General features: G+C 42.1%; 6 protein-coding genes across 9 annotated transcripts in view; 3 read left to right on the top strand and 3 right to left on the bottom strand.

Moving 5' to 3' along the window:
- LOC306788980 (potassium/sodium hyperpolarization-activated cyclic nucleotide-gated channel 2) overlaps positions 1 to 1,859 on the top strand; it is a gene marked incomplete at both ends in the record, with an annotated part of 23,885 nt that extends 22,026 nt beyond the window's left edge. Inside the window, 3 exons of the mRNA XM_079284723.1 lie at positions 1 to 88; positions 201 to 365; positions 910 to 1,859. The exon at positions 1 to 88 is cut by the window's left edge and continues 153 nt beyond it. Coding sequence (XP_079140849.1) covers positions 1 to 88; positions 201 to 365; positions 910 to 1,859 — 1,203 coding nt within the window. The remainder of the gene's footprint in view (positions 89 to 200; positions 366 to 909) is intronic.
- A 22,003-nt stretch (positions 1,860 to 23,862) lies between these two features.
- LOC306788785 (spindlin-Z-like) lies at positions 23,863 to 28,350 on the top strand. Its single transcript, XM_079284440.1, has 5 exons — positions 23,863 to 23,949; positions 24,589 to 24,630; positions 25,351 to 25,610; positions 26,096 to 26,329; positions 26,795 to 28,350. Exons 2-5 carry the CDS (start codon positions 24,611 to 24,613, stop codon positions 26,998 to 27,000), a joined length of 720 nt encoding a protein of 239 aa, XP_079140566.1. The 5' UTR covers positions 23,863 to 23,949; positions 24,589 to 24,610; the 3' UTR covers positions 27,001 to 28,350.
- A 10,968-nt stretch (positions 28,351 to 39,318) lies between these two features.
- LOC306789588 (fizzy-related protein homolog) lies at positions 39,319 to 45,879 on the bottom strand. 2 transcript variants are annotated; one of them, XM_079285605.1, is made up of 15 exons: positions 45,742 to 45,871; positions 45,191 to 45,234; positions 44,690 to 44,763; positions 44,178 to 44,306; positions 43,935 to 43,998; positions 43,111 to 43,241; positions 42,926 to 43,011; positions 42,648 to 42,831; positions 42,348 to 42,413; positions 42,027 to 42,129; positions 41,698 to 41,882; positions 41,356 to 41,589; positions 41,107 to 41,211; positions 40,876 to 40,968; positions 39,319 to 40,736 (listed from the first exon to the last, which is right to left on the bottom strand). In XM_079285605.1, exons 3-15 carry the CDS (start codon positions 44,756 to 44,758, stop codon positions 40,695 to 40,697), a joined length of 1,491 nt encoding a protein of 496 aa, XP_079141731.1. In that variant the 5' UTR covers positions 44,759 to 44,763; positions 45,191 to 45,234; positions 45,742 to 45,871; the 3' UTR covers positions 39,319 to 40,694. The 2 variants fall into 2 exon arrangements, with proteins under 2 accessions (XP_079141731.1, XP_079141730.1); XM_079285604.1 differs by lacking the exon at positions 45,191 to 45,234 and having other exon boundaries at positions 45,742 to 45,879.
- A 578-nt stretch (positions 45,880 to 46,457) lies between these two features.
- Positions 46,458 to 49,419, bottom strand: plekhj1 (pleckstrin homology domain containing, family J member 1). The gene is made up of 6 exons (XM_079284470.1): positions 49,096 to 49,419; positions 48,836 to 48,903; positions 48,634 to 48,700; positions 48,318 to 48,408; positions 48,105 to 48,168; positions 46,458 to 47,496 (listed from the first exon to the last, which is right to left on the bottom strand). The coding sequence occupies exons 1-6, from the start codon at positions 49,187 to 49,189 to the stop codon at positions 47,404 to 47,406; spliced, it is 477 nt and encodes a 158-aa protein (XP_079140596.1). The 5' UTR covers positions 49,190 to 49,419; the 3' UTR covers positions 46,458 to 47,403.
- Positions 49,420 to 50,407: 988 nt separating this feature from the next.
- sf3a2 (splicing factor 3a, subunit 2) lies at positions 50,408 to 54,324 on the top strand. The gene is made up of 8 exons (XM_079285481.1): positions 50,408 to 50,469; positions 51,122 to 51,411; positions 51,520 to 51,566; positions 51,789 to 51,898; positions 52,017 to 52,066; positions 53,317 to 53,457; positions 53,536 to 53,604; positions 53,717 to 54,324. Exons 2-8 carry the CDS (start codon positions 51,214 to 51,216, stop codon positions 53,981 to 53,983), a joined length of 882 nt encoding a protein of 293 aa, XP_079141607.1. The 5' UTR covers positions 50,408 to 50,469; positions 51,122 to 51,213; the 3' UTR covers positions 53,984 to 54,324.
- Positions 54,325 to 54,454: 130 nt separating this feature from the next.
- Positions 54,455 to 57,398, bottom strand: LOC306789509 (uncharacterized protein). 3 transcript variants are annotated; one of them, XM_079285482.1, is made up of 7 exons: positions 57,296 to 57,398; positions 56,621 to 56,721; positions 55,819 to 55,847; positions 55,647 to 55,722; positions 55,409 to 55,543; positions 55,226 to 55,320; positions 54,455 to 55,106 (listed from the first exon to the last, which is right to left on the bottom strand). In XM_079285482.1, exons 2-7 carry the CDS (start codon positions 56,712 to 56,714, stop codon positions 54,759 to 54,761), a joined length of 777 nt encoding a protein of 258 aa, XP_079141608.1. In that variant the 5' UTR covers positions 56,715 to 56,721; positions 57,296 to 57,398; the 3' UTR covers positions 54,455 to 54,758. The 3 variants fall into 3 exon arrangements, with proteins under 3 accessions (XP_079141608.1, XP_079141609.1, XP_079141610.1); XM_079285483.1 differs by having other exon boundaries at positions 55,409 to 55,540; XM_079285484.1 differs by having other exon boundaries at positions 55,409 to 55,528.
- Between the last annotated feature and the right edge of the window lie 12,575 nt (positions 57,399 to 69,973).

The following is a 69,973-nucleotide window of genomic DNA, read 5'->3' as shown; positions in this document are numbered from 1 at the left end:
AAAATGTACTTCATTCAGCACGGAGTCTGCAGCGTCATCACTAAGGGCACTCTGGCAATGAAGCTTTCTGATGGCTCTTATTTTGGCGGTAGGACACAGTTTGTAGCTTTCTCTTTTTTTCTCTTTTCTCTCTTTGTTTCTCTGATGGTGACATTTTATTTCTTTTTAATGCTGATGCACTTTACCCTTCTTCGTTTCAGAGATCTGTTTATTGACGAGGGGTCGGCGAACAGCCAGCGTGCGAGCGGAGACTTACTGTCGCCTCTACTCTCTGTCTGTTGACCACTTCAATGAGGTGCTGGAAGAATATCCCATGATGAGACGCGCCTTCGAGACTGTTGCCATTGACCGTCTCGACCGCATAGGTAAAAAGTTCCTCCAGTGAATGCGTGCATAAGATAAGAGTTGGGTACATATGGGTACAATTGATTTTATTTTTTATTAAACGCGATGGTGCAGGTTCTGGGGATGAAGTACATATCTTGTCCGAATGACCGAAGGTTGCAGCTACTGATGCAGTCATACATATGACTAGCAGTACAAACACATGTAACATCTGGATTGCATATTTGTAAGTCTGTTAATAAAGCTTTTTTTTCAAATTAAAAAACTCTAAAATTAACCTCATGTACTCAGAACAAAATGGTATTGTGCTTTGAAAGTCTATCCAGAATATTAATGTTAAAATAGACAGTAAAATGAGCCGTGCTGTTCCCTCAGAATAACACAGGACACTGTAACAGAAGATGAGAGTACAGGGCTTGTTGTGCTCGAGGATGTACCTGATTTGAAGGACATCCCATGCCATTTCTAATCCATGTTGTTCTACCTTTCCAGATCCGTTTGTGTTCTGCTTTTTGTCCTCTTTGCCTCATCCTTAGTCATGAATCCATTCATTTTTTTCTGTAGGTAAGAAGAATTCCACCCTGACGCACAAGGTTCAGCATGATCTCAACTCTGGTGTCTTCAACAACCAGGAGAACGAGCTGATCCAGGAGATTGTCAAGTACGACCGTGAGATGGTAAAGTTGGTGGACCTGCAGCGGCCACGGGCCATGTCTATGACCCCGTCCATCGGAGGTATCTTTGCTCCCCCTGGCCAGCCGCAGTCGGGTTCCGCTATCGCCACGCTTCAGCAGGCTGTGGCTATGAGCTTTTGTCCTCAAATGGCGAGTCCGCTGGTGGGTCCAGGGACTCTGCAGTCTCCTCGCATGGTGCGACGGTTCCATGTGATGCAGAATCTGGCCAGCCCAGTCGCCATGTCTCCTCTTCAGTCTCAACCCCCTCAAACGTTCGGAGGGGCGTTTGGATCTGCCATCTCCAGCCCGCCTGTCCAAAGCCCGCTCGCAGCCCCAGGACGGACTTTCCAGTACATGGCAAGCGCAGGACCCTCTGGTTCACAATTGTCCCTTGTACAGCACCATGCTCCCAGCCCACCACAGACCCAGCAGAGGGCTGCCTCACACAAGAGCACCCACTCCCTTCATGCAGGTAGCTTGAGCCAGGATTCACGGGCCATATCTGCCTCCCAGCTCTCACTTCCCCAGGAGGGAACGCAACAAGCTGCCTCTGCAGCCCCCAGCCCTCCACAATCCACCCGCACATCCAACAACTCCATCGGTCCCCCTCAGCCCACTCACCCCAGCCTGCCAGGGCCCTCGGGGGTGGTGAGATTGGCAGGAGCTCAACAAAGGGTTGCCTTTGCCTCCGTACCCCCTCCCAGTGGACCTGCTGGAATGGGGGCAGTAGCAGCAGCTGCTGGGTCAGGACCTCCAGACTCTGGAGTTCCCAAGAAAGATTCAATTGTCAGCCTTCCAGAGCTAGACTCTGCCAGATCCCGGCTGTCTTCCAACTTGTGACCCTGGTAGAGTTCAGGAAAGAGGCCTTTTTTGTAGGAGAATCTGTTTGTTTTAGGTCAATCCAGCTGATCTGTCAGCCTGCTAAATGACCAATCAGCTACCGCCAGCAGCACCAGTCAGTGGACCTGGATGCACTGTGTGCTGGTGTCAGAAGAAGGAAAAGAGCAACTCAATGTCTTTAGACACTTTGGCAAGGAGAAGTCTATACAATAAAACTAGTATAACTTAAGGTGGAACTGGTCTAGTCTACTGTGCCAGCAACTTTACTCTTAGTATCACCCCTTACACTCTGCTTCCAAACACCTACTGTATATCGCTGTCTTTACTGTAAAGATATAAAGAAAAGTATGATTTATGTAACTATTGCATACTGTGTAGAATCCATGCAATGCAATCTAGCAGGAGCTGGACTTAAAAATGAAAATCAGGGACTTGAAGTCAAATGACAATGACAATTAAGCGTTTAAAAAGTGTTTTGAGTGTACTTTTTCTGTATAAGCTGTCGTAGCAAAAGAACACATTGCTCTTCATATTGTTTAAATAGCAGTGAAAATAGTGTTTTAGACCGCTGGTCGATCTTACATCGATGTGTAAATAGTTGATGAAAAAAGTACAGAGGGATATTATATTCATTGTATCTACCCAAACCAAAGTTGAGCTTGAACACAAAGTCTGGTTGTGTCTGTGTCAACTAAAAAAGAAACATAGAAGAAAATGCCATTTATTTAACTGCCTTGATTCAACGTTAGAAGCCATATATTTGGTTTGTGTGTATGTATATTTGTGGGTGTGAGTTTGTGTGCATGAGTTTGTTGGTATGTTTTGGTTAAATTTTCAGAGAATGGACTCACACACTCTTGCTTTGTCAAGCGCGATTGGTTTCACATGCTGACGGCAGCACTGACCTGTTTTCATGAAACATCTGGGAGGCGGTCAGCTGTTTTGTCAGCGCACTGATTGTAACCCTGAAGGCAAAGGTGGTTAAATAATCTGAGCTTTATCGAAAGGAAACATTTGTGAACAACCCATACTGTATAATTGCTTGTTTTTGTCTCGGTTTATTGATTAACACATGCAATATAATTCTGCAATACTCAACCCCGCCTATATATATAAATATATATGAATATAAATATCTTTACATATGCTGTACAGGAACGTTTTCCTTTTGTTTTCTTTTTAATGTGAAATCTTAAAGAATCCAGCAGCTATTGTGGCTTCACTTGAAGTATTGTAATCCAGTGACCATGTTGTTACCTTAACCAAAAATGTTGGGAGGGAATGAGAGGACATGCAGTGTCATTTTCGTTAAAACAGACGGGACAAACTGCTCAAAACTGGTTTAGAGTCACAGCAGGAATCCACACTTTGAGTTCAACAAGTCAAATCCTCAAAAACGTCACTTTAAAACCCAATTGAAGACATTCAATTGTAAGATGAATGGGGGTGGGCAATATGGGGCACAAATGCCTCAGTTGTAAAAACTCTCTGCTAGTCTCCATATGCCCCATATCACGCAAGACTCCCATGAATGTCTCAACATTTTGATCCCCGACAAACCCATCGTTGAAATTTTCGGGATTGGGTTCAGGCTTTGGTTATATTTGTTCGAAATATTCTGATCCTGAACCTAAAAGCCTTTTCTTGCTGAATGTATGCCATATGAGAAGGAAGACAGCGAATCAGATAGAAACTGCCATGTAAATAAAGGAACAGAGATGTAAAGAGGCTTTTATGATGCAAGGGGGTTGCTGTATGTGTTGCTGAGTGTCTGTGCGATCGTTTTAGGTTTCATGAAGCTTCTCTGGGTAGAACGTTGCTGTATTTAACCTGTATGTTACCCCCCCCCCCCCCCCCCACACACACACACACATCCCATCCCCAGATCTTTTTTTAGTTCATTCATTGTGGTAGGCGTGAACGAGCGCGAGTCGTAACGATTTTGAACTCCTCGGTGGAAAGCAAGCATTGAGGACATTCAGTCAGCCACCTTGTGTTGCACTGTAATCAAACTGAAATTCGATGCTCTATTCTCTTAAAACAGGTGCAGAACTTCTTCTGGACCCGTTATCTGGTTAAACTGTAAAGGACGAAAAATGAATCCAATTGGGAAAGAAAACAGGCAGCTGATTCAATGCGTTAAACAAACACCACGTCCAACTTTTCAGCTCTGAGCATCGATCCAGAGCCAAACTGTAAAATCGATGGAATGGACATTTCACTCAGGTTTGCTACCTTTTCAGAACGATGTATTGATTGCCGCAGCGTGGCTGCTCATTGATTTATGTAGTCTGCTCCATCCTCCCATAATCAACTTGTTGATTTAACCATGCCGAAAGGTTACCGTTGAATTTTGATTGGCTGAGAAAAACAAGGATCTATCGAGTGGAGACACAACCCTCAGATTGTAATTAACGTTTTGATCACTTTGAGAGCTGCTTAAGTCCTGAAACAATGTGTAAGTGATTGTTTTTTTTCCAAGGGCTTCATTATATGGCTTATAAACCCTGGCTCATTGTCACTGTAGAGCGGCAACATTTCCACTTTCCATTTGATCGGTAACATGCACTAAACCTTGTTCATTGTCGTACCTGGGTCTCAGTGCTGCCACCCACTCCATCAGCAGCACAGGAACTTTGTATTGCTTTTTTCTGATCGGAAAGGTAGATGCCAAAATGCCAACACGATTGTGAATGAATCCAGTCCATTTGAGTCAATAGCTGTCGTGTGCTTCAATACCGTTCCAGTGCAATCAGTTGGTCCTCTTCCCTGTTCCTTTGTGCTAATACCAGAGTTTGCCCTATTAAGCTGCTATCAGCACTGTGCTGATATTATTTGAATGCGTCCACAGTCAGTGAGAGCAAGATGGAAGCTAATGTTTCAGGCAATATCAGGCACCGTCTCTGTTTCATTGCGTCCATCCAGTAAGATACTGTCGTGTGTGATTCACTCCCACTCAAAGGATGGCATACCCGACACTTTGATCAGTACCACTCTGTTTCAACCCTCAGCCATGAAGCTGATACAGCACTGGCCAAGCACATACTTCTGTCAGTTATCTGTTTTGTGTCTGTGCCACAAGTGTGTTCAGTCAGTTGGCTCACCGCCAAATTGTGTGTGTGATATAGCGCTGTATTTGCCTGATGACGGGGGGTTCAAAGTGCGATTGTCTCATGGTTCTTCTTTTGGACCTTGCTGTGAAGTGGGATTTAAATCCCTTACATGTTTGACACTGACTGACAACTATTGAGAGTATCTAAGTTCCAAACCTCTCATTCTCGCTGTACCAGATATTAAGGGTACTGAATGCCTTGGTGTTGATATGTTAGCAAATCAGGGTATTCTTTTTGTCTGTAAAAGTGTCTTTGATTTATTAGTATATTTTATTTGTTTATTGTTTTTGCAATGTGCCCCATGCACACAGACTGTATATACCTTGTGCCTAGTATATCTAGTTTCCACAGTCTATTGTTGTGGTATGTATGTGCCTGTAAAAATGCAAATATGTGTTTTTATTTTCAACTTGCAATATATGTAAAAAAAAAAACATTAGATAAAGACTAGTATTGTTGAATTAAAATGGCAATGTCAGTATATATAATTTCCCCTGATTTGGGAAACACAAAATTGCACATTTTTGTTGGTTTGAGCCTTCCAACACCATGCGCGCTGTACTCTGTACTTTCATGTTCTGTACATACACAGAGATGTGGGGCACTTTGTTGCATTTTTCCACAACCTCCTGTATAAGATACATTTTCTACAGTGAGAGGGTGAGCTCTGACAGGCTTCTGGTGGATATCGGCAGTCTAGACGTTAGCGTAGATGACCTGCTTGCTGCACAGAGCCAAAAATGACAAATAAAATATGAACTAAAACTGTGGAGATGCCTGCACATGAATATAAATACGGGAACAAAACAAGACAATGTGCACATGCTGGAAAAATCTTTCTCAAACCATGTTGTTGCACAGGTGATGCGGACTGATCTGGTTTGCCATAAAACAAACAAAAACAAAGATCTCGCCAAGGCTGAATTAGGCTCACGAGCCACAGCAGTCACCAGCTCGACTCCCTGGTTGAGCTACCTTGACAGATAATAGCAGAGTGCATGCTTGTTTTTTTCTTGTGGAAGCAGAGTTCTGTGTACGATTCTTAGTGGGACCTTCAAATCTAGACATTGTCGTGAAACCAACTGCTGTACAATGATTTTATTTCGTCAGTTAAACAGTTAAACCTTTGTGTCGTAGCTACTGTAGCCTGCTCAGCTTACCTAAGCCTTCTCTCTGCTTCAGGACTTTGTGTATCGTGTGCTTGAGTTTGTGTGTGCGTATGTGTGTTCATGTGCCTTTCCTTCTATAATGTTGGTCCCACTTGAGAATATGATGCCATTTAGGTGTTTGAAACCCACGTGAGGCTGAGAGAGACGCCAGCACAAGCTGGAAGGTGTTACACGGTCACGACTCTACTTAAAAAATAAAATTAAAAAAAGAACACACTGTAATGCTCCTAAAAAAAGACTCTAGCACATCCATAGACTGAGTAGCATTCCACAGCCCGCAAGAGCAGCTCAGTGTTGGCATCCAGACACACTTTACCAGCACCATGTAGACAACAGCACAGATATCTGACACAGCATGTGTCCTCTCGCTCTTTCTCTCTGGAGGCCAACCATCTCAGGCTGTGCTCTGCTTAACAAAAAGTTTCAAGTATTTCAGAACTCCAGCTCTGTCTTAGTTGATGTCTACAATCCAGGGACAAATCAGCTCCCAGCCCGAGTCGCAGCACTTCCAAATCGATCTCAAAGGATCGGGGGGGTTACTTGGGATGCTGGTAACATTTTTGGCTGTGCAGTCTTTTCAGACTGAGATGCACAGCTGGCGGCGATGGGCGCGGGGGCTGATTTGAGCCTGCGTCCAAAAGGCTGTCTTGTCCACCACCTCTGTTGGCTGATAACACAGAGCCACACCCTGGTCTCTCTCAATAAGCTGGTCTGTCAGTCAGTGGCAATGTCGTTTAAGCGTTCGTAAAAAGACGATACATTGTTGTGCAATAAAAAGATGAGCGCATTGGCATACTTACCTCTGTGTGTGGACTTTTATTCACTGGTGTGTCTCTGCTGGTTGTCCCTCTGTATCGGATGCAGTGCATGTGAACATTTAACCAAAGCTGCAAACACCCACACACACACACACACACACACACACACACACACACACACACACACACACACACACACACACACCTCAACCATGTAAATCAGCCAGCAACCCCTCCACCCACATTCTACCCACATCAGATGAAATCTCTCTCTCGCTCTCTCTCTCTCTCTCTGCAGACAAGGGCTCTGCTGCATCGCTGATGAGACGCTGATGAGACGCTGATGAGACGTCTGAGCTCAGTCTAAGAGCTTTCAGGCACACACACGCAAGTGTATTTATTCCTGTAGAGCACGAGCGTGCACATGCAAGCCCTAGTTTTATATTTGGAGAGAGAGTAAATGAACCAGTGGAAGTGTGTGTGTGTGTGTGAGAAAGGGTTAGTGTTTTGTGCGTGTGTGTGTGTGTGTGTGTTTGTGAAAGGGTTTGTGTGTGTGTGTGTGTGTGTGTGAGTGTGTGCGTCACAGATGAGGGCAGTCCAAGGACAAACTCCTCTGGCAGCCTGGGAGCAGTACCCACACCTTCCCTTTCTGTCTATTTCTTTTACACACACACACACACACACACACACTGCTGTCTATATCCTCAGTGATTATGCATGGTAGACTGAGATGGAAAGATTAAAATCACATGCAAGGTGAGGTTTCGACACAGAGCTTTACATTCATGTTTCCTCCTCAGATCCTCATGTGGCTGTTACAAAGGTGGGTGAGGCCATCCGCAGTGCGTGTACATAGTTTTACCTTGACGTGAGATAATGTCCTCTCTCTCTCTCTTCCGCTATATTGACACACACCAACTCTCTCTCTCTCTATCCATTTCTTTGTAATTCAATGAGGAAGTAATGTACTGATAGTGGCTGCAGGCAGATACTACATCAAGTTGTGGAGCTGAGTATATAGTTTCATCCTGTGTATGGACGAGGATTGTCCTCTACCTGGTTTCCTCTGCAGTGCTGGTCCTCTGTGTCCCTGGCTGTCCCACTTCAATTAATCATACCAGCATCTCCCTCCCTACCCCCCAGGATGTTTACCTCCAGAGGGCAATTTGTTTATTTGGCTCCTTACTGGTATCCTCGTCCCTCGACCCTCTCCCATCCATCTTCCTCCAGTTCCCTCTCACTGCACCTTTACTGGGTGCAAACTGCCTATTTGGCCCGCTTTTACAAGATAAAATATATTTTGTCCCCCGGGGTTTTTGAGCATTTTCAGCAACTGCAATTCACAAGAACAGGTGCGGTTTGCTTGTGTAACTTTTGCAGGTATGGATGTACCCAGGAAAACTCCATGTGTGTGTGTACGGCAAGAAGGCATTTAAACGTTTGCCCTTTAGCATTTCCTCTCTGCTGAAGCTGCTTCGGCCATGCCCCTCTGCACAGGGGAGCATCTGGAGAACACAGCTCAAATCTGAATGCCAGAAGTAGCATTTGCTGGACAGTGGGCTGGGGAGGAAGTGAGAAATGCGTCAAGCTGAAATGGTCAAAAGAAAAATGCACAAAAACAGACAGGAGGGAAGGGTCACGTGATGTAAGCTATGTCATCTTATTTTGATTCATATAGGTCCTCTTATCTTTGGTCGCTGTGGGGTTTTTGTTTGACTTGGTTTTATTCCTCATTGAGACAGACAGAGAGATGTTCCTCTGTAAATCAAACTGTGGTATGATTAATATGATTGTATAGTGAAAATGGTTTCTTATATTGAGCAACAAACAATCCTTTAAAACCAACCAATTTGACCAACTATTACAATCTAGCCAAGCTCCATTGTCATTCCCAATTGTATATGATTGTAGCTACTTTCTCATGAGTATGGCGGTACACTGTATATTTCAGTGCATGAATCAGAAAATTACATTAAAAAGGTTTAAAATGTGTACACCTTCGATTAACACAACCCATTTAGTCTGAATCAGTAAATTAGCAGCTAAAGTCGAGAGTTCAACATTTCTTATATGTGCTTGAAGCAACAAATGATGTAATGAGCGTGTCTCTAAAGGAGGAGGAAGAAGAGGGCAACAGCAGTAACAAGGGCATATCCTGCATGCAGTATAGCTCATAAATACAAAGTTGTATGTAAATTATGAACTGCTTGAAAGTGGCTTCCTGGGAAAGTCTCCGAATACTGTTTTCAAAGTTAAAATAAAAATTCAGCAACTGTTTCTTGTGAACTTAACAGTCTTACTGATATTTTTGTAAAATCCTGAAAGGTCCCCGGCTGCTGCTGGGCTCTCTGTGAGCAGCTGGTCTGAGCAGCACTCCATGCATCTGCTTTGCTAAACACTTCCCATTACAGACGACCCAGAAACGTCCACGAGCCCTCTGGCTTAAAGAAGAGGAGAGAAAAAGGATGACAAAAAAAAAAGGTGCAGAATGCTAAGCAGGGATATGCAAGCAATACGCGAGCAACAGGAAATATGATTCATGGACTCCAGGCATATATTATTACCTTTTTTCTCTCAAAGCACTTTGTTTCGTTCGCAAAACATTTAATCTCCTCCAGGTCTTTAGGCTGTTTCAGCTGTGATTGTTTGGAAACAGGAAACAAACCCCCCCCCCCCCCCCCCCACTCAATGAATTCACTCCATCATCCACTTCCACCATAATATTTGCTCTGGGCCGCCAACTGAAGTGATGAGAGCCAGGACAATGCTTTGGCGTCTGAATCATCTCATCTGTTCTGCTCTGTCAAAGTCTGTACTCAGTGACACTGTGGATATTCATCAGAGCAGACACACACACACACACACACACACACATTCACACTGTTGTGGAATATTTCTATGAATTGTCGGGAGAAGAGTGTTAAAGTGTTAACAAATCAATGTCAAATGAAACAGAGTCTGGATGAACGATCAAAGTTGTAATAGTCAATTTATTTGCTTGCAAGCAAAGAGAACACAGTCTCACAGACACATCACCGTCATCTGTCAGAGGTGCTCTGATGACACAGTCAAATGCATAGACATTTATACCCAAACAGCATGCTGGTATAATAAAAGATGTCAAGGCAGATGTTTTCCTTTGAAGCACAGTGTCCTGTTTTTTACGATACCCTGAAGGCGCTTTATGGCCGTTTTACGAATCCCTTTGTTATCAGTCTGTCCCACAATATTTATGGAGACATCAGATGCTTCCTTTGATGTTCCCGTGAACCAGTCAAACAGTTAAGTCACAGTATTTGCAGAGACGGAAAAACCCTGTGAACCATCACACATCATATATGCCTGAAGAGGGTCATGCCCTTCCGCTAATGCTCATCAAGGAAATACTGTAATCAAGACATCTGTGTTGCCGTCCTTGAAGACAAATAAAACAGGAAACAGATACCAAGATAACATAACAACAAGACCCCTGGATCCGAAATTTACGAGAATCATTTAGAAAACACAAGGTTTAGTGCCTGCTCTTCTAAAACTCACATTCCTTAACCCTAAAACAGTAGACTGACATATTTTCCCATCACATTCCACTCTTTGATTACATAGTAATCACACAATATGGTAAAAATATGTTATAAGGACATTTCAATAACAACAGAAGTATTACCCACAAGTATGATTTGAAAATACATCACTTGAGAGAACTGAAGAAAAACTGTTCTTGTGAGATAAAAGATCCCATGAATGTAGCAGGCAATATCGTCCGTCTCTCGTCCCTCGGTGGTGCCGGTTGGCTGACACTTGGTGTAGGCGCTCGCTCACCTGAAGCCTCTCCTGGGTCTGGAACCTTTTTGCAGTGTGACGCATGAACCCAGGTAGCCCTCTCAGCTACTTTGACAGCCGTCTGAGTGACGAGGAGGACCTGGAATGGACTTCCTTCTGAAGTCTTTCACCACCTCGAAATCACCAGCTTATCGAGAGGTCCTTCAGCTGGTCTCTGGAGGGCAGCTGCTACCTGTTGTCTTATGTGAGATAGAGCAAACGACAATTGTGCACAATATGTTTACATTTCAAATGTTCGCATAAGGCGGTTGAAGGGAAATGGTGCTCTCGGTGCTTCCGTGCCCACATGGGGAGGAAAACCAAAGCTTTTGTCCAAGACAGACCTGTGTCAGCACAACATTTTGCTAACTTGGTCTTAAGTGTTTCATTTAATGCTTAACATTTAACATCCCCCCTTTTGACACATGGTCTAACCCATGAGTCAACTCAGCGTAGTGAGAGAAATAATGTTTAGGCAAACAAGGTTTACCGTCAGATTTTAGAAAACTGTCTGTTTCCATAATGCACCAAAATCATATCTGCAGCCAGTGTGAATAGTCACAGTGTTACCCTCTGCGAGTTTGCAGGCTTCAATGAGTACGATAAACTCTGCTGTAACCTAATTTAGCGGAATTATGGAAGAGACCACATAGCAATCTATCTAAGCTAAGCCATACATAATGTTATAACAATTAAATATCATAAGTGAGAAATATTTCCGTAGACACACCGAACCTAAAACAAAAAAATAAATCGCCTTCACAACATCAGCTTCAGCATTTCCTGTTGAAATGGGATCAAAAGCGTTAGTGGGAGTGTCAGTGAGGTCAGGTCTCTGTATGCAGACCTGTTGAAGAGAAACTACATAGTTAATCAGCCTTCCATCTGCTGGAGGAGGAAAAAGTGTTAGGATTAAGGGTAGTACATCGTTTCAAAGCAGTGTTAGGCAAATCTATTGTATTCATTTGCTCTAATCTGTAAAAAAAAAAAACAGCATAAGGAAACATGTCGCAATATCACATGCAACAGCATGCAGACAGAAGAGGTCCTGGTGCTGTGAGGTCTAACCTAGTAAAGTAACCAGGCCTTTGACTGCCCCCATGTTCCTAAGTCTAAACTAATGTCATGTAACCGTCTCTCAGGTCAACGTATGGTATGAACAGTGTGTCAAGTTCAGATAGTCCAAGTGTCGGAGCTGATAGTAATGCGTCTTCTATGTCATTAAAAACAGCAGTCAAGTAATCAGTCTGGGTCAGTTCGTCTTGCGCATAAAGATATTACCATGAATCATGGAAGAGAGGAGTACCTCTCTTTCTGACTAGTTTGGGATCCACTTTCTATAATATGACGTCATTCCTAAGAAGCTCATCATTCGTTTCTTAGTTTATAGTTTAGGCACAGTTTGAATTGCCTGTAATATTTTGGGAGGGAGGGTTTTTGTCCTCTGCTGTGATCACATGTCCCAGATATGAAACTTTATCGAGAGCAAATTGCAATTTGGACGGTTAGGCTTGAGCCAAAACCTAAATAGGACAACTGTAAGTCTAAAGTATTCTAATTTACATGCTTCTTCTTTGGCCTGCAAATCATGATATCATCAACATATTGTAAAAAGGCTGAACCATTTGGTAAGTGTAAATTAACCAGATTGTTTCACAAGGCTTTGTTAAACACATCAGGGCTTTTGGGTGACAAAAGTCTTTCCCCTCTGGGGATTAATGAAGTTGTCCTAATCTAATCCTATCTTTCTGAATAACCCTGAGGACACCTGGGTCCAGGTAGAGACTCTTCCTTTATGAGAAAGCAAAATAAAAATTGACTGTCCTTGTGCACAGGTACAGGAAAAATAAAACAAAATAAAATAAAATAAAATATGCATCGGCCAAGTCGACGACGAAATAAGTCAGGAGGGATGAGTGACATAATGGTGTGTGGGTTAGAAATTTGAGGTGCTCGCGGCTGCACCAAACCTGCTTACAAATGTTCGTCAAATCGTCACTCAATTGGTTCCCTCAGATCATGAATTTTCTTTACCGGTAAATTTTAGTGCGCACACTGGTGAATCATCACACTCCATTATTATACAGCCTTCAATAAAAACTCAAAAACAGGTGTAATACTTTCAATAGCCTCTCATTTGAGACAGCTCAGTCATGTTGACAGATGTGTGTGTGTGTTTTATCAAACATAAGTTGAATGACTCTTTTTACTGATAAAATTGATTTGTGTAAGTCACCTTTGTTTCTGTACATTACCAGGATCCTCAATATTGCTGAAGTCAGTGAATTGAGTCTGACTTGCTGCCAGTCAGACATGTCCTTCACACCAGTCCTGGGCTTGTAACATGTGGAAACATGTGGAAACATGTGGAATCCTCCCCCTTTACAAACTCAGATTGTGTGGGACACAGAGAAACAGACAGCAGCAGTACTTTTTTGTCCAACAAACTCTTATTATACCATTATATCATTTCCACTTCTCTAAAACATACTTCCTCTAACCTTGCATCTCGTTCACGTAACCCATGTGGTGTGCAGTGAAGTGAATCAGCCTGCATGTGACAGTCTGAAACTTTTCTCTTTTTTTTTTTTTTTCTTAACAGTTAACGTGACTTGCTGTGACTTTCTAAATCCTTCAATCTCATTCGAATACATATGTGGGTGTGAGTGGTGTTTGTCTAGTTCCTAATGTGTGTATTAAATGTACAAGTTTGTCATCTAAAGAATCTGAAGTTAACTCACCCTCTGTGTTGTATTTGTGTGCGCGTCGTTGGTCCAGCTCTGGTCTCACTCCGGTCCCTGCTGCACCCCCCTTTGATGGCTGATTGTCGAGCCCTCCCACCACTCCTTGTTCATGGAGCGTGAGCATCTGTTCCTCAATGTTCAAGCTGCCACATGTATGGCACACAAAGTCTTCAGTTGGTGTGTGTCAAAGTCTCAAAGTCTCTTTCAGCTTCCTCTCATGCCCTGATACATTATCAGCTGGGCATGCTTGCATCTGTGCTGACGAAACTTCTCTGTTGTCCGTTGTTGAACTGATCCTCATGTTCAGCATGCTGCATGTCACACAACTCTCTTGTGTGATGTTCTCCAGGCTTATGGATGGCGGAAAGCCTTCTTACAAAGTTCAGTCAGGGCTGTCACCGCATGTTTATACGGCCAGTTTTCACCATTCTCGTATGCAACTCACTGCAGGTTTGAATGCCGCAGATATTTTCTGACATGGTACCTGTAGATTTTGACGAGTCTCGTTCGTCTTCTTCATCCTCGACGTGTTGAGTGGTGGGTGTCGTTCAAGTTGTTTGTGGCTGGGGAGCATACAGCAGGAAGCGGAATCCCCAGACCAGGACCAAGGACTAAAAATGAACAAAACAAATAAAACAAAACAGCTGCCGAAAGTTCAGCAGCAAATGTTAGACAACGTTGTCTCATGTAGAGATACAATTCTTAGATCTCTGTGTTTCTGTGTGTGTGTGCCTCTGTGTGTGTGTGTGTGTGTGTGTGTGTGTGTGTGTGTGTGTGTGTGTGTGTGTGTGTGTGTGTGACCCCTCTTTCAGCTGCTGCAAGCGAGCATGGTGTCTGTGTGTGTGTGTGTGTGTGTGTGTGTCTCACCCCTGCATTCCTCTCTCTCTGCTCATATGCCTCTCTGTCTATTTTAAACAGTTACACCTATTTTCGTTTCCTCTTGGACATCAACTTATTTGTATCTGCTTCACCTTTTTCTCTGCTCCAAGCACGTTTTGAGTTAATCAAATTTTAATCGTAGGCTAAAACTGCCTCTTTCAGTGAATCCCAATTTTGTTCATTCTTCCAATTATTTGGCAGTCTGATTGTCCTTGTCCCACATTTATTTATTATCGGAGGTAAAACCTTGGCATCGGGCTGCTCAGACTCATTCTATGACTTTTATCATTCCCAAATGTTTCACTTTTATTTCGAAGTCTTTGACTCGGTCTTTCTTCGTACATTTAATCTGTTTCAATTTACCTTCGAAATCCCCTCTTAACATTTTGAGCTTCGCGGCGCTCAATCAGCCGTTTTCAGGAAAACCAAACTCCTTTACCAGCACGTGAGGCATTCTAAACACCAGTTTCCATATTTCTGTCGCATCATATCAATTATTGGGCCCGAGGGCGCTGCGCTTTTACAACTTTTTTCCACCCATCTTTCAGGCGTGGACACGTTAACGTTACCTTTACAGTACAGTCGTCACCATACAGCGTATGTTTATTCTCTCGAAGGAAAACTTTTTGCAAAAAACCTCGTTTGAAATTCACGTTATGTTGTGGAAAACCACGATTCTTATTTCAAACTTGTTTGAAATTCACGTTATGTTGTGGAAAACCACGATTCTTATTTCAAACTTTATTTGAAATTCACGTTATGTTGTGGAAAACCACGATTCTTATTTCAAATGTTATTTGAAGTTCACGTTAGTTATTTATCACGATTCTTACAACAAACCAATTGTAGTCAAGCGATCTGTGTCTACTATCACCGTATAACACAATCCTGTCTTCTACGTAAAAGCGTGCAAATAATGAGATGCCAGAAAATGAAAAAAAAAGAGTTTAAATGAACCACATGTAAAACTAAACCACGAACGTCAAAAACAATTGTTACCCAAATAATAAAAAATAAAAAATGACTACTTGACCATTCATCTGTGTCTGTTAAATCATATGACCTTAGTATAATTTTACCATTACTTTTACAATTGGAATTTTAACTTTCTTACCCGTTTGTAGAAATTAATTCTTTTTCGTTGGATTCGCGTGCCGTCAATCAGAAACTCACACAGGTCTGCCGGCTCTCTCTCTCTCGGCTAATGAGGTATGAGACAGGAAACCTCAGTTTGTGGATTCCTGGAGAGGCCTTCTCCTCCGGTCAGTCCCTCTGGAGCTCTGATAGACAGACAGCGAATCCTGCCGACAACGCCAAATTGTTGTGGAATATTTCTATGAATTGTCGGGAGAAGAGTGTTAAAGTGTTAACAAATCAATGTCAAATGAAACAGAGTCTGGATGAACGATCAAAGTTGTAATAGTCAATTTATTTGCTTGCAAGCAAAGAGAACACAGTCTCACAGACACATCACCGTCATCTGTCAGAGGTGCTCTGATGACACAGTCAAATGCATAGACATTTATACCCAAACAGCATGCTGGTATAATAAAAGATGTCAAGGCAGATGTTTTCCTTTGAAGCACAGTGTCCTGTTTTTTACGATACCCTGAAGGCGCTTTATGGCCGTTTTACGAATCCCTTTGTTATCAGTCTGTCCCACAATATTTATGGAGACATCAGATGCTTCCTTTGATGTTCCCGTGAACCAGTCAAACAGTTAAGTCACAGTATTTGCAGAGACGGAAAAACCCTGTGAACCATCACACATCATATATGCCTGAAGAGGGTCATGCCCTTCCGCTAATGCTCATCAAGGAAATACTGTAATCAAGACATCTGTGTTGCCGTCCTTGAAGACAAATAAAACAGGAAACAGATACCAAGATAACATAACAACAAGACCCCTGGATCCGAAATTTACGAGAATCATTTAGAAAACACAAGGTTTAGTGCCTGCTCTTCTAAAACTCACATTCCTTAACCCTAAAACAGTAGACTGACATATTTTCCCATCACAACACACACTGTGTCTCTCATACACACACACACACACACACACACAGTGAAAGACAAAATATTCACCCTCACAGTCTGCCTGTCATTGCAGAGCTCTCATTAACGAGTCTGTGCAGAACACACTTAAGTCCGTTTGTCAGTTTGTCAGCATCAGTTAAAAAAATTAACACTTAACACGCACCTGCACGCACGCACACACACACGCACGCACACACACACTATATTAAGCCATCAGATTAGTTTGTATGGAATCAGCATGCAGCATCAGCAATCCATTGACAGAGCAGCACCTCCTGCGGTTTGGGTAACAGTGACAGGAAGAACACACACATCGTGAAATTCAAAAACATACTGTGAGAAACAAAAGGAGAGGAGAGGAGAGAAACAAGAAGAGAGGATGAGAGGAGAGGAGAGTCTGATGTGATACAGTATGACTCAGGGCTATGAAGTCAGAGTGGGTTTATGCAGAGATTAAAGGATTGAAGAACAAGGGAGAGAACGCGTGGGCAGATAGAGAGTCCACTAAGTCCAGTCGCCGGCTGGAAAGAAACACAGCGCTGTTACTCATCAAAAGAAACTGTAATCAACGTTATATGGAACAACACCTCTAGATGGTGAAGTGATCAATACATTCAACGCCGTTTATTATCTCAGCGGGGAAACATGAACCTCAACTCATTCCTTAGAGTGTGAGGAGTAAACGGAGGGACGTCTGTGTCCTCTGAGGCGGCTGCCTCGTGGGGAATGAGGCTGTCCCGTAAGCAGACAGTGTCAGAATGCATCTTCACCACAGCGACTCTGTCCATCAATGTCCTGTAAAAGTCTCCTTGAGCAAGACGCTAAACCCCTCCCGTTTACCTCAGTTACTTATTGAATTGGCAAGAATGGACCTTCAAATCAATTTAAAAAGGCACTTCTTCTTTTTTAAAGAAAAAGCAATATGACCTGCTGTTGAATTTTGAAATTGTTCATTTCATATCTGCTCTCGTCCGCTTTACTTTCTGCAGCGGTTGGCAGCTGTTTTCAGCTAAAAAGCTCCAACTACCCACTGTACACTACTTGCTCAGCACCAAGCAGGCAGACAGACAGTTAGCGCCTACAGTGGTTAATGTTGGACTTTCGCCAGGTGGACAGAAACACAACTCCAAATAAAAGCTAAAGTCACTTCTCTCTCTCTTCTGTCTCCATATGGTCTGACTCTGTTGATTGGGGTCACCAGATCCAACGAATGCTGGATGAGAGCAGCCTGATAGATCCCATGTCACACACACACACACTGAGATGTATGCACACACAAATGCATCTCTCTCTGCAGTGGTGGTGTTAATTAGAGTTGTGCAGAAATGAAGGCCGATGTACTCCACCTCATTCTTGGGGTCAATTAGCTGTGACAGCAAGAGCTACACAATCCTAAGACCCAATTAATAAGAGGATTTACTTGTTATCACACCGGCTGGATATAATTATATTGAAACATTTTATGTTATGGTTGAGTGCTGGGTGGCAGATGCTACCGGTACCTTCAGCTCTCAGAAGGGGCCGCTGTTAATCGTGTGGTTACGTCTGTGGCGAAATACTCTAAAATACGTCTGAAATACTCTACATACTATTAGACGGATACACTCTTGCTTCAGTCTTTAGATATCGACTCCCTGCAGGAAATCCTAAACTGGTGAAAAGAGTCTCACCACCATCTGGCAATCAGACCACATAAATCCCCAGCATGTGTAATCAGAAGGCAGTACAGGATGGAAACACCAACCGCCGCATTGTCCACAAGGCAGGCGCAATAAATCTTGTAAGCTTGCATGTTCACACACTAGCTGTAGATGAGATGAAGAACAGACGAGCAAAACACCTCAGGGACACGCAAACTGTCAACCCGACCAAACAGCACTTCATCATCACACGTTCCAGGAGATTAAATTACACATGTAATCCAAATGTGAATCATTCTGGTGAACTTGGACTTTTGGGAATTTAATTTATTAGACTGAATACATGAAGATGAGCTGTCAGAAGGCAAATACAGGTGCCTCTTTGAGAAAAGTCTATGAAATATATCTACACACTTAACCTTTAAAATAGAAAATAACACAAATCAAACATGTGAAACAGTCTCAGCAGCAAAGTGGCTTTGTCTTTCATCTACATGTGATACATGAATGAAAACACAGGAACAGCCAGCTGCCATTTGAATGCACATGCTGGTGTGTTGTTCTGTATCTCATCTCGCTGTCTCTGAAAACTATTCATAATCAACATCACAACACTCGAGATACTGTTCCTTCATGTTTGGCCTCGACTCGGCTCACGGGGTTTTGTTGGATACGTTCATATTTGACAGTTCGTCTTCAGAGAGGATGTGTGATCCAGACAGAAATACAACCCTGTTAATAAACGTCATCAAACACACTTCTTTTTTAGCTCCAACACCCTGCTTCACACACGCACACACACACACACACACCTACACACACACACACACGTGCACACATCACAGTCAAGTTCTTTTCACCTCTAGACACGCATGACACAGCCATGATATGCTGTCCCTTTAAAGCCATAGTTCAGTTTGCATATGTGGCTAATAATAGATATATCTAATCTATGCACACACACACACACGCACACACACACACACACACACACACACACACACACACACACACACACAGGTGGTTTGGATTGACTTTACAAGTCTGCAATGCAATCTCCCTGCAATACTTGACAAAAAACATCAACAAGATTTCTCAGTAGGATGCAAGTCATTTCTGTGCAGGAGTGTGTGGATGATCTGTGAGTTTTTCCTCTAACCAGTAATGCAAATGGAGCCGACTGACACCTGGAAGAGTTGAAGACTTGGAAGGAGAGGAGGAGACCTCTATTTTTGGAGACGGCATGGTGTCTCAGGAGAGACGGCCGCTGTGGGCTCCCCTTCTCAGTTGGCAGAAATTTGAGAAGTTTTGCAAGAGACGAGCATCAAGAGGTGTCAGTCAGAGTAAACATAAGGATTTATATTTTGGGGCCTTGCTTATGCAAAACATATTCAAGTGGCTGAGATGTAACAACCAAAATGTGCTGAGTTGCAGTGTCACTCCATACTTCCTTTTGCCCTGAAGACTGAGTGACCTCCACTGATTTACTGAACGCCTGCAGAGAGCATCACGGTGGATGTAACAGAAAAAAAAATTTAAATAATAATTCAGCCCATTTCTCCCACATCCAGGCTTTTCTGTTGCTGTGACAACAAGAAGTCCAAAAAGAGAAGAGCGACGTTCGGCTAACCTGCTGCTAATGGAAGACAGCTAATTTCTCTGAGAATCAGAATCAGAACCGTTTATTGGGTGAAATAAGCTAAATCGAGTTGAGAGCAAACGGTTTCTGAAATGCCAGAGTAGAGTTTAGACCCTGGGTGGCTGAATAATGATGAGTTCAAGAAGTGTAGAGGATTTTAACCTGAAAAAAAATACCTTCACCTCTCTGTTTTTGCATTTTTGTCCCCACAATTTTTAAGGCAGACATACAGGACGTAGGCCTATGTCAGGATCAGGGTTGTAGCCAAGATTCGAGTCCACGCCAAACATCCCTCCCGTTCCCATTCCAAATTTGGACATGACACTAATGAGGTCAAATTATTTATTTTTTCATATTTTATTCATTCTGTTAACTGTTCAGTTTCTGCAAATTGTTATTCCCCGACATGAAGGTTTAAATGCTGCTGGAACGCTTTCACACTGCCAGGAATAAGATTTGGGGTTCTGAATAATTCATTTCCTTTTAGTCCAAAGGTTGTTCAATTTAAATATGAGTCAAAAAATACTATCAGCTTTAAAACATCCACCACATTTGTTTGAATGAAAAAATGAAACAATTTTCAAAAATTTGTGAAGCCAAGTTGCCATGGTCACTCGTGATTCTCAACTAAAGTTACCATTGGTTTAGCATTAGCTCACCAGCTAAAGCTACCAGCTTGGCTGGGTAACGTTAGTGTTAATATTAAGTTACACTTTTGTTACTCCGAAGAGGAAGAAATATTCAGCTAGATAGCGGTTTGCTGAAACTTATTTTGGTTAAACTGTGATTTAACGTTAGCTTGTGGATACAGTGTCTCTGCAGCCACGAGCTAATATTAATTGGTCACGTGCTGAGCAACTCGGATGCTCTGGGCCTTGTCTCGACATGGCGCGTGCGGCGAGCGCGATCACGTGACTGTCACAAATATTAATCATTGCACTCTTTCAAAGGCACGTGAGTATAAACAAAGCTTTAGTGCACGAAGCGCAGTCTGTGATTATGGAATGTTCTGGTTCCCGCTCCTCGGGCCGGTTTCCAACTCTTTTCATAAATTGGACTTTCGGATCGAATTGATCAAATTCTGATAGTAAATCAAGCCATTTAGATAATTTAGCAAACCACTCCCTATGTGCATATGTAGAGAGCTTGTCATCAAACAAGTTTTGTCACTTTTGCAGGGTCGACAAAAATGGAAGCACAGACTGTTTTTGATAAAGAAGAAGTATGTTGGAGATAATGCATGCGTCTACATTATGAATGACATTCTTGAGGGTGTATCCTCTTTTGAGATAACGTTACACTACATTTAGGAAGTGATTCATTAAATGTTTTCCAGTTTTGACTGTATGGAAATCCGAGTGTTATTCTCAATCTGAGAACTTCTAAAAAATACAGTTAAGCAGACTGCTTCACAAATGTGGCGTTCAGCAGGTTTTACCCTTTAGTTAGCCGTGAGAAGTCAACATCAGCATTTAATAATTTGGCAGAGGGAAATACGCAGCAGTGTTTGTGCACCCATTGTTACACAAGGACCTGCTGTGTTTCTGAAACAATATCGAGACATTGTAGAGCACCACACATTATTATGTTTATTCGTTACTTTATTATCAGATTACTCTTAATTGTCATCCACTTGTCCCAACTGTTCATGATATTAAGCACTACAGCTTTTGTATTCAAGTGTTACCCTGATGTTTTTTGGGACACATTATCCTAATGTACCTAATTTGTGTACCTTGTGTACCTAGTTATTGGAATATTTTTTTAAGGAAGCTACAGTTGATGAGTTTTAGCTTTTATACATTTTCATGTGATTTTGTACTTATTAATACTTTGTTTTACACTTATGTAAAAACACTTATCTGTTATGTTCTTAACATTTTAAGCAGAATGAATACTACATATTTTAGATCTGTCTCCCTCCATTTTAAATGCGTATTGATAAGTTTATCACAGTACACACACACACACACACACACACACACACACACACACACACACCTACACACACACAGGTGGTTTGGCACAAGATAAAACCAAACACTTTTCACCCTGAAAAAGCTGCCAGACAGGCACCCAAGGGTACTGCATCATTCACTTTCCACACTGGTGAGTCCATCATCTGAAGTCAGTTAAAAGAGTCGGTGGCTGAGTTTTTGTGTTTAGTATGACATCTTGTGGTGGAAATTAGCATTTCAGCTACAATCCTTTAGGATTTTATGTCGGCGTTCAAGTATTAAAACACATACTGTGGTCTATTTCATAATAAGTGAAATGGTTGGGTATAGCAAGATATGCCTTTCACAGATGTTCTGAATACATTCACTGCAGTAAATTGCTGTAAATTTACGGTGGATTTACAACAGCATTTTACAGTATTTCATAATTACTGTAACATACTGTTAAATATGAATTATTCGCATGTAAATTAACAGTTAATTCCGTTAGTTAACCATAGCAGCAGATAACCCTAATTTATCAGCGTAATACAGTATTTTCTGTGAAGTGGTGGAAATACGCTTCCACAAGTTCAGTGAGTCACTGTCATCAACATCGTACTGTTGATTGTAGGCTTATGTTTCTGTATGATGATAGCACATTTGTATTAATCAAACTGCTCAAAGCCCACTCATCACGTTTGAGTGACGAGATGTGAGCGACTGCTCGTGAACATGACTTTGGACTGCAGCTTCAGTTCATCCTTCTAAGCACGGCCATGTGGAAGATCAACCGAGGAGCCGAGGTAAAGTTACGCTTATCACCATAAACTGACAGAGTCCAGCATTGTTTTGTCTTCATGATTGTTGAACTGTTATCATCTCCAATGTTTCATTTGGTCTGTTTCGTTACATTGGTTGTTAAGGTTGCTAAATTTGTCGAAGCAAGCTCTGTAACGTCAGCTAGCTCGAGCTCAAGTAGCTGTAGTAATGTTAACTTACAGCATAGCCAGCAAAGTTAACGTTTGTAAAGTTAATTGCCAATTAGAGTGCAGAGGATGCAATGTTGATTACCTAACTGTGTTTATTTGTGCTAATATAGAGCCCACTGTAGAACTGAAAACCAGAAGGAACGGGATGTTCAAAATGCAGAGGAGACCTGGAGTTGTCAAAGTGTGTCTCTAAGAAGATGAAGAAGTGAGACAGTCAAATTTTCTCTCACTGTTCGCTCTCTTTCCTCCTTCTCTTCCCTTCCTCATTTTAACTGTCATGTAGTTCATGGAGGTCACATTTACATGTGTAAAATGTCTGTGTAATACATTTTTTTCTCAACATGCAGTGGCTCTTCAGTTTTGTAAGACAAATGTTCCCAATATTTGTCTTACAAAGTATAAATGATTGAGCACTTGTAATAAACTACAGCAATATTGTATATGAATTATTGTGTTAATAGTATTTTTTATTTACAATAAAGATGTCAAATGAATGCATTGGGGTTATAAAGTAAACTCTTAAGAATCAGTATGAAAATAATATAATCTAAACATGAAGTTTACTGCCCAATAAACTCGTCTTTATATTGCCTATTTAATGGCTTTCATAATTTGCTTTTAAAAGCCTGTCACCTCTGTCTGTGACTGTAATTATTACATACTTGTTGTGTGTGTGTGTGTGTGTGTGTGTGTGTGTGTGTGTGTGTGTGTGTGTGTGCGTGCGTGCGTGCGTGTGTGTGTGTGTGTGTGTGTGTGTGTGTGTGGTGGGGGGGGGGGTCCTGTAAGACATTAGAATGAGAAACTATCTTAAAATAATGAGATACTGAGTCAAAATGAGAATGTTTGTCATTATTTTAAGACACCACGTTAAAATATTGAGAAGCTAATTCATTCTTTTTTTCAGATAGTTTCTCATTGTTATGATTTACAGGATCTGTTTTTCCAACAGTGTCTGAAATGGGCTTCCGTATGTAAGTGTGGAGCAGTCATCGACTTAAGAAAAAATGTGTGCTTGCTCTGTGGTGGATGTTGGGAAATGTAGTTTCAATGCTTTGTTAGCGTCACCATATCCTAAACATCTAAAAGAGAACAAAGTGTTAATACGAATATCGAACTGGTCTAAAATACATAAAACACTGGACTAAGCAAATGTGATGACACTTTGCTCTGGATTTCTTCACGATTGCCCCAAATCAAAAGGAACGACATAAAACTTTAAATCCCAGAGTGCTTTGAGAGCTGAGAGCTCCTTCTGGTAGTTGTAGTCCACACATCAGGATCGTTTCCGTGTATCTACCTTTCGTTAGTGTTAGGTGGTGGAATCTGCTCTGTAAAGACAAACACATGTGCAAGTATTGATCAGGTAGGACAAACGTTTTATTCTGCCGGCTCCCGCCAATTGAACTTGTCGATGTGATTAGAAATGTCAGTTCATTTCTTACGTTCAGTCCTTGTTTTGCCCGTTAATCTCGAAGCTACAACCAGTGTGCAAAATCAGCGCCTACATGGCGATGCATTTCCTTTTGTTCAGCTAGCTTAATGTGTTGAAATACACGAGTCAAATCCTCAGAAATGTTACTCGTGTAACATAAACAGTTACTGAACGTATCTATTAACGTCGGCTACCCGGCTGTTTACCATGTTAGACTCTCTGTAGACACACATTCCCCACGACACTCGACACGTCGAGATTTAGTCAGCTAGTCTTTCTGAAGTTACACATGTTTTGCTATACGGTTAGCTGTATAAATATATAACCTGTAACGCTAGTCTATATTAGCCTTGAGCTACGTTAGCTAGCATTACACGTTGTTTACATCCGGTACTGCGGGTCTGTTGGCTCATTTGCATGGTTGTGGTTGACATAGCTCGGGGCAGCAGACCTGCTGAGTAACATTAAATCAACTTAACACTATTTTAATTAATATGTATGAAGGTTAGAGAATAATTTGAGCGTGGCAGCTGGTCTTATTGGCTAACTGAACTGTCTTGTGTCTCGCAGGGTTGTGTGACTTTATGGAAACATGTCAAAGAAACGGGGCAGGTAGGATCACACAGTCTGATACAACTCTTTGACCCAGATGTATTGTATGACTGTACTTTTATATGCACGTAGCTCTACACAGCAGGAGATATTCTACTGTGGTCTGTGACTCCTCTGTAACAAATATTACTTTTAACATTAACTTTATTCCAAGTGTTTCTAGTTTTCTTCTTAAATTCAAATCACAGCCTCGTGGCTTTAAACTTAATATTATTCTCAAACTGTTTACCATCGTTTGTACTATGTTCTTGCTTATTTCAGCTCTTAAAGATCACATCACATTTACATTGAGTACAATGAATAGGTTTTTGTAATACATAATATCATGTAATATATACTTTTATTTAAAATATAGTATGTGGAGTCTAATGCATTGCCACATCATAACCACTACAAATACTATTGATATGTTGAATTAGTCTGACTAGTCCGACCCTATGGATTACATTTTAGCTGTGATTTGACAGCACCGTTGGCTCAGATAAAGCTGTATTAGTAATGGTGTGTGTAAACACACTAATGTAAGGTTTCATCAGTGGGAAGATGACTAAACCAGCTGTAGCAAGACATATGTGAATATTAAATACATGACAGGCATAAACCTGTGTGTGCATTTTTAACATTTCCCTATTTGGGACCCATTTGGCACCCTGGATGTTTGGAAAAGGCCTTTAGGTCTACAACTGTTACACACTTACCTCACTCCCTCCACGTCCATAGGAAGCGTAGCAGTGGAGAGCTGAGTGAGAGCTCGGCGGCGACCCTGAGCCCAGACCCTGACAACCTGCTCGGCCGAAGGATTCAGCACAGCTGGAGGGAGAAGGGTAACGTGACCAAGTGGAAAGGCACCGTTCTGGAGCGCCTGACAGTGAACAGCTCCCTCTACATGGTCAAATATGATGGCTTTGACTGTGTGTATGGCATCGAGCTCTTCAAAGACAACCGGGTGTCCAACCTGCAGGTGTTGACAGAGAAAGTCGGTGAGTGTGACAACGTCTATCTCTAATTATGGACACATCTTGTGTTTTTCTCATTCTCTTCTAGTGTGGTAAATATCGTTGCTAACGCTAACTACACAGTTCTTCTATTGTTGTGGCTGACTGAACCATGAAACGCATCACTTACTTTGTGTCTTAGTATGAACGATAAAATAATTAAGAAAGTGATGGGTTAAAACTTGAATAAATAACCCTTACAGTGTGAACACTTAAGTCGATACTCGACTTTTTTACGGAGAAGAAGAATTAGTTTTATCTGATATATCAGTCAAACATTTCTCTGGTTAATCTATAACATTTGTCGACTTCAGTGAGCTAATCTATAGCTAACATTAAGCAAAACTGATAGTCCGTTCAGGAGTATTTGCAGATTCGTGCTTCGTCAGCATTGTAAGATAATATATTATTTGAATGTCCTACTACAGTTTTGCAGTTACCAGGCATTTCAAAGTGTCTTCTTCCCGCAGTGAACAATAAGATCAAGGTGCCTCCCGGGGCGGAGGAGCTGGTGGGCCGGGCTGTGGAGCATCTGTTTGAGAAGGAGGACGGTGAGAAAAACGAGTGGCGAGGCATGGTGCTGTCCCGAGCCCCCATCATGACCCACTGGTACTACATCACCTACGAGAAGGACCCGGTGCTCTATATGTACCAGCTGTGGGACGACTATAAGGACGGAGATCTACGTGTCCTGCCCGAATCGGGTAACGTAACAAGAGATTTAGTGTTTGTATGCATGACGCTGTGAATGTTTCACATTTCACATCCTCCAGGAAAGGTGGGAGGAAGAGGGCAGGACAAATTTACATGGTCGGCATTACGGAACACTCCAATCTGTATGCCGCCTTCTTTTTTTCTTTTCTTTTTTTTTTGCCATAATTTTCGGAGTTTCTGCTTGACTCAATAGTCAGAGAGTCCTGTTATGGACACTCGTGCCTCATCACGAAGAGACAATGCTATGAACAAGGAATTAGAAGAGACAAGAAGAAGTGAATAAATAAAGTGGAGCAAGCATGTTTGGTAGAGGACAAGGTTCAGCTTCAAACTGCAGATTCTTTACTTTCTTAACCTTGCTGTTTGTTGTCTTTGCACATTTTTCAACTTGGCTGCTTATTTTTTATTTTTTTATTTCTCTGACTTATCTGGCTGTATATTTGTCCGTCACCCAGAGAACAAACACCTGCTGCCAGCAGACAGGAAGCCAGGTGAGGAGCCAGAGAGCCTTGTGGGTAAACAGGTGGAGTACGTCACGGATAACGGTCTGAAGAGGACGGGCTTGGTCAGCTACCAGGTCCCAGCCAAGCCCACGGTGTACTACATCAAATATGACGATGACGTTCACATCCACGTCTATGATCTGGTGAAGACCACCTAGTACTGACTGTCCCGGATCATCTACAGCTGACGGCTCATCTGTGACCCGACCAGTCGTTACCTGTAAAAGTGTTACAGATTTTAGTCTTCCTCCAGCGTGTGCCGAAGAATGGAAGCCTTGTTTTTTGTTTTGTTTCTTTGGCCTCCAGTGGCGTCTTTCATTCTCACATCATCAGACATTTCGTTTTTTTATTCTGAGTGTTTTAAGGCACAATGAGTACGATTTGTCGGTTGCGGTTTGTAAACAACATTCAACGTTGGCCCCTCCCTGGTTCAACAAGGGTTGTGGTGCTTACCAGATTCACTCGCCTTTTTAAAACGTCTTTGTTCTCTTGGTATTTCGCGTCGCTATTTTGCGGGGAGGGGGGTTTCGGCGCTGTCTGCCATTTTTGTAGCTTCTTCTTGGTTGCGTGCTTACGATCTGGCACCTGATCGCTATGTTTTTACAGAGGTTGATGCCCAGAAAGGTCCCAAAATGAAAGGAAAATAGAAAATGCAGGCAAAGGGAAGCAGGGTCTCTGCAGATACAGACACCGCCACACACTCCTAATGGGTCATAGGTGATGATTGTGAGGGATTGTTTTTGTTTGAAACATCATGTTTTCAGAATATCCTACTCATTATGCCTTAAGTTGACCTTAATGTATGACTTTTAAGTCCTTTTCAATGTAAATAAAGCAGATGAAATGGAACTTTTGTTTTGGTTAAATCAAACTTGTATATTGCAACTTTCAAACTCTAAAATCATACCTTTTGTAAGCTACACATCGAACTAAAAATAATTCAGCTTTCTTACCTTTACCTCTGTGTTTTACTCGGATTTCATTTCACTTTTATACGTCTGCTATTTATTTCTCCTGGAATATCTGGCTGTGCTTCCGGTAACTTTTTGTTAAAACTGGCCTGCTGTGCTTTACGTGCGTCACTGGGTAGGTCCCAGTTTGTTGAACATAAAAGTAATATTCATTTGACCGGTGTGCTAATTTCACCACCACAGTGAAGTGTTTAAGCATTGATGCGTCTTGACCGTCTCACATCATGGATATCAAACACAGATCATTATAAAAAGTCATTCATCATATTTCTGTTTCATCATGTAAATTGCAAGTTTTCTACATTATGATAATATATAAAAAATACTAATGTTGATTTTGAGTTGTTTCAACGGTGTTTGTGCTACACACTATGTAGTTAAAATTGGCTCTCAACATTGTTTGGAAGTTTGGACTCTGAAGTCTATTATTTACCAAAAAATGAATGCTGTGATACAAAATATTCAAGCCTCAAAACATTGCTCATTGTGACCCTAAATATGTTTTCTCCTGTTCTGTATATATAATTGGAGACATTTTTATGAACTTGAAACAAAGCTGCTTGAAAATTATTTTCCTGTTGTGTTATTTTTAAATGCTGTTCCTGCGTGGCTATTTTGTTTTCATTCGTGTGAATCAGCTCCACAATAATTGAAAGTACAATACATTAATTCAATCAAGTAGTAAGCACATTTATCAGATTAGCACATTTTTAACCCTGTGATTGTTGTCTGAGGCGATATTGCCTCTTTAAACTCTATAATTAATAATCCAATTCTCTGACCGTATGACCTGCAGTTATGTCTATCTACACACTGCTGATATAGTGGCACAATTGAGCTATTCAGAATGTAAATGGGCGAGTTTGTTTGTTTCCTTTTCATGCTAGTGGCCTGTGTGGGGTGGACGGATTGCTTTGACCATGTCAGACACTTAAAGAGAAACGATCACCTGTCTTTTTAATTTAGCTTATTCATTTAACATTTGGATTCTGACATTTCACTACCATGATTACCAGTGCGGCTGAAACTGTTTTAAAGGAGCTCAGATAATAATGGTTAAAAACATAAAATAAGTGTAGCAAGCAGAATAATCAGTGGTGTGTGTCATGCTTTAAAAGGTTAAGTAACTAAGGATTTACTTTGACTAAACACTTACCCTCTTGCTCAGCTGCTTCCCTTTTTGTGCAACCTATTTTAATCAGATTCCTGATTAGCTTCTTTATTTAAATTTAAATAAAATCAGGGCAACAGAAACTATTAACTTACACAGTTGATTCAGTTTCAGAATCATCTAAATCTCTTTTTAAACAGTAGACACACTGTCTAAGCTAAACATTGCCATAACCCAGATTGATTATTTGTAATTCTCATAAAGTGGGCTATTACTGAAAAGATGCGGCGCATAAAGGCCGCTATTTTGAAGTGAATAGCTTTCCCTTATTTTCTGAAAGCAGCAGTTATGTGTCCCACACGACAGTTTATTTTTATATCATCAACAAAAATACATTAGAGATGACCCTAGATGTGGGAAATTATTTAATGCCAAGCACAATCTGCCATGAGGTGGAGCTTATGCATCATAAAAGGGTTGATGAGTGTCTGCTCATCAAATGTCAGTCCCACTTTGATGACCAGCAGACATGTTCTCCCCGATTCCTGCTCCACCAGACCACCCATGCAGCCACATGCTGACTACCGACTGCCTCTCCCTCCCCCAGAGCCCCTCCGAGGTGCCAGGGTGCTGGTGACAGGTGCCAGTACAGACTGCGGGGGAGCAGTTGGCATACCGTCACGCCAGGCTCGGTGCCCAGATAATGACAACGAGGAGGGAGTAAATGCATTACACGAGAAGGTCTGTGCTCTCGAGAATGTGTCTGATGCATTTTGTCACCTGTTGTGCACTTCCTTTCACACAGCCGTTACTATTTTATAGCATTTTCTTTCTTTGTGAAAACCATCAGCCTGGACACGTGGCGACTGCTTCCATTGTTCAGACATGTCGATGAAACCATCTCTTCTCACAAGGCCCTCTTTGACTTTTGATACATGGCAAAACGGGATAAATAAAGCACCACATATGTGGTTATGGCTGTGATGTGTGATTCTGTCCTTTGGGGCCCAAAGGACTGGACAGCTATGTAACTTTCTTTATTAACAGAACAAAGCCATTCACTGCTGACCACCTCAGTGGTTTTTAAATGTAGTTTAATTCCAAAAAAAAATGTTTATGTTCTTTGGTGCTTGAACCAACAATATATCGACCGCCTTTTAATCTCTTTACCAAACAGGCCGAGAGCCGTCTGAGCTCTGTGAAGACAGAAACCTCTTAAAGCAAAACTCTATTTACACACTCGCATGAAAAATGAATATAAGGTTGTAGCACAATCTTTTTTTTCTACTCTGTGAGTTACAATATTACAGGACCTTCTGCGAAAACCTTGAAACTTTGTCTGCATTCTTATTGGCCAATAAACAAATGCACTTGACTCTTTTGTGTTGCTTAGCAACGCAAGCCAGTCCCTGGTTTTTATATATGAAAAGCCAGCATGCCGCCAATCTGGAGACCTACAGGGTGCAGTGTGGATGAGACCGGCCACGACGCATATTTAATTAAACGGTGCAAGCTTTTCTGAGTGGAAACCGGCTGTAAGCATGGTCTGTTATTAACGGGGGATAATGACATGATTGATTCCTAGCGTCAGCGGAGACAGAGATGACTCGTCATTCAAATGTTACATATAGCTTTCATGTCAGCTTTGGATTTCAATGATGGTAAATGGAACAATCTTTACCTTGCATTCATCAGACAACATTCAACGTAAATATCGCTCTTTTTTTAAGATTGAGCTTTTTTCCGTTTGCGGTGGGCTTGACCTTCTGTCAAATTGGGGATCCTGTGAGGTCACTCATGCAGGTATCCTGGGGGGGGGGGGGGCAGAGAGATTATTTATGTGTTTTAAACAATAAAAATGTCTGAAGCCTCAGGTCTTTATTTCATCCATTGTAATTTCCCATTTTCTAAGAAATGATTGCGCTCACCTCCACTGGTTTTCATATGTTGAAGCACAGCTGAAAGCATTTGACATAATGCTGAAGCATCGGGATTTGACATCTTTTAGTTGTACATCTGAGTCTGTTACGATACATTTTTTCCGGTTTGAGATAAATTTGCTCATATTTGTGAATACGGCATCAGAGCAGAGAGCAGGTTGTGTGAGCGTGCTGCTCAGACTTCTTAGTGAGTTGTGACTGTAGATATCTTTATGCTTACGTCTGTTTACTGATATCAATCAAAGCTCCAAATAAAAGACCACAAACTGGCAGCAAAGTGTAAGAAAAAGAAAATGTACAAAAAGGATGGATACTGTGTATAAGAGACTCATTCCCTCATTACTTCTGATCCTAATGGGCCCTTAGCACTGACACTATGTTCACACTAAATGCTTTCTTCGAAGCATTGTGTTAATCCCCGTGCAAGAAGTCAGGTCAGCCTCCCAACACTTCTTTTAATTAGGATGTTTTCCTGCATAGTTGGTTCTGTAATATCTTCATCATTTGGTGGCATTAGACCTAAGTTGCATGCATTCATGTATTCTCACACCACCATGAGGACCTTTGTTCACCTGGTCACTCAAAACTCATGTGAAAGAAAATCCCTCTCTGTGGGAAACAAGAGCTGTCTGTCCATTACAGAGACTGAGGCAGCCACTGGAGTCCACAGAGGGATTTAGAGCCCACTTATTGATGGTTGACGTGTATTTCTTCCTCTAAGTGCTCAAAGTGTTGGACATAGTAAAGCGTTAAGTAAAGCTTTCTGAAGCAGGCCATCTCATCTAACAGGAGTAGTACGTTTGAGTGCAGAACGGAGAGTAGTTAGTAGGACACGAGACCAGGAAAGACCAGTGGTTTTTTTCTTCTTCTATGGTATTTTCTCAGCACCTGGTGTGTGACGTAGTGCACGTGTTCATTTAATGCTGTCATGTTGATGCTGACGTGAGGAAATTCAGACATGTAAAGGTTTACAGCCAGGTTTTATTTCCCCAATAAAAGAATGCTAGATATAAGGCCAAATGCAGATTAATTAATGAACAATTACATTATTACTAAACTATTTTGTACAAAATGTGCTGATGTATGCCATTACTACGGTTTCTCCCAGAAGTTTTGGAGCTCCTTTCATTGTTTGTAAATCTGTTTCATGAACAATGAAGGCCCAGTCACAGGGGCGTGCAGGCAGGGATACATCAGAACATTTTAAGTGCAGGTTACATATTGTTGAAGCTGATTAAACGGGAAACCTCCGTTACACTTCCAACATTGAAATGTGAACACATTCTGAATTGAGGAGCCTTGCAGGTCGAGGCTGACGTGGACTGAAGAGCACTGCTTGTGCTGAGAGGTAGACTGGGACTTGTTGTTCTTTGATCAGCTTCACAACAAAATCACTAGTCTTCCACTCAGCACCACCAACACTTTCCCCAAAGCATCCTCTCCTTTTTGTTTGGAGCTCCACAGCCACTGCTTCAATCTGTATTAAAAGAAAAAGAGTTGTAACACCACAGGACATATACTTAAGTTGGTGTCTTCCCTCCCCTGTTAAAACATGATATATCGATTCCACACCCAGAGTTACAGAGCATTTCAGGATATGTGTCTCAGGTGTTGCAGAGCACCCATGCGACTCATGGTGTGTTGACAGGTGGTGAACTTCAGATGTCGGAGATGGAAACACGACATGCAATTCCCATCTCTGTGTTTTCCTCAACCCGTTTCTCTCTGAAGCCTGTTGACATTCCATCCCTCCTTTGTTGTTGTAATGCCAACCTTTCAGCTCCTCTCAAAAGAGGGAGACAGGAGGAGGGGAGGCACAGAGAGGATCACAGCACTTAGAATAAACGTTGTTCACCATATGCAACGAACAGAAGCCCCAAGCTGTGCACAATTTGCAATTACACCCCATTTAGAATGAGAAAATGGAAATGTGAACGCAGGCCGTCAACTCAGTGATATGTGCTGTCTTTCCCATAAGTCTCATTTGGACTGGAAGAGGCAGAGAAAAGAGACAGACGGATTGTCCTGCATCTCCAGTATGTTTCTGAGCTGGTAGCTATGCAACAAGACTGGGAGTCAGTGGAAGAGGGGGATGGGAAGATGGGGACAGTTTAGTGAGAGGAAGGAAGGAAGCAAGGAAGGAGGGAAAGGGGGGTCTGTGAGTGTAAACTAGAGAAAAGAGGAGTGCTGAGCAGAGACAACACTCTATTTTGACCAAGAGAAGACAATCAACAATAGTCACTAGAGTCATTTTGCTGTATAGTGTTGATTAAAGACAATTGAAAATAAATACTTTTTTTGCTTCACATTCAAGCATCTGCCTCTCAAAAATCGTCCATTTAGTTTCCAATCAGCAGGGACATTTGAATGCTGAGCATTAGATTGTGTTAATATTCACAGGACACGTTGACATGATTTAAAATGTGAGCTGTAAAAGCGACGAATGAACCTGTTACTCCGATCGCAGCTAAAGAGAAACGAGCCCTTCGACGTGGGAGCTGTCCAGTGTCTCGGTGCTGAATGACGCCCTACTTCCTTCCACGTCTTCCACATCTCCTCCTCAGCATCTCGGCCCGGGAAAAAAAGAAGAAGAAAAAACATGCCACCTGTTGCTGCACCGAAGTTTTCTCTCAGGTTGGATAGCCAACAGACCTCTGCTATGTGACACATTTAATGTGCAGCGGCCCTGCTCCTCATCTAAAAGTAAGGTCACATATCTTTTTTTTCTTTTCTCTCTCTCTCGCTCTCAAATCACGGAAACATGACGACATGATACACATTCCCTCCACCTCCCAGGCGAGGCAGGAAGAGGAGGAAGGGATTGTCATTTAATTTCCAGTAGACGCCGTCGGGATTCAAACAGCTATTCGTGTTTTCCTTATATGACTCGGAGGCTTTTTTATTTTGCTTCATCATATTTGTTTTTAAATCCTGAAGTGCAAAAAAAAAAGAAGAGAAAAGGTTGTGGAGCGAGAGACAATTCAAACATATGAATATTTGGCAATTGAACAGCCTATAACATTGCATTCGCTTAATATAAGGAGCAGGACAAAGGCTGTAAGTGGTGGACTTACCGTGTGTCGATGAAAACAACAGGTGACGCCGACACAATGTTGTGCCGCGTGGGCTGGATGAGTAGACACGGCTGCGTCTCTTGGACTGTGGGTGGTTTTTCTGTTGAAATCTGACACGATCTGGGGCTGTTGCGCCCTCCCATCTGAGCTCCGTGTACTGGTTAACGTGATGTTACTGGGTAGGCTGGGGGAAGATGGATCAGCGTGTTTATATATACGTCTGCTGCCCGGAGAAGACAGCGAGGAGGCGGGACGAGGTGGAGTGACGACTGCAAGGGGAGGCCAATTGACGCTGATTTTTTTCTCCCCTCCAGACCTTGTTAAGGGTGCGGCCCAAAACCAGCAGCCAAATTATATTATATGAAGGTCTAGGATGCATATGAATAAAACATGGGGGGGGGGGGTATGCATGTCGATGGGGCATACCTTTCTATTTATGGACTGATGGTTAAATCAATGCCGTTTTCTAACTTTAAATTAGCGCGTAAATTTTAATCTGATCGAAGAAAAATCTGTCACACACACACACACACATGAATACAAATTAAATTGAAATGTGTCCCAAGAGTGTGAAATACTGAGCACCGTGGGGTGAGGAGCTCAGAAGTAATTGAATTAAACCTGAATTGTTCAGATCAAGATTATGTATAAAATGAATTGGTGCGGGAAACAACAAGAGTGACGTTACATACCTTAAGGGCACTGGAAATTGTAATTGGTAAAATGAATTGCTTTGGAAAAAAACGGCTTGGCTGAATACAATTAAATTCACCAAAATGAAAGGCTGTCACATGCAGCAATGACTTGAAAACAAATGCAAAAGAAACCTGTTAATAACTCCATGTGAGTCTAATGGTTACATGTTGCCGAGTCTACATTTTAGAGCTCCATCTAACAAGTGTTTCCACTTTGATTAGAACATTTAAAAAAATATACTAAACAACTTACCAAAGTCCTCTGGGGTGTTTTGAAATCATGTTTTCAGTATTCAGTCAAATGCAGAGAAAAGGAAGCAACTATTCATATTTGTAAAGCTGTACATTTTTATTTGCAAGGACCTAACCGCTGAGAGTTCTGGGAGAGGATGTGGACATGGTGGAGGAGTACAAGTGGGTGTCTCCATCGACAGCAGACTGAACTGGAAGATCAACATCAACGCTGTGTACAAGAAGGGGATGAGTCGACTCTTTTTCTTGAGGAAACTTCGATCCTTCAACGTGTGCAGCAAGATGCTGGAGATGTTCTACCAGCCTGTTGTGGCCAGTGTACTTTACTTCTCCGTAGTCTGCTGGGGGAGCAGCATTGGAGCTGCAAGAACAGACTTAACGAACTATAGTTAAGAAGGCCGGCTCCATCATTGGCTGCAAACAAGACAATCTGGAAGAGGTGGTGGAGAGGAGGACACTGAAGAAACTATTATCCATATTGGATAACCCGGATCACCCTATCCACCACCTCCTGCAGGGACAGCGGAGCACTTTCTCCAACAGACTGATCCAGCTCTGCTGTCACAAGGAAAGATCCAGGAGAACATTCCTGCCCACTGCTATTAGATTCGATAACAAATCACCTCTGGCCAGATCATCGTCCTTCAAATGACTACAACACCGCACACGGTTGTTGCTTGTTGTTGGTGATCCTTGCACTACTGTTCAGTTTTTTAAATTGTATTATTCTATTCCTTCAAATTCAATATCTGCTCTGTTATTCTATTGTACTGTATATATTGTGCATTTCCTTACGTTCAATTTTATTTTACTATTTAAATTGCTGCTGCTACAAACTATTTGCCCCCTGGGGATGAATAAAGTTTATATCTATCTATCTATCTAAACTGGAACCCATTTATTTGATCTAAGGAACCTCTGTATGTTTGTACGTCCTTAGCATAAAGTAAGAACCACTCATCTGATCTACTTTACGCAACGTGGTGTACTGCTGAGGACCAAAGGGAGTGCCTTGTTGAATTTGGTTGTATTTTGACAGAGGACACGTTCAATGTTAACACACTTTGAATCAACCGGGGAACAGGGGCGGACTTTCAGGGCTTTGCACGCTCGAGCATGTCGCCAGCGGCATGCAGACGCTCATTGAATGAAGTTGACTTTGGCTGCTGGATAACTTTACAAACGAACTTCACTTCTCTGGAGTCAAGGAGCACGAGTGGATCGCCTACACAGGAAACCTTTTATAGAGTCTATTGTTTTCACCATACTAATTTAGTAAAGTAATAACTTTGCCCCCGGCAGCATGAGCCCGTCGCCTGCGCCACTGGCTCGTTAATCCCGTCTGCACTTCGCTTATACTAAGGTTACTGTTTACAACCATATACTGTATTCCCACAATCCCGACCCACGACATCGTGATGGAAGCGTATAGCAGCGATGGAGGAAACCGCTCTGGGGAAGAAGCTGTTCCTCAGCCTGTTAGTGTCACGGGAGTTCACAGATAGGACCCAAACGCAAGACCACAGGAGACAGAAGTGAATGTTAATCGGGTTTTATTTAGACAGGTGGGTCGCTGGTGTGGAGCCCGTGGTCCGACACCCGAGCGGCAGATCGACGGTGTGAGGCCCGTGGCTCGACACTGGAGGGCTGGTGAGTTGACGGCGTGAAGTCCCGTGGCTCGATACTGGAGTCGACAGAGTGTAATCCGTAGACCACAAGGAGGGCAGAGCGGCGGAGTGTATCCACAATCACAAGGAGGGCAGAGGATGCCACGGGGTTTCAGCGGGTTAAAGACGGTACGACCTGACACTCCCAGACTGCAGGGCCAGAGCTTATGTAGTGGCAGGATACTCATTAAGGGGCCCTGAGTCTGGTGTGTCAGGCTGCAGGAGGTGATCGGCTTGAGTGTCCTCAGCCGTGCACGATTAAGGGTGCGGCCATGGGAGGTGTCTGGAGGCAGACAGGGATCCTGGATCCTGACAGTTAGTCCGGGTTTCCATTATTTCGGGGTATGAGTTCGAATCGTAACATTATTCAATAGTTGTCATATCTAAACATCATAATCTACAGCTGTTGGGGGCCCTTTTAATTCTGGGCAGAATGTATTTCATAGTGTATGACTTGAATCACTCTCATGAATTCATGGGCACCACACTATTAATCAATGAATGGAGTAGTCATCACAGCAGGGCTCATCATAGTTGGGCTGTGGAGGAACACCCTAACCCCCAGTTTATGAATGCAATGCGTCTGCTGGGGTGAGTGACTAGTGTCTATTTATCAATAAGGCGCATGACTGATTCACCCCACGCCCCCCACCCTCCATGTGTTCTGAAAAAATGACAAAAGAAGCCTGGGTGCAGCCATCAGTTCTCACAAAAGCCGTGATCCTTTGATACTTAATAGGCAGTTTATCAATACAACTCAGGAGTCTGGCTTATGGAGCAACCTGGGGGAAGATCCTGCTCTCTGTGTTGTGAGGCTTTAGCTGTATAGGGAACATCACACTCCGTGCCTCTTGATAGAAACATCAGGAGGTAGGATTATGCATATTAGCAATCCCTGTCTGTCCTACCCTCTGCTTTCAGGGCTTATTTTTAACATCTGCCCACCAAGAGCCACAGACGAGCTGGAAGACTGTGTTCAATGTCTTCCATTCAGATGAGTTATCTGATCACTATAATGGACTATGCATGCTATTTAGATGACATTATAATGGAGTCTGAAGGAGAGAAAAGCTCAGGCTCTCTGGCGTTGAGAGGAGCTGAGTCAGAGGACAGCACCTGATCTTCATCACACTGAAAAAGACTTTACAAAAAAGACCTTTCGTTTTTTCAGTCCATCTTATTAATAGCCAGCCAGTATTCAGTATTAGCCACTTTCTGATATCTATCTGTAAATTATAGCAAAAGCACAAGATTGGAAGCATTTAAAGTCCATTTTTCTTCATGTATTTAGACCCCTCAGTTGTTTTTTTACTCACAATGCCAATTCATTAACATGAGCCAACAGGTAAATGTGGCAGATTTAGCTATACAGGCAAATTTTCCTCTGTATCCTGGCAGGTTGACGTCATTAAACACACACAACCTCATAAAGAGGGATTTTGGTTAGACCACATGGCACAAGCAGAGGTGTAGGAGTTGTGGGAGGCGGTGGGCATTCATTATTTTTCGGGCTCTGGGTGAAATTAGTGTGGGCTGGACTGGTAATATTAAAATGTCCAGACTTGCAGTGAAGGTGAGGGAAGCCACAGGATGTTTTGCAGCCATTAAAAACTCTAATTTTCCATGCGTAACTGAGGATACAATGAAATCAGATATAATTTGTTGGGATGTTTCACTTTCTGCATAGCGTGTTATAAAGACAGGATACTCCTCTACTGAGTGTTAAACCTGATTCTCACCTTCAGTGTGCTGTTGTTAAGGCTGATAGTATGGGTGTGGTAGCAGCAGTGTCTGTTCAGAGGATGGCTCCCTCTGGTGTTCACTTTGAAACTTTAGGAAAAACAGATCAATTGAGTGGAGAAAAAAAACAGAAGACAGATTATTCTGCACAATATGTACAACATGTGAATTATACGCTACGGCTTTCACAATCACGAGAACCCATAACTTCACATTAGAATGCAACAGATGTGAAGTTCTCTTCGTGCTCTTAAAAAGGTATAGGCCATAATTCAGATGAACTTCTTTTGGGATCTTCTGAAATTGAATTGAAGCGTGATATCATTTTTACTGTCAGCAAATCCCATGAAAAAAATAAAACCAGCAATGCTGTTCTGTACTTTTCTGAGTTCTCTAGCCTGCGCGTGGCATTCAGCCTCAAGCCCATTGGTTCCTTTCCAAGAAACGTTAAAAATTGGGAACAAATATGTGGTTTATTTTCTTTTTGAAAAAGGCAAATCATTTCATTCAACAGCTGCGCACAGTTGATAACATTCCACCAAGAGATGTTGCTCTCTCCCTCCCTCCTACGTGATTAATTCATTACCATAATATATATATATATTTTAAGGAAAAGCACATTTCTAAAAGCTCTGTGGATGTTCTTTTAATTTTTTATTGTTCGTCTACATAAAAATGTTCAATCAATATGAGCTTTAAACAACAATAAATAGTGCATTTATTGAGGAGAGAAATACACATTTGGTTCTCTCGTGAATATTTATAGTACCAAAACAGAATTAGCAAAAGCTACAGTGGCCATGTTCATGGTAATGAAGGAACACGCAGTGCAGCACTGTGGATCATTCCTGTGTTTTGTAGTTATGAAGCTCTATAGTTTGGCTCGGCACCAAATACTTGTTTATGAGATCGATTCATTGATCTGGCCCGAGTGAGATCGAATGACACAACGATGAGATCGCCCTTTTTACTTCCCAGCAGCATTTCACTCAAGTTGTTGCACAATAAAACAGCGACGACATCAGGTACAAGATATGATCGTTTAATTGTTGATTATCTCTCAGTACAGAAATATTTATTTTTAACATTCTTTCTGTAATTCAAGTTTGCAGCATTGTCTTGATTTTGAAGTGGTATTCAAATAAATTTCCATGAAGTCTGGCAGTGAAACTGCCCATCAACTTCCCCCAGATATTAGTAAACAAACATGCCATTTCTGTACAATAACCTTTCTTCACAACACAAATAAATAGCATTTGTTTAAATGTGGCACGCCAAGTCGACTCAAACATTCCAATGAGGAAAAGTGATAATCAAAATTGGGGGGGGGGGGGGGGGGAATGCTGCAGATATGAAATTTATATAACAAAAATAAAGTACAATTGCATGACTGCGCAACAGACACGTTGTGAAATAGGAAAAGTGCCTCAAGCTTGAATACCTCAGACACAACACAAAGCAGCAGCTCTGCACGAGCAGCACTTTCACTCTGATTTAATCCCAAATGTTTTTATTGTGCTTTAGTTACTGTTACAAACTACACTGATAAGACAAAGTGTTTTCATTTTAAATTCCCATGCCTGATTTTCCACTGAAGAATATACTCTTATGTATAGTGTAACCAAAGAAGTATTTTGTTCTAAGATGTCCCACTTGATTTAAAACACTTTTCTTCAGATTAGATTATAAAACGTGTGAACCAATAATGTTTAATTTACTGAATGTAAAAAATAAATAAAAATAGATCAGGCCGATTTGTCCAAAACTAGTTAAGCATTTACAGTTCTCGGCTCAGGATGATGTGATCGGTTATCAGTGTACGTGAAACATTATTATCTCTCAGTAAAATACAAAAAGACAAGTCTGGATTTGTTCTGCAAACATACTCCACAGATCAGATCAAAAACTGCAGTTACACACATAAAAGAAAATCTGCCAGCCTTCAGAACTATTAGGGATACATTTTTAAAATGTTTTTAAAATACCAAAAAAAAAAAAAACTAAATTAAATAAATAAGACAAACAAAAGGACAAACTCAATATTTGGCAGGAAAGCACACTGTCAGTCTGTAAACAAAACATTACCCCCCCCCCCCCCCCCCCATTGTCCTCGTCATCAGAGATCCCCGGTCTGTTGGATGAGCCAGTGGCTCCATCATTAAGGGGGAAGTGGAATACTGTACATGCGTATCTCCTCTGCCCTCGACACTCAGGCTGTGCATCTCTCCAGCTCCCTCCCACCTCCAGCTACAACTTAGCTAAATAACTAAGAGCGATCGAGGGGGGCCCTCTGCAGACTACTGAGGTAAATACTCAAAAGAAGGGGCCCATTGACAGTTTGATACATGCAAAGTTAAATTCCCTTCCCGGCAATATCCCCTCGTCGTAGAGTGGCTCGCTAACTACCGGATCCTGGTGAAGAGGTTCAGCACTGACACGGATTCCTAAAACAGGGAGGAAGAGAGAAGAAGGCGGAGGTGGTAAGACAAAGACCACTGTGAATAAAACCTGACAGACGGATAAAGGTATAGAACAGAGAACGGGATCTTCAACGTGAAATGAGAAATGGAAAAGGATAAAGACCTTAGTGGATCTCATCTTGCTAAAGACGTTCCAAAACCGAAGTGTTTCATCTCCCGCTCCCGTCACAATGGCCTCTCCGTCGGGGGACATGGCCTGCAAATACACTATTATTATACACTGAATATACAGAAAGTTATATAAAAGAAAGTTGAGATAAGAATACAAAAATGTCCTTGTATGTGGCCCATTGTTCTGCAGACAGATGCACAAATACACAGAGTATGTACTGACCAGGTAGAGCACTCTGTAGGAATGTCCAGTAAGTTTAGCCACTTGAGTGAGAGAGGGATACTTCCACACCAGGATCTGGTTCTGGGAATAACCATGTGTGCTGACCTGCAGAAAAGAGTGTTTTTCACATATTCACCAACACACTCAGGAGTCGCCTCAATCACCATAGTGTGCAAATAGCAACTTCACTATGGAAAGAGAACGCATAAGATGCTGTATCATTGGCTAGCATAACTCCGGGCGACTCACCAGTTCATTGGTGTGCTTGGACCAGGCCAGGTTGCAGACCTGAGAGCCGGTGTCTGTGCACTGTAAGGGCTGGCCAGTCAGAGTGTTCCAGAAGCGGATGCAGCGGTCGGCGGTGCCGCCTCCGGAGGCCAGCAGGCCGTGCTGGTGGGGAGACCAGGCGATGGCCTTCACTGCAGCCAAGTGCTCCGTGTACTGCTGCACCGGGAGGACGCTCGAGTGGTTCCACACAAGTAGCTACAGACAGCAGGTTGGGACGAGGGGAGAGAAATGCTGTTTTATGAGAAAAGTGGTCCCGATACTGACGCGTGGCTCACAGACAGGCGAGATTCTCCGACTGCATACCTTGTTGTCATTTCCACCCGAGGCTAGCAGCTGGTGGTCTGTGCTCCACTTGAGCCCGCAGACTTCCTGTCTGTGTCCTTGGAGACGGCGCTCTGACTGGAGAGGCGGGGCCCTGATGTCCCGCTGGAGGATCACCCGATCTCGGCTCCCAGACGACAGCTGGTCCGCGTTCCATGCCAACGCACCTGGCGCAAAGAATGAAATCGAAGGGAAGAGGATTCACCGACTGCGAATGAGAGATGTTGCTAAACAACTGTGAAATGAATGAAGGTTGTAACATCTACGGTACTCCAACGTTCCGCCTTCGTCGCTCCAGCCACTTAACTCACCCACTCTGGCTGTGTGTCCCTCTAGTACAGAGAGCTTTTTTCCTGCTGCTGCATCCCAGATCTGTACATAGCCTTTATGAGTCCCCACCGCCACCAGGTTACCCTAAAAATAGACGGCACACTTTGAATATCATACTCACCAAGAGTCGAAAAATGACTTCAAGACTAAAGACTGAAACAAAGAACGGGAGTTTTACACCTACACACCCAAAACCCCAGTAACTTTGTCACCAACTCTGTGCTTGATTCGTCAAAATGTGAGTTTTTTTGATGTTGCCTGACAACAATTTGAAAAGATGATAATAGATGACTCAAACTCACCCTCTCGGACCAGCCCACCGACGTTACAGAATCTCCTTCTACAGAAAGATCGCATAGACGTGTCACCTGAAAAGATGGTGAGGAAAACAAGACAGATCAACATGACGTCCAAGAGGCAGCTGAGTTACATCCTCAGACTCTTTTAATTAATGTGTGATACACAACCAGTGAAGCCTGTGATCGAGAGATCCAGTGTGATGGGAAACATTATTTAAGAGAGAAATGTACACTCTTAGTTCATTTGCCTCGCTGTCTCATTGCTTTGCTGAGTGTCAGTGTTGACAGATCACACACACACACCTGGCTAGTGCAGGCACTCCACAGGTAGACGCAGGTACCCAGTCCAACGCTGAGTACATTCAGAGAGGACCAGTCCACTAAGTTGAGGTAGAAGTCGTCCTGGAGCTCTGGAGCATCCAAGACTTTAAAAGGTATTTTGGATATTTTGCGTGTAGGTTTTCTTGGCGACCGGAGCAGTTTCTGGCTGCAATGCACAACACAACAACATGATTAATACGATGCTACTTTTCCAAAATTAAAGAGATAGAAATTGAGTAATGACATGGAAAACATATTACCTGTTGCTACTGACAGGTGATAGAGAATATGGAGAGACTGTGTTTCCATCCTCTTCTGGCAGAGTCCTCTTTGCACTTACAGAATACTACAAAACACAAAACGGATGATTACCGATTCAGGATTTAAAAAAAACTCCCCATGAAACGAGTGCATTAAAAGTTGCAGCCACGGTAACTATTTTTACACTAAAAAGGCTTCTCTTGGCTGGAGTAGATGGCTGCAGACGGCGGTCTTCTGACTGGGGGTCCTGGACTTTCTCGATGCCCGCTCCCAGCAGCTCGTTCTTCAGTAGAGCCGAGTAAGCCAGACCGTCCGCTGCAGGCAAAGGAAGAGACAGAGGGGAAATCAAACCGGGCCGTCGGAATGATTAAGTTCAAACACGGCTCCCTCTGCAATTTTACAGCCCTCTCTCCCATTTTGAAGATCAGAGAGAATTTGTTCACAAAGCTTTGTTTCGTCCCTATCTCCAGCTTCCATGAGCCTATCCAGGCTTAGTAAACAAGAGACGGTCAAATTATCAACTTGGACTGGAGCAGACAGAAATGAGCTGAAAAAGAGACAAGACTCACACCAGAGCATTTGTCTTTTAGAGGCAGACAGTCATAGGATAACTCAGGAGTGCATTGATATCATAATATTTTTCCTATAATAACTTAAGTGTCACAGTGAAAGAAAATATTGTGAGAGGCATCTTTAGAGCCGATCGACAGAAAATCAATCCGCATCAATGTTGATAATCAATTAGACATTTAAGTAGTTTTTCAAGCAAAAAATTCAAAGCTTGCAAATGTCTAATTTCTTATTCTTTTATAATTGTATATCAATGGTATTATTTTTTATTTGCTGACATTTTATAGACCAAACAAGTAATGGATCATGAAATGTCAGCACTAGCCATCTTCAATACATCACAGTAGCGACGAAACTGAAGAGAAAAACATTGTATCACGATCCAGGATTGAAACTTGTCCCCTGACTAGTTCCTGGATATAAAGGTGGATTGATTACCTTTGTTGCTGTCGGTTGTGCCATCTTTGGTTTTTCTGTTTTGATTGTGCGACTTTTCAATTTCCTACATCAGAAAATGGAATAAATAAAAAACCATTGACAGCAATTACAGACGAGCAAAAGAAGAATGTCAAGGGGTGAGGTGTTTTCCTTTGTAAGCTATAATAAACACTTTGATCCTGAGAACACTGTTCTTTTGGTAGGAAAGACGGTGAAGTCCTGGGTGTATTGCGGCAGGCTCACATTGATGCGGTGGAAGTTGACACTCCAGTTGGCTCCGGCCCGGGAGGGAATAAAGCGATCGCCGTGCTTGCTCGGGGAGGACAGGGGGGAGCTGGTGGGTGTCAGAGCCCGCACCGCTCCTACCGCTTTCTACACAAGTTGGGTGAGAGGAGAAAGCATTTTCTGACTGGAGGCCAAGTGCAAACAGGCCTTGGACAGGGATGTGAAAACTTGGTCGAGGCAGGAAGATCATTTAGGTGGCAGATGGTGCATTTGTCTGAGGTGTCAACAACAGGAGGCATCATTCACAAAACCCAGTCATTTTGCTGGTGAGGTCTTGTTTTCACTCAACACTAATGACATCGTCAAAAGAAAAAAGAGACTGGCCTGTTAAAACGTGTATTCTGCTAACAGATGGAGAGTAACACCATCTCCTTTGCTCGTTAATAATCCTCTTTGGGAGGCGCTACCATCGTGCAATAGTGGAGGAAACACAGCTCCTTTATGTACAAGTGTGTGTATAATGTACTTACTATGGGGCTCGCGTTCTCATTTTGAATGTTGATCTGCCTGAGCAGCCTGCATTCATAGTCCTGATCCATGATGCCTGGAAACAGGTCAAGACTGATCAACACATTTGTAAAACCGTTCAACAGTTCCCTGAATGCTCATGTCAGACACTGGACACTGGTACTCTCATAGCCATGACTTGCTGACTTCTGATTAGTCCTGATACTGACAGCATATTCAGCTCATGAATGACTGTTGAGCAAAAGGAAATGTCACCATGGAGGGTTTAATTAATTTTGATCTACTTATTATTTTTAACAATATCCAACCAAGAAAAGGAGTATGCTCATGTTTAAGAAGGTGGAACCTGCATTTTCCAGGTGGCTCATCAATATTTCTGTTATTAGTTTTCTGTAGATCAACTTATTGATTAATAAACTTCAATACGAAACACGTCAGTGTAGTGATAGCCTAACCTATATCATTTGACAAAATAAACGATCCACTTCACTGAATTGACTTACTGAAGGGTGACTGAGGATCTCACTCGTCAGAGGATGTTCCTCCGCTATCGACCCATTAGGAAAAGCAAATAACAGTACATTTAACTGGATGGTAATGAAAACTTGAAAAGGGGCCTTTAATGATCATTCCTAGATATAACGGTAGACAAACAACTGTTAAACTCTCGTGCCTTCATGTAAACCCTACTTAAACTAGCTAACTAGCAGTAAATCCGTTCGTAAACGACAATGACAGCAGTTATAGTAGTTACATGTGATCAGTCTTTTGCCAACAACATTAACTAACGTTAGTTCACGAAAGAAACTTGTAACGTTGACTGGAGGTTTTAGCTCGCTGGTTACATGAAACAACAAACTCGGGTGTGGTGGTCATTGTCGGTCTGTAATCGTGACGCTAAAGTTATTTAAAAACCTTATTATTCAGTCACCCAGCATACAAAGCTTTGCTAACGCTAGCTCAGCTGCTTGACCTAACGTAAAACACGCTAGCGGTCCGGCTAATACATTAGCAACGTTGTTTGTTCACAATCTACTCTTTCATTAACACCCACCGTGCCCGGATTAAACCGTCCCGTTGCGCACCGTTAAAGTGTTTTTCTGTGCGGTGTTAATTCCAGTGGAAATATCTTGTTTTGTGCGTTTGACTCTTTAAAACAGAGCATGCAAAATACAATTGTTTTCTTTTGCCGATCGTTCAATTTGGGCCCGCTAAGCATCACGGGAAGGATGTGACGTCGCTGTTTTTTGAATCACACATTTTGCGTTGCTAAGGAAACGTGTCACTGTCGCGAATACTCGCTCGTCTTCAGCAGTTACGTCATCTCTTTTTGTTAAAAAATAATTGTACAGCTAAAACATGATCCATTAAAAATATGAATCTTGCAAGACAAAAAGCAATTAACATGAAGCAAATAACACAGCTTCATGTTTCACACAGCAAATGAGTTTTAGCTGCTGATTGTCAGTCACCTCATTGTGACAGTATAACATATATTTTAAACTTTATTACCATATCTTATCACATCTTGATGACTGATTTGACAAATGATCCACTGAACCGGCACAACTGTGTTTCATGATAAACTGGACACGGTCTCATAGTGTGGCTTCTATGCATTGAAGGTGATGGTCATTCTCAATCTGTGCAATGGTCTTGGACACACGTCGCAGCACCATTGCCAGGACATTGTTGGACTGACCATTATACACAAATTGACAAATTCATTCCAGTTAACAGTTGACAAACCACATCGATTTGCAGTATCTTTCAAATGGCTTTATTAGTAAAAAAAAATATATATATGTAAGTGAAACACATATAATCTAACATGAAGTAAAAACAGACTAAACACATTTCATGTGCAAAAGCTTAAAAATAAAGACACATTCAACAACATATCCTGTTTGTGGACTCTGGACTGCTCGTGAACTGACGAAGAAGTTGGTGAGATATTAAAACCACGTCAAGAGCCGGGTCCAACGGCTTACCTGGAATCTGATTCAAAGTGCCACAGAAAACATACAGTAGATTAAAGTACAGTACTGATATTCTAAAAAAGAAACCCAACAATATGTGCAAAAGTATAGTTTTTAAAACTAAATAGTCTAAATAGGGGTAGCTTTTTTCTTTTAAGCAAAACTGGAGTAAATTGTGTGGCTCAACTCAGCAGATCAAAGGGCCCATGCAGTTCAAATACTGCTTACGTCTTTTTCTGAATTGGGCAATAATCATGAGCTTCTTCAAACAGCTTTTACATTTACTCGCTCATATTACAACCAGTCCTCAAAGAAAGTCACAGCCGCAGCTCTACAGCACAATTACATTAAGATCCTCTCAAATCACACACAGGACAGTATGTCCAGTAGAAAACATGTTTTAAACTGACAACCAAATAACCGAGAAAAGGTCTGAAAATGATAAAGAAAATTACATGAAAATCCCCTAAACCGAAAATAAGAAAGTGTCAAGTTCAACAGTCCTGTGTTCCCTGTAATGATTGAGCGTGGCCGCAGATACTGAGCTATAACATGTGCATAACAATGTCTCTGTATGTCTGGAGACACACTAAATACATTCAGAGCAGTGAAGATCTAAAAAGCATGTGTGCTTATGGTAATGCCATGGTTCTCAAAACCAGTGAGGAGAGATTGTTGGAATGGCAGGGCGAACTAAAATGAAAAGAGAAATGTACATCTGGACACCAGTCGCTGGTCTACAGGGAGGAAGTGTCCCTCGGCAGGAGTTGCAGGCCGTTGTTGACCTGGAAGCGAGTTTCGTCCGATATACCGTACTGCTCCAAGGGGTCCTGTGAGGAAGGACAAGAGGAAAGACTTTCATAAAACTAATACTTAGAGTGTTCAAAGCAAATTCCCTGTTATTGACGCAGAATCAAACTTTTTTTTAAATGTTTAGTTTGGGTTTTCATATCTTTGAGACTTCTGCCTCGGTCACAGTACAATTTAGGTGAGTGACATTGAATTACTGGCTCTTTACATTACATTTAACAACCTCAACAACCATATTTCTTCGCAGACTTTGCTATAAACTGTTTTTATTGAGAACCATTTCAAGGTCTCTGGGTCATCCTGAGTGCTCATGAGATTCTTTCTGAAAAGAAATATTGCTTTTAAGTGTTTCTAAAGTACTTAATGTAGGCTTTGAGCACCGCAAATGAAAGCCCACATATCTCTATTGTTTTGGGGGGTTGTGGCATAAATATCAACAGCAAAACATCGTTAAATAAAACCTAAACTTCTGAATCTTCCTACACTATCTTCTGTTGATACTGCGCATTTCAGTAGCATGGCACGAATACACTTTCACACATAACTCCTCTCTAGTGCGACACTGTTCGATAGAAGCGCCGTCTGTGTGCCGTTTAGTGCCTCAACAAGCCGCTGTGACGGACCTTACCTTGCCGGTGAGCCGGTGGATTTCAGTTCGATAGAATATCAGGTTCTTCCTCATGAACTCGTAACTGCAAGAGATGAGATGACAAATTAACTTGACATTAGGGGGGGGGGGGACCATCCCCTGTTTGGGAGCATTATTGTTTTCAGATTATACCCAAACATGTGTATATGATTGTGGTATCTGTTGTACTAGGATGGAAAGTGTCAGACCTACCTGGCCTTGATAATGGAGTCCACCCACTCCCCACACTGCTCTTCTGAGTCACACTCAAATAGATACTTCCTCTCTGCTTCATCCAGAAATGCTGCAGAGAGAAACACACAAAGTGACTCACAAATACACAAAATGCACAAACTGTAATATAAAGTCATAAGTAATGGATACGCGTTCGGTGTCAAGCAAACATATCAACAATGCATTTTGAATAGCATCAGCACAAACGTGAATCCACTTATTTACACTAGAGGATTTGAAAGCAGTCAGCGAGAGAGAAAGTGAGGGTGAGTCATGTGAATGTGAGTTAACTCACCAATAGAGAAGCTCTGACTGTCCTCCCTCTCCACCCGACACTGCTCCAGCAGCAAAGCTCCAATTGGCTGACGAATACAAAGTTAATAATGTTGTCTTTAGCAAGAAATGGTTTCACTTCCTCATGAGGAACAGGTAAGGCCATGAATGCATAAAGGAAATGCTGTGGCAATAAATGAAATATGGAGTATTACTCAACTGACCTCCTCCTCATCAGTTCTGAAGTAAAAGAGGAAGTTAACGACGAGTTTCACCAACCTCTTCTTTACAACTGTATAATAACCAAAGGGAAACTGAGATGAGATTTCACAACACAGACTGTACACAGCTGGTGAATAACATGAACTTGAACCATCTTTGGTGGTGGCTGGTCCTACTAGCATTCGCTGTGTGCTGTCCACACTACATGAAACGGAAGTGGACGTGATGAGAGCTGAGTCGTGACAGTAATGAACCGCGTTACCTTCTCCTTTCTTGGGTCCTCGCATCCCCAGCTCGGCTGCCCTCTCTGAGGGCTGGCGGCTCAGGGACACCAGCTCCTTCTCGTTGAAACGCATCGCGGTCACTGACGCAGTAAAAGCAGGTTAAAGTGGATACTTTGGCTGCGGCCGAGCCATTCCCACCGACAGCATACTAATGGGGGTAACAACGGTGAATACCCGTCGGTTTAACGTCGCTGTCTCGCTATCTTGTGTTCGTGAAGTGTGACGGGGTGTGTTTAGTAATTTCTGTATCAAGCAAATACAGTAGAGACGGACTTCTCCTTCATGCCACACACCGGACACACACACACACACACCTTCCTCTCGGATTGGTAGAGACACTCCTCTCTGTAATAGTAACTTACGGTAGTCGGTGAGGGTCAAACTAGACGAATAGTGCGTTTACGAACCGTGAACGCTTACGAGGCAACCTGTTTTAGTGACAATAAAATGTCATGTTTACTGTTATGACAAACATGGAATTAACTACATGGATGAATAGATTCATTAAAATTATAATAAATGTAAGCAAATAATTAAAAACATATTTAAAACATAAAAATAATTGTATGATTGTATGTATAGTATATGTGTATATATATGTATGTATGTGTGTATGTATGTATATTTGTTTATTTGTATGTATGTATGAGCAGTTAAATGTAGATTTCCTGTAGATTCTCAACTGTGAATTTAAACAACAGAAACAGATGAAACATTCAAACTTGAGATATGTGTAAACGGAGGAATTGTATTAACCTTGCCTTGCCTAATGTACAACATGTATGTATGTGGTTTAATACAAGTTTCAGTTGAGCTATGTACAACCCTAGAAACTAGTGGGAAATGCAAGAAAGTGTTCAAAGTGAGAGGAAGTCTGAGAGGAAAGGAGTGGAGAGCAAATAGGCATTAATGAAGAGTAGGCCATATGAGACTCATCAGATCTACTTTCTATTTTATTTTTGGACTTGTTTGTGGTTTCGCTTGAATAGTTTATCTGAGAGGCCATGATATCATAAAAAATGTTGTGCATGGGTCAAACAAGTACCATAGATCATCAGAAGCAGGCGCAGCAAGAGCCCTTATGTGGCTTTATTTAGTCATTCTCAATTATATTGATAAAGAGCTGTTTGTGAAAGCTGTTATGATTTTACTATAAGACACGGTGGAGGCTCGAGAAAAAATACGGCCCATGATTATCTTTATCAGGAAAGTCAATCCGGACCTCCCTCCAGTCCAGCAGGTGGCGGTAATGCGCCTGAAGCGGTTTACCAACCGGCAAAAGCCTGAGAAGAATCTACTTGCGCATGCGCACTACAAACCTACTTCGGCATGATCCTAACGTTGTAGTGTCGGTGAGTGTTTTGAACAAACTAAACCTTTCAGTATCCCTTCATGTTTAGTTATCGTTTTGTCGTGTAACTAACATATTTATTAGCACACATATATAGCTAGGTATGTTTATTTTGTCGTTTAACAATTTAAGTTTCTTAAAATCCATCAACTAATAGCTGCTAACACCATTAGCTTAGCCTAAACCGTGTCGTATTGTAGCGTTGCGTTAACGTACTGTAGTTCATTGGAGTTTGTAATGATCACCAGGGTACGTTTGTTTTGTAGCGTGATAACCTCTTTATCTTAACTGGTGTAAATTATATCTAAGTTACAAGAAAATATTTGGTTCTGTTAACTTTTTGCTTTACTTCCCAGTATTTAGACCGATCCATTGCAAGGGAAGCTAGCATAAATAATCTCAGTCAAGAGGGGTCTGAGGAGTCATTGTGAAAAATGTGACCAGTCGCCACCATGTATTTGTTTTTGACATGCCTTTTAAATGAATGGTGCACTTACAATACAGAGTAATGTTAGCAGTCTTCTACAGTTTATTCATAAGTGGTGGTGTAACTCCACACATGGTACTGTGTTGCACCACAATCCAGGTAAACGGTAAATAGTATTCTTTTTAGCTACATGTTTGGCAACATTGTGTGCTTTGTTTTTCTTCAGATACTCAGGAATAATTTACTTGGGGCACCTGTCCAGTGCTGACTGGGTAAACACGTGTGTGTCTGGGTGATTGAGCTCAACACATTGCAAAGATGGATTTCCAGCATCGAGCTGGAGGGAAGACGGGGAGCGGTGGGGTGGCATCTGCCTCTGAGAGTAACCGTGACAGGCGAGAGCGGTTACGTCAGCTGGCCCTGGAGACAATCGACATCAACAAAGACCCCTACTTTATGAAAAATCATTTAGGATCGTACGAGTGCAAACTTTGCTTGACACTTCATAACAATGAGGTATGGAGGCACACACTGACACTTTCCCAGTTTATGTTATCTGAACTTGGTGTTCATGCTTGTTTTCTGAGTATCTTCTTTGACAAACTGCTCTCCTCTGCATTACAGGGCAGCTACTTGGCTCACACACAAGGAAAGAAACATCAGACCAACTTGTAAGAGCACTGTGCAATTTACATGTTGTCTTCTATGTGATTCATTCCACTTCACTTAACCATGGCTGACAAATGAATCAAACCACAAGTCCACATTACATTTACTGGGCTTGTGGTGGATCATCAGCTATTTGATGGTTGCTGTGAATTGACAGTACAACAACTCATTTTGTCCAGTGAGTTGATTACCAATTATAAAACGATATCATTTGTTTGTTTCAGAGCGCGGAGAGCAGCCAAAGAGGCAAAAGAAGCTCCTGCTCAGCCAGCTCCAGCCAAAGTGAAAGTTGAGGTCAAAAAGTTTGTGAAAATTGGCCGACCAGGATACAAAGGTAAGCTGGCTGCGTGGTTATGAATCAGTGCATTTATTATTTACTTTATGCTGTTGGAGGTTTCGCTGTAAATGTATTGCATTTTTACCTATGGTCCATGTCTTTTTCTTCTTTATAGTAACCAAACAGAGGGATTCAGAGACTGGACAGCAGTCCTTACTTTTCCAGGTTAGTGTGTTTGGCGGGAATCCCTTTGTATGGAAGGAGTTTTTAATTTTAGAAAGATTCTGAAACAAGTAAATCAACATTAAAGCTCCCATTAAGACAGATACTTAAAAGTTAGTCAGTTAGCTTAAATAGTTACTTTTGTTTGGCTTTAGAGTGTAGTCTTGTTTCACCACTGACAGCTGAAGCAACTGTAAACAGATATTGTCCAGCTTCTCAATACCCGCTCACCCATGTCTGGCTTTGTCCTGTACTTCTAAGAAACTGACCTTTTCTCAGTCAAAAGCAGCTGTCTAACACAGCGCCGCATGCTGAAGTCAGTACTCGCCTTCTTCTTTCTTTGTGCATATTTTCTTTATCGAGGCGCTTTCAAGCTTATGACAGCAGAGTAGATGTTGTTTTTTATTTCTTGTTGGCCATTTCATACTGGGGACAAAATAAGAAAATGGGGAATATTTGTTGACTTTTTTTGCATTCAAATGTTTCACACCAATGCCGACAAATATTTGCATTTGGTGCATTCCACCAAAAATTGAAGTTCGTTCTCCCACACAATCCCCAATTAATAAGTTGTTTTTACTTTATTAAACCCATATCCAACTCTACAAACTGGACACTCATTATTACAAGTGTGCAGGACTGTGTAGAAGAGTTACACTATTTTCTATGTGTGGCGTCAAAGCATGTTTTTGTAACGAGTGTAAATGCTGAGCTTCATTGCACTGGTTATCATCATTCTACCTAAATCACATGTAGTGTATGTGTTTATTATTATGCAATACATGGACTTTAATGCAAGGCTTAATAGTCCTTTCATAACGGTCGGCTTATTAGAATACCTCCGGGGATCCGTGGATTTAATGTTGACATTATTAATCATAACTTACAGAAACATTGCAAATGCTCTCAGTCCTCCTCTCTGTAATTGTCTCAGCCCAAAAGCCAAAATGTATGGAAAAAAGATAAAGACAACGTTACACTTAGAAATTAATAGTTCTGACTCTGTACTCGACAAAGAAATGTGTCTTCCAACCTTTTGTAGGCTGCTACTACTGAAGGTCAGTTCAACTGCTACACTTCCCCAGTTGTCTTCCTGTCCGTTGTCTTTATAATCTTTGTTATTTATCGAAGAGGACACTATTTTTGTGACATCGACGGCCGAGAAAATCTATTGATCACGTGAAAAGTATTTAGTTTTATTGGTCGGCTCGTTTTTTTATCGGCATCCGAAATCCACTTCCTCTGTTCATCAGATCGACTACCCAGAGATCGCTGAAGGAATTGGACCCCGACATCGTTTCATGTCCGCTTACGAACAGCGCATCGAGCCTCCTGATCGTCGCTGGCAGTACCTGCTTCTGGCTGCTGAACCATACGAGACTATTGCCTTTAAGGTGAGCGGAAGCTGCACCGCTACTACGCTCTTATAATATTGTTATTCTTGCTGTGACACAACATTTTTTCTTTTTTAGGTCCCCAGTAGAGAAATTGATAAAGCAGAAAACCGCTTCTGGACCCACTGGAACAGGGAAACTAAACAGGTATTGATCAGCTGATTAACATTTGTCACCACAAAGCCAACCCGGCTGTTTGATGGGAGGAATGTGGAAACGTGTGCTGTTAACTGGTCTTCCGTGTTATCTTTCCTCCCAGTTCTTCCTACAGTTCCACTTCAAAATGGAGAAAGCTGTTCCCCAGTCCAGTGGACCCCCACCTCCTGCAGGTGTGAAGCGCCCCCCTCCTCTCATGAGTGGAGTTGGACATCGCCCACCAAATGAGTCTATGCCCCCTCCCCCGCCAGGAGGGATGCCTCCTCTCCCACCTGGCGCTCCGGGAACTCCCCATATGCCTCCTCAGATGGCCATGCCTCCCATGCCAATGAGGCCCCCTCCTCCTGAGGGCCTTATGTCTAATAACTGATCCCCTACCAGTGAAACACTTTCATGGTGTTTTTAATGATGTTTAAAGTCTACATTTAGTAGATTTCTTTATTTGGTTTATGTTTGTATGACCACACTGTTTTGTATAAATGCTTACTTTCTGTATTTGGAGCTATGATTGAAAATAGATCATCTTTTAGGATTCTGTTTTTGTAATTAAATTCTTTGGAAAAAAGTATTTGCATCTCAAAGTCTGTTTTTAGAAAGATGTCACACAGAAAGATGAATTGATCGTGTGAATGGGTCATAGCAGAAGAGAAGAGTTCCTGAAATATCGAGATGGAAGTTGCAGATCAGGATAAAACACCTTTTAACTGAAGCAGCTCTCAGAGGGAACTAGTGGGTCAAATTAGTCACAACCCGCAACCTCGATCTTTAGTTTGCCATGTTCAATACCTTCTAGTTACATAAGAACTAACTGCAGTTTATTAAAGATGTAGACTTTTCAAAATTAAAGGAATCAAACGATCACATGGAGATTTAAGATGAAGCTAGCGGCAGATTAAATGAAAGGAAAATGCAAACATCTTTACAGGTAACTCAGCGTTTCATTACTCAGAATCACATCCGTTATGCAAAGCAGCAACATTATTTTGAGTCTCAGTGGTGGTATTTGACAAATTTGACAGAGGATATCTATTATTGAATTCAACATTACCACCTTCATGAATGTTAAATCAATTCTGGTGAAAATGGATTAGAAAATAAATGACCATCTGCTACAGTAGAAATAATCGAACTCATCCCTTTTGAGTCTAATTCTTCTCTTTCTTTCCCTCCAGCTTTTGATTCTTCTCAAACTCTGCCTCCTCCTTTCCTTCATCCTCATCTTCCTCATCTGCTGCTGCTTCAGGTTCCTCCTTTTTCTCTTTGATTTCTTCATCCTTGGCTTTTTTGGCTCTCCTTTCCTTAAATTTCCCTTCACTCTGCTTCATGAGTTTTTTGTCCGGCGGTGGCTTATTTCTGAGACCTCTTGATGCTGTCGCTCCTCTCTTTGACTTTTCTATTTTGACTTGTTCGTCATCGTCGTCGTCGTCCTCATCCTCTTCATCATCAAGGTCTGGCAGCCACCATAACATGACCTCCCAAAGACTTGTCTCGGGCTGAGGGGGGAGAACACATGGCGTAGTTGACACTGTGGTACCTGGACATCTGTTTATCCTCATGTCGGAGGATAAACGTGTCAAATAGGTGAATCCAAGTTATTTGTTACTGGCCTTACCTCTGGTGGTTGTCTCCTGTGTTGGATTTTGCCTGCCCGTCTCACTGTCAGTCCAACTTCCTCTTCCTCTGCTGCCCCTTGACCACGCAGGGTTTCTGTTTTTTTTGTTGTTTTTTTGAAAAGAGACCACTTATTCACAGACATGTCATTTTGTAACTGTGGTTCTACTTTTAGTTTACTTGCCATGAAGCCTCTGAAAGCCTGAGGTGAGCACCAGGATGGTAATGGCCACAAACAGACAGCGGTTGAGGGTGACATTCTCCCACGGCGTTTCAATCTGGGTCAGGTTTTGGCTGGACGAGGCTTCACGTAAGGCTGCTGACGGAAATGAAAGAAAGAGAAAGAAAAGCTTTCATTGTAATCCAGTAAAGTAAACACTGAAAGCTGACAGGGGTTGAGGAGAAAGATGGGAATGACTCACTTGTTCTGGGGGAGCTGGGCTCCCTGGGTAAAATCTTGGGTTCTGCTCTAGGTTGCTGTGAAAACTGAGACTTTTCCTGTTGGAGAAGAACATGAATAAAACAGAATAAAAGACGTATTAGGGATTTGAACACTGTAAAAGAATTGTTCATGTTGGTTGTTTTCCAACTGACCTCTCTGACTTTTCTTGGAGCATACATTTCTGAAACAGACAGATGGACATGTACTGAGGGGTAACACACAACCTTTCCCTCAAATGTATTCATCCCCATTGATTTGATTTGTATTCAAACTTTACTGTTGGCTGACATTAAAACCTTTTATACACATGAAATACAAGTCTACTATGACAAAGTTTTGTATTACGGACAGCCATGCTAGTGACTGTGAGGCTGTGCATTGAGCTACATGCTAACATCAACCATGCTAAGATAATGTTTACCACGTTCAACTTCTTGGTGTGTTAGCATGTGCAACATTTACTAATACGCACCAAACACAGTACAGCTGAGGCCCCCTGGAATTTCAATACTTTTACAAGTATTTTGTCATAAATGTAATTATTGGACAATTCAATTATTGGGCAAATTAAATTGACACTTGACAAAAACTCTAATTCATTAGGATTCATCAGGGACCTTGAAAGATTGTACAAAATGGTTTCAATCTAGACCAAAGCGCTGGCAAATAAACAGACCACATGGTCTTTTTAGACATTTTAGAGCTAGTCTCACAAGCAGGACTTTGTGTTTGTTTGTAGAGAGTGAGTCTTATTACACCCACCATCCATTCAGCATTATCGCTGTGTTGCCTTTGGCAAGGGGTCATGTGCTGCTGTTCCCAAGTATTTATAGAGTTGTACAATATATGTACAAAGGCTATTATGTGCAGGCATTACAGATTGTGTGTGTGTGTGTGTGCGTGCGTGCGTGCGTGCGTGCGTGCGTGCGTGCGTGCGTGTGTGTGTGTCGCCACCTGGTCTGAGGATCTGTCGAACAGGCTTCTGTGGGGGAGGATCTGCTCTTGGTGGCCTTAACTCCTCTTCAAATGTCTCATAGCTCTCTTCCATCTCTTCCCTGAGAGAAAGAGAGGGTAGAAGATGGATGTGGCTCATTTTGTTTAAAAATGAGTCAGCAGATTTAGACATATCCATATTACACAAAGCTTCGCATATGAGCCTGGCTGTTGTCAGAGGCCAGCTCAGCCTATAGATTGTTGTTTGTTTTTTTTAGAAATGCTCTTTTTGTGCCATCTATTACATCCCAGAAACAAGATGATTCGCTGGACCACAATGTCTGTCTATTCTTCACTTTGTCAAAGTTACTTCCGTTTTCTCATCAGCGTTTCACATTGGCGTCACAAAATGATAAGAAATAAAAGGTCAACTTCTCTAGTTTATGAATAAACTTAACGCAGTTTCTTGACCTTCACATTTACGGATGAAAGCTGAGGCCCTTATGTCTTCCATGACATTTCTACCCGCACATTGAGCTAATGTCTTAGCAGCCCTATAAATAGATGACGCAAAGTCACTGGAGAGACAGATGGATACAAGCTGAATATAAGGGCCGATGTTACCGTTACACCCCTGGCTAGCCTTTCCCTTGTGATGAAGCCTGACCTTTGGCCCTGATTGAAATAAGGACCTACCTGTCTCGACATTTGGGGTCCCCCCGGGCAGCGTCGGCAAACCTTTGTCACAAAGCCTGTTGTTCCTCGGCAGAGATGGCAGCAGAGTCAGGCTCTGTACTGTCTGACAGCCAAGCACAGGTGCCGGAGAATGAAAAAACAAAAAAGAATTGAGTGTCAGTCAGAGGCGTTGACAGAGGGAGGGTTGACATTAACATGTGCCATACAGCTGTCGAATCCCACGAGAGGGCTGAGAGTTGAGGAAGAAAGCCAAACTGTAGACCAGGTTTTGGAAAACTCTGAGCCATATGGAAAAAATCGTATACAAATCTTATTCGGTGTCAATCCCACATAGTTTGAGCAACTAGGGCAACACCCCTAATAAGAAAAACTGAAAAACTGGGTTTGTACTTTGAAAACAGCTGGAAGAAACAATTAAGAGTTGTGTATGTTTATGATTATATTTTAAGACGCTTTCCCACCTTTTGTCTGCTTTTTGGACATTATTTTGAATTTCATAAGTCACCAGCAGAGGGCGCCACTGTACTGGTAAGACAGAGTTTCAGGCTGCTTTGCTCCACAAATGAAGTCTGTCAAACAGACTAGCAGAAGGACTGACACACTTTTAATGAGCTGATCATCAGCTGCAGCCTCTACATCAAACACATTTGTCAAATGATCCTCTTTATGTTTCCTTTGTACAGTATTGCAGAAGTGCATTATTATTCTCATACTGTGTGTGTGTGTGTGTGTGTGTGTGAGTGTGTGTGTGTGTGTGTGTGAGAGAGAGAGAGATGGAGGCCACTAACAGGAAGCAGTGTAAACAGATGTGAAGATGATTGGGTTATATCAGGGTGAGGTGGTTGCAGGCCACCTTAATGTGGGAGGAGAGAGGAAGTGTTGACAAACAGACTTGTGGCGATGTTGATGACTCATACCTTTGCTGGGACTCTGCCCAATTCCAGCTGAATCACACACTGATATACCCGTCAGTAATCCCTTTGAAGTGGACATATTATATATATATATATATATATATATTATATATTATATATATTATATATATATATATATATATATTATATATTATATATATTATATATATATATATATATATATATATATATATATATATATATATATATATATATATATATATATATATATATATATATATATATATATATATATATATATACATGTAGAATTAGCTTAAGCTACAATCTGGTACAGTGCATCGAATGGAGACATTTATGTTTAATTATTTTAAGGAGCAACCTCAAATCAAAGCCCACGTTTCCGCTTTCAGAGTTGTTTCAGCGAACTGATATTTCCAAGGTCAAGAATGAGCTTTCATTCTTAAATTGTAAGCCAACATGAATTAGAAGTGTGAAAGAAATATGAATAAAATCCTAACGGCACTTTCATGTCACTATACATCTGCATGACAAAAAAGAAAAACTCCATCTGCTGATGAAGACCTTGGCTGAGGCTGAGGACTCTGTAAAAAGGTTTGTAGACCTTGAGTTGTGATTGTTTTGTCCAACTTTGCAACATCAAGACAGAACTCAAGTGCGTATGTGTTAGACATCTTTTTACATAGCCATATAGTTGACAACAAGTCCTTCAGAGCTGATGGTTAGATATGTACGGCGTGGGGACATGCAAGGCCTGTTTGAAGGTCACTTTTCTATTTTTCCTGATTCACCAAATGAAAACATGAGGCACGAACGTGTTTGTCTTCTAATTTCGAGTTAAGTTCTTCACGGACAGAGAGTAAAAACTCAAGCAAACGGGGCAAACCTTTTCCACACAAGCTTTCATGGTGTTGAACTCAGCTGTACACATGAAAGGTGGCAGGATAGTTGTGTGAAGAATGGAGAAAGTGAGCTTGAGAGATACGTACAGATTCTTTCTCATTGTAAGTTACAGAGCGGTTGTGTGAACGGTGTAAGGTGAGGTTGTTTTTTATGCTTCTACGGTTTGTTTCAACCATACTGAGGCCTCAAGTCTGTCTATAGCTCTGGAAACATCATCTGTCTGCGTTAGCTTTATAAAGACACATCAGCTCTTCCTTTACAATGACTTCAAAACAAAAATATTAAAGGTGCGATATACGACATTCAGAGCATTAATAGAGTAGCAAACAACGCTGCTCTATGTAAAGATATAGTGGAGGAGTAATGTCTATCGGAACAGAGGATTAAGTTGCTCTTCCTCTGTGTGTGCTGTAGTCCGAGTTTGTCGATGCTTTTGTTGACATAGCCGTGCAGCCTGCTTTTTAGTGCATGTTAGTGCATGTGAGCGGCCCCCACTGCTTATCCACTCTGCACTGCTCTCATACAGCTGATAACGGCGTCCCGACCAATGGCGTCGTCGCAGAATCGTAGCTCCCGCCCTCCGGTTCCCTCTCAGGTAAACACTGTTAGCTATGCCAGCACTTTTTGCCATATAGTTTGCACTGTTAGCTCTGTTAGCTCTGTTAGCACTGTTAGCTCTGTTAGCGCTGTTAGCACCATTAGCTGCGAGCCGCTGACATGTTGAGTAACGTTTAGAGGCAATCGAAATGCTTACACTCTCATATGAAGTCAATTTAAATCCAATAGAAGTCCCCACAAGTCATTTCAGCCTGTGCCTTTTAAACAGTCCACACAGTGAGTGTTGTTTCACGCTCCACTGTACTCCTCGCTCCTCAGTGTACGCGGGCATAGAGCAGCTCCCACTGGGTGCTGGACGGTCACTGTGTCCTTGGAGCACAGTCCACAATATGTAAGGACAAAAAGGGGGCCGAAAGCTTTACCCAGCTTGGGTCTCTCCACTGACTTCATTTGGAATGTAGAACATTTGCTCACTTTATTTGGCACGACGTGGCTCGTGGCACGGGGCTCGTGTTGCCCTTGAAACATCCAAGACTTTGGCCCACACGTGGCGCCTTTTTTTTTTTACCTCGACACATGCTGTGAATAAGATAGAAGGAGCTCAGATTATTCATTGACATTGAGGAGGAAATCTGTAGGTTCCGTTGAATGTCGGAAGACTTAATTAATTCATCCAAATCAAATGTGCTTTTCAATTAGAACTGTTCCCTCAGAAGATGCAGTCTAACTAGTGATGAAGCTGTATCTCTGGGACTAGAGTGTAAGCACTGACTAATCAGTGGGGTGAGAGTGTGCACTTGGTCAATTAAGTCTGCAGACAAGCTCATTATAGGCAAGACTAACACTAAATGAACACATGATACCACTATAACAGTCAGTGTGTGTTCTATACTGTAATATGAGAGCCCACAGCACAGATACATGCTGAACATATCGTACACTTTGTGTTTTAAACTATATGAATATAAAGGTGCTACATTCCAAATTCAGAGCACGATTGAGAGATTTCGTCCACGCGGCTCTCAGCTAACAGTCTGGACAGAGATTTAAAAAATATGGATTTAGCTATTTTGTACTGGAACCGTACCGTGAGTTAAGATTAAATATTGTATTTTGTAAAGACTTTTTTAAAAGGTTGGTTGTAATGTATGTTTTGTTTTTATGGTAATTGATCCATTCACAGTAAATATTTTGTAACAACACTAAGAATCTATTGCCTCGCTCGCTGCTCTGGCAGGATGAACAAAGGCACAATAGTGCTTTGAACACATGCTAACATCAGCATGCTAACATGCTCACAGTGATACACACTGATGTTTACCATGTTCACCATTTTAGTTTGGTGTGTTAGCAAGCTACCATTTACTAATTGTTACCATCAGCTATCAATCAATCCATGTTCCTGAGGGGAACATAACTGTCATGGCAATGTATCCAATAGTTGTTGAGATATTGGGCCACCCAATTCAGATTTTTTTTTTTTTTAAAGCACCACAACTGACAAGGATTGGTTGTGTCAGTTTTGGGACATGACATCATGTGATGCAGCGCTGAGCACTATTGGAGACCCGGGTCTTCTTCTTGGTCAGCCGACCCACGGCGAAAGGTTACAGAGCTTATTTATTTATTTTATTTGTTTAAAAGGGACCATGTACAGTTTAATACGGCTTTGAAAGGAAAAAAACTCAAAAGCGGTTTCATCGTAATGATCAGCGTTCAGAGACTTGCATCTTGCCTTTCAATTTGAAGAAGGCTTAACTTGGACTTGTACTGAAGTATTTAAGTTTTGACACTTATTCTTGACTTGGGCTAAAAAAATACAGCTCTGGATTTTTCAAAATGGACACTGTGCAAGTATTGAATCATGATCATAAACAGTGGACATGAAGTTAGGAGACTATAGGGATGAAGATGAGGCTGCTAACAGAATTAGATAACTGTCCATTCAGCACTTACTGGAGAACCGTGCTTCAGCGAATCAACCGTCTTCGTAGCAGCGAAGGTTGTAAGTCCAGAGGAAGGACATGGAATTCATTTTATTTACACTACAGTGTTTCTGCAAAAGAAGCTTGTAAAGAATGAAAGTGTTGAGCCTAAATGATGCCTTTGCCTTGTGTGTTGTGAGTTCTGTCTACACACATTTACAAGTGCTTTTGTGCTCGCTATGTTGCTGACCCAGCAGTGCACTTCTCCTTATAGACTTTGTACTCTGTAGAATAACATATGTATCTTTTGTTACGCCTATAAACCAGACTTTAAGCTGCTCTTATTATTATTTGTATTTATTTTGGCAGTTGTAATGCCTTATTCACATGCTGTTTCATAGAAATAAAATGGCCAAAACAAGCAGCTGCCATCACGAGAGTAAGTCAGTGGCTCTGAACGCTCAGCTACCAGACAGCCTCACAAGCCAACCTGCCTGCCTCTCGGCACAGACATCTGCCTGTGTTAAACACCCTCCCTCTCAGATGTGCTGACAGTGTAAAACCTGTACTTGAAGAGGAATGACACTGGATCCACAAGGATTGAGTCATATGTCTCGGTGCTGCTCGTCTTTCACTTCCAATCTCAAACCAAAGCCTTCATGCTCTCTCGGAGTCACTGTGGGTTTCTCTGTATCTCTTCAGGCAGCTTGCTCAGCCTTTTGATCTTTCGGAGACCACAACATGCAACTGACCGGATCATCAGTGCGAGTCCTGCAGAGTTCACTGAGTGGTAGCGCTCTGCTGTTATCCGGACCCAGCCGTCAGGTGGATTAATGTTCAAATGTCCAAACAATGTGATAAACTGTCCCTCATTTCCCCATTTAGAGGGGGAAGCAGAGGCGTAACATCCTGAGAGAAAAGGAGCAGGAGCGAGACGCTGACCCAGAGGAATGATCGGTGGGTGACACTTGCACAGTGGATGGGATGATCAGAGAAGAAGATTGGAAGAAAGATTTGCATTATGTGCAGGCTACGCATTCCCCCCCCCCCCATTGATCTTTTCTTCCAAATATCTTGAAGCCTTGTTTCATCATTATGGGACGAGCATGCAGGAGATAGAGGGAAGATGAGAAGCAAAGGAGAGAGAAGAGACATTGGATTTCTTAAAAGGCAGGGGAAATCCAATTAATAATGTTTCATTGTGAACATTAAGTTAAACTTTATGATGCCCCTGCTACAGAGCCCATTGTATATTTTAGGTGTTATGATATCTTTTGTGTTAGCCTGCCACACGTTATCTTACCTTCCGTTTAAAACTCGTTTACTGTGTCTTTTGTGTTTATTTCTCCAGAGAGGCATGACTGAGTGTCTCTTTTTTAAGAAATGAACCACTTCACTTTCACACCTGAGAGTTGCTTGGCCCTAAATATGTAGTTTTCCCCTCCCTCTCCCTCCCCTGCTCTCTGTCTCTCAGGCCATTTTATTGATGGGGTAATTTGCCCCGAGACTGTACTGCGGTCTCCTGTGTGCGATGTGTATTAATTACCATCTATTCATCTGATGCCGTGCAGCCTTCCAGAGCAGCGGTGCAGGCCAATGCTTCGCAGCTTCTGTGACGGCCCTTAATGCTCCGGCAGAAGCGCTCGTGTGCCTGTGGGAGACGAGTAATGTGCAACCTTGTGTGCTGAGGAAGAGTGTGATATATGACTGCTGCTCGCCGATGACCACGTGAGTCTGGACAGCTTTGGTCACGGATTATAAAATGCGTTTTGTCTTCATTGAGGTCTTCAGCCCCACCGCTCAATGCTCCTTTATGTTAGTTGTTGGCACACAGGCCTGTATAATCATTCCAGTGTCTGAAACTGATTAGGAATTTGTGAAACTGATAATCACTTTCAGATAAATCTGTCATTTGCATGCAGTGAGAGTTAGACGGGAAGCTGGAGAGAGAGGTCAGAGAAAGAAGAGGAGGGATTTTTGTTTTGTTTTTGGAGACCATTTGATGTACAGTATATAAGCACGGATAAAGAAGCAATTGGCACTCCACTAACACCACTCATGTGTCAGTTACATGCACAGACGTGTATATTTAATATGAAAAACATACAGAGCTGATTATCCCAAGCTTCTCTGTTTACTGCGTGTGCTCTCTTGTCCTCTCTGACATTCAGCCTTCAGTTCTTTACCTTTAGTTGGAGATCTGACATTTGTCTTGTAAAATTGTAGTTTCATCTTGCTAAAAAAAAGTTGCCTCTCATTTGCTCTCATATGATGGCTGTTAAGAGGAATGACTATGACAGCATCCTAAACCGTACTCATCCATCAGCCTTCTTCTCCGCCGAATAAAGGAGCCCACATGCACTTAGTCTCTCTCTGCCTGTCCGAGCCATCAGTAGCAACCTGTGCATTAGGAATGTTATCTTCTCAGGCTTTGTGGGCAATATTGTGTGAAGTGTCACGAAATATCCTGTGCAAGTGGCAGTCTTGTGACTCGACTTAAATGTTTTACTAAAGTAGGGGTAACATACTGTACAACCTGCTGAAAGGTTGTGTAAAATGTGTTTCGTTTTAAAACAACATCCTCTGATAAAGATGGCGTTTGTAGAGAGAAACATGATGTTTTATTGGAAAGCTTTACAGACACGAGTCAGTCCTGTTGTCATTTCGACTCCGATTAGTATTCACATCTGCTGCAGCTTCATTTGTGATCTTAATTATAGCGTGATTTTCACAACCGTTACCGGCTGATTTTGAAACTAACATCGCTACCATTTTCTTTTCTTCTCCAGATATATGATAGCCTCTGCGCCCTCAATGCCTCTTTCCCTCCGCCGTGTTTGTGTGCTCGCAGCCTTTCAGCCGGCCCCCGGTTGTCAACTGATTGTAGATAATTACAGCTATTTGACTGCAGCTTTCACAGCCAGTCCTTTCTGGAGGCACTTACAGAGGGAGAACATGCCAAGCAGAGGTCCTTAACTGCCTCTGCGGATAACTACAGACACAATGGGAGAGAAACGGAATCATATATCTGACCATGCTGCTGCAGTGAGGTATTTCACATTATTAGCAAAGATGCAATATGAATATCTTCCTAAACATTAAGTGCTGGCCCTTGGTTATGAAAGACAATTCCATTTTTTTCACATACAAAATGTAATTTAAATGTAACAAAATATATCTGCACTCCAAATTAATGTCTACATTTTATTTGAGGAATAAAATAACTAGACATGATTTGGTGGCAGTCTCAGTGGAAATTGAGTTTGTTCTCTGAGTAGTTTTGCAGAGACTGGCCCGTTCACGCACATATTATGAAACTAATCCTGGTTTGAGGGAATGTAATTGTTCTGGAGCTGTCGTACATGCCTCTCAGCTCAGTGCTATATCCAGAACAGTAGGAATGAGTCAGACTCTTTATGATGACAGCTCTCCTCTCTTTCTCTTACTGCTTGCCTGATGCAGTTTTCTCTTCCCCGTCTTTCTCTTTTCTCTGCTCATTGTCCTCTGCGTCTCCATCTCCCTCCGTCGGCCTCCTGCTTACATAAGCTGCGTTCTGTGCAGTGACAGCGGAGACTTGAGGACCCATCGCCGCCATCACTCAACAGGAACCCCCCTTTCTGTCTGCCTCCTTGTTTCATGGGGAGCCATGACAGCTGCACACTTGACCGCCGGTAGAAGTGGATAATTGCAAGCGAGATCAAAGCAGAAAAAGATAACACTCACGCTTTCTCTCTCTCCATCTTGGTGCATCTCTCACAAACACTCCGTCTCTTTGACTCTCACTTGACATGCATGAGGAACATTACTTTCAAAGTGGACCTAAAAGTATATTCCTCATGATGAAAGGAGATGCAAGGTTGACATGCAGGGAAATAAAAGAGGGGATATGGATGTTGTCTGTTAGTAAGGATCATTCTAACAGGACCCCCAACTTCTCTGCAAATGTAACTGAATGCTAAATGGATGGTTCCAAACCCATCACAATTAAACCACCAGATCTACTCAATGTTTTTATTTTAAAGGTGATGTTGGAGACAATCTGAACCATTAAAAGCTCGGCCGGGCGTGATTTTAGTGCATGTTCGTGGATGTGTGCGTACCCTCTTGTTAGCTGAGACTCTGCACTGCTCTCATATGGTGGTTCATCGCAGAAGCGTAGCACTTACTCTACAGTTTCCCCTTCAGGTCAACACTGTTCTGTCTCTGTCAGCGTGTTAGCTGTGAGCCACCGGCTCAGCTGTCAGCATGCTGAGAGCCATTGAGAGGCAATAGAAAGGTTCCCAATCTCACAAAAAGCACATTTAATTTGGATTCATGACGGCAGGCAGTGATGGCTGAGGGTAAGCAGAATATTTATTTCGGTCATTATAGCTGACAGATGTTTATTTTTTCTATTTTTTTGTCATGTTTTTTTTTTGATATTTATTTGGGAAGGTGGTGCTCGGAAATGTCCAGCTGATCAGACGTTGGTCTCAAGTTACAGAAGGTTGAGAACCCCATGCTTTAGAACAGAGCAATTACAAATAACTTAATAAGAACAATGTAAAATAATTGGAAATATAACATAAACAACAGAAAGCTGTTTTGTGCTTTGTTGTTGTCTTTTTGTCTTATTTTTTTAAAGAAATGAAATGTAAGTAAGAGCTGCTTTCTCGCTGCTGTGGCTGATCATGAGCAGCGACTCTCCTGACTTCAGAGGTTAACAGAACAAAACCCTGACCAGGAAGGTCTTCAGAGGGACGGGAGGCCAATTGTCCAGAGGAGGGCAATGGTTGCACTGGAGTTTAGGTTTGTATTGTTAATGTCTTCAAATCTATCTTAATGAAATTCTCACATCCCCATATGTCCGTTGAACAAGCTATTGCTATAATCATTTCTCCTGTCCATACTGGCAGTGAAAATATCCTTTCCTAATGTGACTCCACTGTAAAAGATTCTATTTTACTGACACAATAAAATTGCTCTTTTTGTATTAATCTTGTACAAAAAAAGAAATTTACTAATAAAAAAATGTGCTGGTGCATTACCAGTCCTGTCAGATAGTTATTAAGAAACAGAGCTCACATTATGAAAGGCTAACAAAGAATACCTTTATTGGATGTATTTTGTTTTCTTCTTCTTTCTGTTTGTTTTTATTGGCTGTGAAATGAGGCGTCCAGAGGAGAAGCAGGAGATAGAAGAACTGTTGGGGAGAAATATGGCAGTAAGTATACCATTATTGAACTGAACTGTGCCGCTGGTCTCCTTCAGGCTCGTATCGTCCTGGAAGTACAGAGCACAGATGCGGATGCACACACAAACAGAAAAAAAGGCCTTGCTTTTCTGTTGATCTCGCCACTGCAGGCACTCTGATTTCCCATGCAGGCTCACATATGTGATTGCTATGCCCACTGAGTGTTAGCTGGCACCTGCCGGTATATTTCTTATTGCCTGTCTGTTGAGCACATTGCACGTGCCTGTGCTTATTTGTGTGCTGTGGCGATTATTCGTTCTAAAAAAAAACAGAGGCTAGCAATCATTTTTGAATATTTGGGCAAAAAGGTGCCTCCCCCCATATACGAGAAGGATTTTGCTGCGGCTTCCTTTGATTCATCTCCACCGGGCTATTTGCATGATTGTGACCCTGTAGTGCCATCGCAGATCATCTACAAACTCTGGTGGTAATTTATGTCTTCTTTTGCTTGTTTAGCGCTGTGGACTTCTGCTTCTATATTTCCCTTTTTGGCATTTAGAGTAATCCAGGGAGCCTGTTGTATACAGCCCAGTTCAACATAGAACTGCAGCGAAAAAATAACAATCAATATGGGATCTCTACAGGAGAGAGATGTGTGACAGGCTACTTGTAAACAATATAATGGAACTTCTGCTTGAATGTGCATTTCTGTGTGTGTTTGTGTTTGCGTGTTCCTGCAGCTGGTGATAAGAGGGTGATCAATGTATACCTCGTAATAACAGTCCAAGACTGTTTCCATTTCAGCTGTGCGCAGGACTCCCACGCCAGGTGCCAAAATGAAGTAAGATTACCGTTTACTTTCTCAGTGCAGTTAGTGTGCAGTGATTAATGTAAACCTGAGCCTCATTTATCAATGTTTCCTCTTCTGTATGCATAAAATGCCATGATGCTAGTTAATATATCACAAGATAATTGCTGTCCAGTGCGAAAGTAAACAGAGCTCAGACTAGATTCAACCCTCTCTGCAGACGCATTATAAAACAAACTGTGTTTTTCTGTCGTTACTTTGGCGAGGCTTCTGCTGAGACAATAATTCACTGTGTATGTGCTCTCTATAACAATCAGCCTGTATCAGCTGGGGCTTGCTGTGTTGCCATGACCCTGGTCTCAGGTGTTAGGTGGTCGTGAGAGATAGAAAGCAGCGCTGACTGCATCAGAACACATCATCTATCCCCCGCAGTCTCATTCTCCGCTGGGAGACAGAGCTCTCATCACTCAGCCCTCTCCATCAGCCCAGTTGATTGGCTTATTATCAGATATCCTGCACAGACAAAGAGTGGGCCACGCACCACTGCGCACATCAACACGTATGAGCCCCTGTATGAAAACACACACTGACTACACAAACACATCAAGGAATCTGAAAGGAAAACGCCTTTTTTCCCCGTCTCTGTCAGTTGTAATCTACTGATGGGACACTGGGTTTACGCACACACACTGGAATGTGAATGCACACTAGTGCTCGTAGTCATATAGTTACAAAGGTTTCCTTGATGGTAAATATGATGTTAAAAGGAAGACTCCACCATTTTTTTGACGTCATAGTCAGTTAGTGTCTAGTAGCGGTTGGTGCAATCGGGCCTTTGACGACAGTCTCATGATGTCCTCTGTGGCTCTGGAAGGAGCTTTGTCACATCTAAAATAATAACCACGAGGAAGTGATTATGATGTCATCGGCGTTATCTCGGCTTCGACTTGGAGAATTCAGATCTATATTCAGATTTATAACAGAAATCCTGCATTACAAAAGACGTGGTAGATGATGTTGAGTTGCATTATGGGAAGGATCTAAAAGTCAGATATTTTTTTCATTAGTCTGTCTCATGAGTCCCTATAGTCGTATGGACATGCAGGACTAAATCACTGCCTGTTCATGGTTTAGAGTGCTATTCATGAACTATAAATCTCCCCATACATGTTCTTATGGAGCCACCGTAACTGTATATTGCAAGGCCGCAGCCGGCTATTTTAAGTACAAAGCGACTATAATGCTGCATTACATCACATCAGTGAGTTCACAGTGCAGTCAAATGCACAGTGTGCTGCCAGTGACTGCCTGGTCTCTGAAAAGGTTTGCTGGCCATATGCTAACTGGCTCTTCACTTGGCTGCACCTTCTAGGATTAGTCTCTACCTTATTTACGGTATATAAAATCATTACCAAAGGGAAAACAACAGCAAGGAGTCAAGTGGCGAGGGCCTGTGCTGTGTACTGTATTGGGCAAGCTCAGAGCGTGGTTCTGGTGTAATAAACTGCAGTGTGCTGGAATAATCTCTCCGTGTTTCAGGCCTGATTTCACATCAGCTATAGAGGGACAGAGAGACGGGCTCAATGCACGGGCTCAATGGTTGAGTCAAGGGTCCAGGGATCAAGGATCGGCATCCTACCTTGTGTATGTTTCAGTGTAAAAAGAGAGTGAGCATATATGCACATGGGTGTGTTGTTTTGCCTATAGCAGAGGATACATTTTTCAGTCTGAGGTGACTAGAGGTAACCACCAAAGGCTTCAACAGTCTCCCACTTTCCTTCTCCTTTATCCTCTTTGCACAATCCTCTCATTTTCGGGCCTCTCTGGCTGCGTGTCTCCAAATGCACTCTAACTCTGCAACCAATTTCATACTGTATTTCTGTCAAAGCCTCCATTTTCCCTTCACTTCCACCCACTCACTTGTCAATCCTCCTCTTGTTCATGCTTAATATATTCTTATTTAGACCTCCCTCTTTCATGCCGGTTAATATATCCCCCTGCTGCTCCAATCCCCAACTTTTACTTTCCTCCTTTCCATGATCTTCGCCTCTTTCTCAGCTCCATCCCTCTGTGCCCTTCTCCCTGACCTCCTCCAACCTGGCTCGAAGGATTGCCTCTCTAAACCCTGTGAGAGGCCCCAAGTGCTTAAACAACTGCTTTATGAGGGTTCGAAGAGCTTGAGGGTGTGCAAGGTTTACTATCTTTAATGTGTGTGCGTCTGTGCTTCAATTATTGTCAGGGGAGTTGCAAGTAATACCAGTGGTGATGAATGCGCTGTCTTATCTCCCCTCATGCAGATCGGACATCCTAGGAGGGGAAAGGCAGCACAAGGACAGGAAGTGGGACAGAAGGAAAGAGGAAGTCAGTTAATTAAATATATAGTTTCCAGTTATTTCAGAGGAGAAATGTGCCGAT

This window comes from Melanostigma gelatinosum (assembly GCF_949748355.1).
Source record: "Melanostigma gelatinosum genome assembly, chromosome: 15".
In the NCBI taxonomy this organism is placed as follows: Eukaryota; Metazoa; Chordata; class Actinopteri; order Perciformes; family Zoarcidae; genus Melanostigma; species Melanostigma gelatinosum.
Note: the sequence above shows the minus strand (reverse complement) of the source record. Positions and strands in the feature narration are given on the sequence as shown.

Bases quoted from the DNA above. Each gene is read 5' to 3' on its own strand.
- LOC306789588 (XM_079285604.1), bottom strand. From the start codon at position 44,758: ATGGATCAGGACTATGAATGCAGGCTGCTCAGGCAGATCAACATTCAA. The intron at 41,883-42,026 runs GTGAGTTAAGTG...TCTTTGCGCCAG, and splicing joins GGGACACACAGCCAGAGTGG to GTGCGTTGGCATGGAACGCG. The intron at 40,969-41,106 runs GTCAGTACATAC...GTGTATTTGCAG, and splicing joins CCTACAGAGTGCTCTACCTG to GCCATGTCCCCCGACGGAGA.
- sf3a2 (XM_079285481.1), top strand. From the start codon at position 51,214: ATGGATTTCCAGCATCGAGCTGGAGGGAAGACGGGGAGCGGTGGGGTG. The intron at 53,458-53,535 runs GTGAGCGGAAGC...TTTCTTTTTTAG, and splicing joins ACGAGACTATTGCCTTTAAG to GTCCCCAGTAGAGAAATTGA. The intron at 53,605-53,716 runs GTATTGATCAGC...CTTTCCTCCCAG, and splicing joins GGAACAGGGAAACTAAACAG to TTCTTCCTACAGTTCCACTT.
- LOC306788785 (XM_079284440.1), top strand. From the start codon at position 24,611: ATGTCAAAGAAACGGGGCAG. The intron at 24,631-25,350 runs GTAGGATCACAC...CCACGTCCATAG, and splicing joins ATGTCAAAGAAACGGGGCAG to GAAGCGTAGCAGTGGAGAGC. The intron at 25,611-26,095 runs GTGAGTGTGACA...TTCTTCCCGCAG, and splicing joins GGTGTTGACAGAGAAAGTCG to TGAACAATAAGATCAAGGTG.
- LOC306789509 (XM_079285482.1), bottom strand. From the start codon at position 56,714: ATGGAAGAGAGCTATGAGACATTTGAAGAGGAGTTAAGGCCACCAAGA. The intron at 55,544-55,646 runs GTGAGTCATTCC...CATTTCCGTCAG, and splicing joins GCCCAGCTCCCCCAGAACAA to CAGCCTTACGTGAAGCCTCG. The intron at 55,107-55,225 runs GTAAGGCCAGTA...CTCCCCCCTCAG, and splicing joins ACAGGAGACAACCACCAGAG to CCCGAGACAAGTCTTTGGGA.
- plekhj1 (XM_079284470.1), bottom strand. From the start codon at position 49,189: ATGCGTTTCAACGAGAAGGAGCTGGTGTCCCTGAGCCGCCAGCCCTCA. The intron at 48,701-48,835 runs GTCAGTTGAGTA...TGTATTCGTCAG, and splicing joins TCAGAACTGATGAGGAGGAG to CCAATTGGAGCTTTGCTGCT. The intron at 47,497-48,104 runs GTAAGGTCCGTC...CCTTCCTCACAG, and splicing joins TCCACCGGCTCACCGGCAAG to GACCCCTTGGAGCAGTACGG.